Source organism: Crinia signifera, chromosome 1, assembly GCF_055691185.1.
Source record: "Crinia signifera chromosome 1, ASM5569118v1, whole genome shotgun sequence".
NCBI classification, from domain to species: Eukaryota; Metazoa; Chordata; class Amphibia; order Anura; family Myobatrachidae; genus Crinia; species Crinia signifera.
The window spans coordinates 81,805,377-81,877,465 of record NC_139217.1 but is presented as its reverse complement, the minus strand read 5'-3'; positions in this window follow the sequence as shown (position 1 = coordinate 81,877,465).

Sequence of the window (72,089 nt, the reverse complement as noted above, 5' to 3'; positions counted from 1 at the left end):
GCACCACAAAATCTGTGCCCCAATTTCTCCCGAGTACGGCAATGCCTCACATGTGACCAAAAAATACCAGTTGGGTGCATGGCAGGACTCAGAAGGGAAGGAGTGATTTTTGGTGGTGGAATGTTGGTGGGTGCTATGTCGCATTAGCAAGACCCCCAAAGCACCAATACAGTGGAACCCCCCCACAAGTGACCCCATTTTGCAAACTACACCCCTCAGGGAATTCATCTAGGGGTATAGTGTACATTTAAAACCCCCAGGGGTTTCACCAATTTTGATACAACTGGGCAGTGAAAATGAAAAATTACATTTTTTTACACAAAAATGCAGTTCTGGCTCAAAATTTTTCATTTTCAGAAGGTATGAAGGAGACAAAGCACCCCAAAATCTGTGCCCCAATTTCTCCCGAGTACGGCAATGCCTCATGTGTGACCAAAAAGTGGCAGGACTCAGAAGGGAAGGAGTGATATTTGGATTTTGCAGCACAAATTCTGGTGGAATGATGGTGGGTGCTATGTCGCATTAGCAAGACCCCCAAAGCACCAATACAGTGGAACCCCCCCACAAGTGACCCCATTTTGCAAACTACACCCCTCAGGGAATTCATCTAGGGGTATAGTGTACATTTCAAACCCCCAGGGGTTTCACCAATTTTGATACAAGTGGGCAGTGAAAATGAAAAATTACATTTTTTTACACAAAAATGCAGTTCTGGCTCAAAATTTTTCATTTTCAGAAGGTATGAAGGAGAAAAAGCACCCCAAAATCTGTGCCCCAATTTCTCCCGAGTACGGCAATGCCTCACATGTGACCAAAAAATACCAGTTGGGTGCATGGCAGGACTCAGAAGGGAAGGAGTGATTTTTGGATTTTGCGGCTCAGATTCTGGTGGAATGAATGGTGGGTGCTATGTGGCATTAGCAAGACCCCCGAAGCACGGTGAAATGATGAACCTAATAATCCATAGATGTGTGGTATATTTTAAAACACTCCTTTATACATAGGCCGGGTTTGTCGGGGCAAGTGTCACACTGGAAAATAGTTTGCTTTCTTATTCCCTTTTTATAGCAAACTTTGCACCTTTTTTGTGTCCTGCCCTTTTTTCCAGTGGAGGGGATTTCATCAGGAAAATGCTGCCCTGGTACAATACGGGGGCCAGTACTAGAAGTACTGGGGCCCTCTGCCTGCTGGTTCCCAAATATTAGGCCCTTTATGACTTCCTCTTGAAAGTGCATAAATGTCCCCCTCTGGCCGGTAGAACGGAATAGCACGTAAGCGTTATACAGTGCCATCTGGATGATATACACGGCCAGCTTCTTGTACCAGATTTTTGTTTTCCGCAGGGCACTGTACGGCTTCAGTACCTGATCTGAAAGATCCACTCCGCCCATGTACCTATTGTAATCCAGGATACAATTAGGTTTTGAGGTGTGGGTACTGGTACCTCGTACAGGGACGGAGGTGGTACTGTCTCCGTGAATTGTTGTCAGTATAAGGACATCCCTCTTGTCCTTATATTTGACCAACAACATATTTTCGGTGCATATTCCCCTGCTTTCACCCCTTCTCATTACTTGGGCAATGTGCGTTTTTGGGAGGCCTCTTTGGTTCTTGCGCACAGTACCGCAAGCTGCTGTACCTCTTGAACCAAGGGCCTTAAACAGGGGGATGCTAGTGTAAAAGTTATCCACATAGAGGTGATAACCTTTATCCAGGAAGGGGTGCACTAAATCCCAGACAATTTTTCCACTAACACCTACGAGGGAGGGGGGGCATTCTGGCGGTTCAATTCTTGAATCCTTCCCTTCATATACCCTAAACCTGTGAGTGTACCCTGAGGTGCTTTCACACAGCTTATACATTTTTATGCCATACCTTACCCTCTTACTGGGAAGGTACTGGCGGAATTTAACCCTTCCTTTAAAATGTATAAGGGACTCGTCTATGCAAATGAATTTATCTGGGATGTACATGTCTTCAAATTTGGCACTGAAATGATCAATGACCGGCCTGACTTTGAATAGCCGGTCAAAGGTGGGATCATCTCTGGGTGGGCACTGTGCATTATCGTTGTAATGCAAAAATTTAAGGATCGTCTCAAATCGAGCCCGGGGCATGGCCATACGGTAAAATGGGGTGCTGTACAGAACATCTGTACTCCAATATTGCCTAATTTCTGGCTTTTTTACTATGCCCATATGAAACACCAGACCCCAAAACGTCATCATCTCTACTGCATCTACAGGGGTCCACCTAGCAAATGATGATGTGGGGTTTTGAGCAATAAACTGCTGGGCATATAAATTAGTTTGGTCCACCATTAAATTTATAAAATCATCAGAGAAAAATAATTTGAAAAAGTCAATTTCTCTGAGACCTGTGGAATCAAATTGGATTCCTGGCATGGCCAAAAACTCAGGAACCTGGGGCTCAAAATTGTCTGGTGGTGGGGTCCATACGAGATCAATTATTGGGGGGGGGTCTCAGCTGCTCTACGGGGGCGTCTTTGAGGGGGTCCCTCATCACCAGAGGAGGAAGAGTTGCTTAAGACGAATCCTTCAAATTCCCCGCTTGCCTTACTGGCTGTGTCAGAGTCAGAGGCAAGCATGGCATATGCCTCCTCCACTGAATACATTCTTCTGGATGACTGGGATGACATTTGGGATGACATTTGGGATGCCATTTTTATTTTTGTGTTACTGGTAGTGAAATGTTTCAGCACGTGTATAGTGTAGGGGGGGGTACAAACTTTATTTCAACACGGGGGGTATGTAGTGTGTAGTGTGTATGTAGTGCAGAAAAAAAAAAATACTTTATACAAAAAAAAAAATTGAAGGGGTTAAAAAAAAAATTGAAGGGGTTAAAAAAAAAAATTGAAGGGGTTAAAAAAAAATAAAAAAAAGGTCCTGCGCCAAAAATTGAGCACAGATGTTGGTCAGTAACGTACGTCACTGAACAGCACTCAAAGGCAACAGGAATTTGATCAAAAAAAAAAAAAAATAGATCAACCCTGTGCCGAAAAAGCTGATCAGTGATGTACGTCACTGATCAGCGCACAGTGGCCACAGGACACCCACAAAATCACAGTGTGTGTAAAAAAAAAATTAAAAAAAGACCCCACAGCACCCACAAAAAAAAAAAAGGTGATCAGTGATGCGACACTGATTACCAGTGAGGGGCAGCAGGTGCACAACCTTTGGTGCAACTGACAGTGCAACTGGCAGCAACTGACAGGTATATATAAAAAAAAAAACCTCTGCACCCCCAAAAAGTTGCTGATCACCTCAGATATAGTGATCAGCACAAAAGGCGGGGGCAGCAGACACAAAATTTAGCACTCTCTATCACTCTCTATCACTCTCTGTCACTATCTCTCTCTATCTCTCTATCTCTCACTATCTATCACTCTATGACACTGCAGCAGCAGCAGTGACAGGTATATATATATATATATATATATATATAAAAAAAAAAACCTGCGCCCCCAAAAAGTTGCTGATCAGTTAATTTATACTGATCAGCACAAAAGGGGGGGCAGCAGTCAGTTATATAAAAAATATATAGCACAATCTGTCACTATCTCTATCTCTCTCTCTCTATCTCTCTCTATCTCTCTATCTATAACTATCACACTGCAGCAGCACAAAATATAGCACTCTCTGTCACTAGGCCTCTCTATCTCTCTCTATCTCTCTCTCTCTATCTCTCTCTATCTCTCTCTCTCTATCTCTCTATCTATAACTATATCACACTGCAGCAGCACAAAATATAGCACTCTCTGACACTATCTCTCTCTATCTCTATCTCTCTATCTCTCTCTATCTAACGCTATTACACTGCAGCAGCACAAGTTCACAGGACGTCACAAGTAACAGGATCCAGGAAGCATCCAGCACACTACAAGCAGGATCCAGGAAGCATCCAGCACACTACAAGCAGTGATCAGGCAAGGTATTTGCAAGGATCAGGTAAGTATTTGGCAAGGTTCAGGTCAGTATACTGCGGCAGCTAGGCACGGTGACCGCACTGCACGCAATTCCAGACCGGAATGGCGTCTGCAGTGCAGTCACCGTTAGTTTAAATCCCCCTCCTTGGCTGTGATTGGTCCGTCGGTCCGACGAACCAATCACGGCCTTTGGGGGCGGGCGGGGTGAGGTGGGGTGACACCAGTGTCACCCTTACACCCCGCGGTGATTGGTGCTGTACTTTACAGCACCAATCACCTCCGATCCCGTGTCACCGGCGAACGTTATTCGCCGGTGACACAGGAAAACGCTGTGAATAGCTGTTCACACTGAACAGCCAATCACAGCGATCGCCGACGGGGGGGCGGCATCGCAGCCCCCCCTGGGCATGCACGGACATGTCTGCTGTCAGGGACAGCAGACATGTTGTAACTGTCACCGCGTCTATAGACGCGGTGACAGTTACAAGCCATGACGTACATTTACGCCATGTGTCGGGAAGTACTTGGTGTCTGGTCTATGATGTCTGGTCTGGTCTATGATGTCCAGGAATCATTTATTTACTGGAATGTCCGTGTGGCCTACAGTATGTAGGCCAAACAAAAAGAAGCTTGAAAGTAAGGGTAGGAGAGCATATAAGCAATATAAAAAAGGCCTCCAGACACACAGCCTCTCCCAGCATTTTTTGGAGTCACAATAAAGATCCAAGTTTACTAAAAATCAACGCCATCGAAAGAGTAACACCAAATTGGAGAGGAGGAGATCCTTCAGAGAACTTAAAAAGACGTGAATCAAAGTGGATATATGAACTGCAAACACTAAAACCAGAAGGACTGAATATAGACTTCGAGTTTGCAAGTTTTTTAAAATAACTTTTTTTTTAAATAATAATTTTAAAATAACCATTTTTTTTTATTCCATCACTCCTTTTACTTATTCCCTTCACCAATATTTTTTCTGTGAATATATATTATCCATAAAAGAACATCTTATCCATATACATATTGCTCCAAACATAACCCCATTGAATACCCCATTCTATTCTACACCATGTGCATGCCGCCAAAGGTGAGACTTACTTCTGTTTATGACAAATAAAGTTTTTTTAATGAACAAAAGAAAAAAAGTTTTTTCATGGCTACAACGCTATAAAATCAAAGGCCCAAACAGACAGCCATCATCCTTGACAAAGAGGCTACTGCCTTGAAACGCGTTGGAGAGAGGGAAGCGTGAGACCAGCACACCCGCCACACCGGAAGCACGGACTGCGACTTCCGGTTTCGGTAAAGCAGCGTGCTAACGGCACAAGGAGATGGGGAAGGAGAGAAACGCTGATACCTGAAGAACATCCAAAGGAGAGGTAAGATTAGGGATAGACAGGGCCTCCGCAAACCTCCCGAATACCATCTACTACCTACGGTAACTTCCGGGTCACAAACCCCGTTATTTCATCTGAGTGCGATCCACGTGTAAACCCACAGGAAAAAACTCCACTTGCTCCAGAAGGGGCTGTAAACATCCAAAGTGATTGCTTTGCCAATTGTGCTGATACAATTGTATTTTATATTTCATTTTACTTTTATATTTACTTTATTATATATATTTTTTTTTTTTCATTTTTTGCTCGGCATGCACAGCCCACATATTAGCTTAGATACAAGCGCTTGATAAAACCCAGCATATTTTATGCCTGAGGGATAGCCATGGAGAAGAGCAATTGAAGGGAAGGGGTGTAATCTAAAGTTTAATACCTTATACACCTAGATGAACACAATACCACTTAAGGAACTAATGTAAGGCCACCCACAGAAGATATGAAAAATGTTGTCTATCTCCATGCCATATGGAATCTAATCTGGATATCGTATAGTACAATCAGTGTTTATTGGAGCTATACATTATTATAACTTGATAGTTGTTTTTCTGTTAAGTAAATGGATTCCCATAGTTGGGGCATGAAGACTATTTGATATTGTTCCATCTGGGTCTGTCCACCAAATCAACTAATTTATCTTTCACTGTTGACATCTAAGCTTGGAGGTCAACATGAGCTGTAAGAAGATCATTATGTGAAGAGCTCATGTCTTGAATTTTGTTTTCAAAGTTACCAGTGTGGTCACCCAGTCCTGAGATCTCAGTACGCAATAATTACATGGAGGATTCCATGCCCACCAACATATCTGTACAAAAGGCTGTATTTATCTGGAACATGGAGGAAAACAGTTGGGGAGGAACTGGTATTCAAGTGCGGTTCTACTGTATAATTTTATTCATTTTTCTGTGAAGTTCTGTTTTGTTCTGCTCCAGGTTATCAAGAAGTTCTATGTTTCCGTCACTTCTGTAGTATTAGTAATAACTGCTTCACACTGCAGGCTTCCTAAAAGTAGTCATCAATAACATACACACTTCCACATTTTAGTGCATATTAGTAAACATCATCACATCACCTAGTAATTAATTTACAATAGATGATGCAAATATGTAAAGGTGAATGATTAGAACAGCCTGGGCCATGACAGCGGCTACGGGCAATGGAACATTGCATTTGTGTATTCTTTTTTTTCCAATATGTGTTTTATTGAGAAATTGCACATTAAACACAATGCGTTCAACATAAACCGAAACACCTTCAATCATCACAGTAAGGATTGCAGTAATAAGATATTACAAATCGCCAGTGTGAAAGTATCGTCCTAGATCACAACTATGTAATTGCGACAGATCCAATGATATCAGTGATATTGAAGTTTTATGTAACTAGATAACTGAAAGTCTAGACAAAGAGAGGTAAATAGGCAATATATGTTACCTGTGTATTTCTACACCGCAATCGACTTGTCGGCAGGATGTGTCCAAGACAGCATATATTGTTTGTAGTTACATTCAGGATGAATATGTGTCAAAATGCAACACATTTAGAACTTACGTCTAGCAGGTTTTTTTTTATTTTTATTTTAAACTATTAACAGTAATCATCTACTACTACTATAACCTATTGCCTACCCGCGTCCAAGAGCCGTCGATCCATCCACAGAGTATCCATCCAGTCAAGGTTAGGAGAAGATATAGGGAAAATCGAAATGGTCAGTCAAGAGGAGATAGGGTTGTTATTAGCAAGGAGTTGGTAAGAGTACCATGTAGTATATTGAAAACAGTTTTGTATTTCCATTTTAGTGTGGGGAGGTAGAGTCTGTATGTATTTTTCCCAGCATTGGAAAAGAGCAGGTGTTAGTTTTCCTTTATGTAAGGTCGTTTCTAACCAGTCCATGGTAAACAGGAATAAAAGCCTAGTGGTTGCCATGTGGACAGTAGGTGCAGAATTATGTATCCACTGTTGTAGTATAGCTTTGCTGCCCACTGCAGACAGGATAACCACAAGTTTCTTGCTATATTTCGGAATTTGGGGTTGGTCGGTTAAGCATCCAAAGAGTGCCCAAGAGACGGTACAACTAAAAGATATGTTTAGGGTTGTGGCACTGTAGTGACAGAGGTCTTTCCAGAATTTCTGTATATAATGCCAGTCCCAGAAGCAGTGTAGAATATCTGCGTCATCTGTGGAACATTTGGGGCACTTTGTCCCTTCAGCGATACCCATTAGGTGTCGTTGTTTAGGTGATAAGTATGCTCTATGGAGCATTTTGTATGCCATTTCTTGGTAAGAGCTTGCTGGGATAAGTTTTAAATTAAGTTGAAAGGTTTTCATGAGTTTCTCAGGGGAGAGGAAAGGGATTTGAGTTGTCCATTTGGTTATTTCTAGAAGTTCCGTCTCTGGATCAAGTTCAGTACGTATACGTGAGTATATAATAGATGTGGAGTAAGATGTGGTGCGGTGTAAAGAATCTAAAGAATTTGTGAAGTATTGATCCCACAACCTGGACAAGGCAGATCGCATATAATGGGATGCCTGAAAGTATGCAAATTTATGCTGGGGTTGTAGACTATATTTCTGTGAGGCTTCCGCAAATGTCAGTGGATTGTTGGAAGTATTCAGCAAGTCTCGTAAGGTCCTAATTCCAGTGGGTCTCCATTCTGTGAAAGGTGTCTTAGCCAAACCGTTTTGTAAATCTAAGTTGCCTACCAAGGGTAAGAATAAAGAATGACGATGTTGGAGTTTTAATGTTTTCCTAGATTTCTGCTAAGCCTGCAGTAATAGATTGTCTCTTGTTATGGAGTGTAAGATAGAGGGTTTGGCATGTAGCAGGTAAGTGAGGGAGAGAGGAGTACAAAGTTGAGACTCTAGTGTTACGTCTGTGTATATGTTAGATGTCGTGATCCAGTCTATCGCGAAACGCAGGAGGCAGGCCAAGTTGTATTGGTTAATGTTGGGTAGGTTGGTTCCTCCCCTAATAACCGCTTGTGTCATTTTTTTGTGACTAATTCTCAGCCGTTTTTTGTTCCAGATGAAATGGGAGATGGCGGTGTTCAATGTTGTGAGGTCCGATTTGGTTATTAGAAGGGGGGTCATTTGTAGGATATAGAGAAGCTTGGGGAAACTAGCCATCTTGACCAAGTTACAATGACCTAACATATTCAATGGCAGGTCCTGCCAGAGGTTAACTTCAGTTTGTATTTTACGTATGACAGGGGTAATATTATGGGAGTAAAGATCCCGGGTATGCGGTGTAAGAGCTATACCCAGGAAGGTGATGTTATTTGTAGCCCATTTGAAGGGGAAAGGGGTGGTCTGGCAAAATCTCGGCCGCCCGAACATAGCTAGTGCTTCTGATTTTTCAAAGTTGATCGAGAAGCCAGCAAAAGATGAGAATCTGCTAATGGCTGAAGTTAGTTGGGGAATGTCTTGGTTGGGGTTAGACGTAAAAATCAGCAGGTCATTTGCGAAAGATATAATTCGTAATTCCCTGTGGCCTACAGTTATCCCAGAATAATCCGCAACTGTGTGATGTATCTAATGAATGGTTCTAATGCTAGGTTGAAAAGTAGTGGGGAGAGGGGGCAGCCCTGCCGCGTTCCTCTCTCCAGAAAGAAGGATTAGAAAAGCATGTTGTTGACCAACACTTGTGCTGTGGGATTAGTGTAGAGTGTAGAGACAAGTTTGCAAAAGGTCTCCCCAAAACCCTGGTGACGGAGTACTCTGGTTAAATGGGGCCATGCAATCTTGTCAAAGGCCTTTTCGGCATCTAGATTGATTATGATGTTGTTTTGCATCTGTTGAGAGCATGTATGTGTGATCGCAGCAATGGCTGCGCGGATTCCTTGTACTGAATGCCTACCTTTAACAAATCCCAGTTGAGCGGGCGAGATCAGGCGGGCTAAGGAGTCTTGTAGTCTATTGGCCATAAGTTTAGTCAGGATTTTTAGGTCTTGGTTCAAGAGTGATATGGGGCGGTAAGAACTTGTGAGCGAGGGGTCTTTTCCTGGCTTTGCTATCACTATGATTCTCGCTTCATTAAATCGAATTGGGGCAGCCCCAGAGGATAGGATGTGGTTGTATAGTTTAGTCAATGTGGGAGCTAGTTCGCTACTAAGCATTATGTAAAATTCCGGTCCAAAGCCGTCTGGGCCTGGGCCTTTGCCATTGGGTAGTGATTTAATAGTTGCCATAACTTCTGCCTCGACTATCTAGAAGATCTTTCTCTTCTGGTGTTAATGTTGGTAAATTGGCTTCTTTTAAGAAAGGAGATCCCTCTGCTTCGTTATCTGAATCGGCTGTGTATAGAGTTTTATAGTATTACATAAATTCTTCACATATAGCAGTAGGGTTGGTGATAATCCTGTCTGAGCTAGTGATGGCGCTAACCCCAGTCTTGGTTTGTGAGCCTTTGGCAAGGTTCGCCAACAGCTTGCCGGATTTGTTACCCCAGCGGTGATATTTATTTATTTGATAATTGTGCTGAGTTTGAGCTTGCTCTGTAAGATAGGTGTCATAAAGTGTTTTTGCTGTAAGATAAGCCTCTCTGTGAGTTGGGTCATCGTGTAGTTTGTAGGATCTATAAGCCGATGTGATTTCGGTACTTAGACTATGGAATTGAGTTAAGAATTTTTTACGTTTAGAGTGAATATATGACATTATGTGCCCTCTAAGGACCGCTTTCGAGGCTCCCCAGAACAACGAAGGGTCATCATCATGAACTGAATTGTCTGTCACATAATTGCACCAGTTCTGTTTTAAATGTAGAAGAAAGTCTTCAGAATGTACAAGATAGGGAGGGAATCTCCAGCTCTTTGAGAAATATTGTGGCAGAGTAAGGTGAAGAGTTAAAGATGTCGGTGCGTGATCAGAGATAATGATATCTTTGATAGAGGTGTGAGTGATTTTAGGAAGCAAATGGTGGGATGTAAAGATGTAATCTATTCGTGAATGAGTTGAATGTGGGTGTGAAAAGAAGGATAATTCTCTATGGTGTATGGTGGTGCATTCTCCAGGGGTCTACAAGGTTTAGTTGGGAGCAGAAGGAAAGAAGAAAATTGCTGTCCATGCCAGCGGCATGTGAGCTTACCTTGGATCTGTCAATGGATGGATCGACGACAGAGTTGAAGTCACCTCCCAGAATCAGATTCTTGTTTTTCCCAAGACATGATTTTCTGTAGAAGTGCTGCATAAAAAGTTTTGTTAGAGGTGTTCGGGGCATATACATTAACCAACAAGTAATCTACATTGTCAATAGACGCCTCTAGTAAGATATATCTTCCCTCTGGATCTATGAATTTCTTCCTACAGGTATATTGTAAGTTTTCCCGAAATATTATGGCTACACCTCTGGTTTTGTTAGTGTATGGGGCAGAAATGCATTCTCCAATCCAGGGGGCTTTAAGAGAATTTCTAGGGTCTTCGGTCCAGTGTGTTTCCTGAAGGAATACAATATGGGGTTTTAAGCGATTGAGGTGGGAGAGCACTTTTTTTTTCCGTTTCACTGGGGTATTGAGTCCCTCTACATTCCAGGATATTATGTTATATGAGAGTAATGGGGCATTCCCTATAGAGTTTTGGTGGGAGTTGTTATGGTCTGTTATATTAACCTATGCCAGTGGATGGCAGCACAGTAAAGGTGAGAAAATTAGTAAAGCAGGGCCTTCCTCTGTCCCAGCGAGCAGAGAAAGAGCATCCCGAGACAGATCTAGGCTTCGGATCTAGGCAGGCAATCATAACATTAACAAATACATTTACAGAGATCAGAAAAGAAAAGGAAAAACACAAAAATGTACTTAGGGTACATTGTGTGAACATATACGGTATGCCGAAGCATACTCACAGTGTGGCCCACATTGTAGGGCAAGATGATGATACACAGCAGCATATCAAACCAGTTCAGGTGTCGGGGCGGGAAAGATGAGCTTTTGCTGCGGCTGGATCCTCGAAGAAGATCGGTTTTCCATTCTTGAAGATTCGCAGGCGGGCGGGGTACAACAAAGAGAACTTGCTCTTGCTTTCAAATAGCTGCTTGCAGATAGGGGTGAATTCTTTACGTTTGGCTTCTACCTGAATGGAAAAGTCCTGGAATATAAGTAAACATTCTCCATTGTAATATAGGCTGTCCGTCTTGCGATAGTGATCCAGAAGCGCTGATTTATCGGCATAGTTCAGGATTTTCATGATGACGGGGCGTGGGCGTCCAGGGGTGTTCTTCCGATCAGGGCCAATACGATGCGCCCGTTCAATGGCCAAAGGTATACCTTTCAGGTTCATAGCTAGTTGTTCCGGGATCCAGTTGGAAAGGAGGTCAAGTAGTTCATGACCTTTTATCGACTCTGGGATGGCGTTCACACACAGATTATTTCTTCGACTACGGTTTTCGAGATCGTCGAGTTTGTCGGTGAGGGTAATGATGTCCGTATGTTGGGTCTCTATTGTTTGTTGAGCTGTGTGTAGATTGTCTTCTAGATTAGAGACTCTCTGTTCTAGCTCGTCTATATCCAGAGCGGGTCGAGGATTCCCCGGAGTCTGAAGAGTTGCCTCCCTGAGTACTTTCTCGTGGAGCCGAGCCAGTGGGGGTCATGGATGGAGAGACTAGAAATCTTCTCATATGGGTGAAGAAATAGACTTAGAATCAAGTATGTGCTATGAGATGCAGTGTGTCATGGATTATAAGTGGGCCACGACTGTGAGAATCAGTCCATTGATTACATATTCAGAACAAGAGCTGTCACCTTCTGCTCACCAGGACAGGTCTGCAGCAGGCAGTGTGCTGCAGTCAGCAGCAAGGTGGTGTACACCAGGTGCACAAGTCCTTCTTCCTGAACACATGGGGGCACACTGTACACTGTGGTGTAGGAGAAGGAGGATGGAGGGTGGATGTAGGTCAGCAAGTACACACAGGCACTGGGCACTTGTTTGGCAACATTAGTTGGGCTTGGTGTGAGGCGTGCAGGATTGTCCCTGCATGGGGTTCCTGGTACAGGCCAATATTGTTACTGTCAGCCAGGCCAGGTTTTCGGGGGGGGGGGGGGGTTAAGGGAGGTATGAGGCAGCTGGTTTTTGAAGTATTATAGCAGGGCTCAGATGTTTGCTGTATCAACAGCAGCCAAGGAGGGGCATAGCAGCTTGGTATAGGAGCCCTTTCTCCCCCCTCTTTGAGGCTTTGCATCGGGTGGATGTGGATATTTCAGCCTGAGAGTGGCATAGGGGGTTGGGGGGACAGCGTCCAGCGGGTATATCTTGGATCTCTGGCTTACCTCCTCAGTGGTGTCGGAGTGCAGCACGGGACCGCCCGGGTGTAGTGGGATGCAGCCTCCAAGATGGCGCCCGGCCAGCAGTATGCTGCGTCTCAGCTCCGAATCCAGGAGCAGCATCCGCGAGGTTGGTGTAGGGGGGCGAGGGTGGTTAATGGCGGTCAGGCGCCGCCCGTAGCTCCCGCTCACCCGGCTCGTTTCTCTGGCGGCGATCTCCGGCGGCGATCTCCGGCGGGCCGGATCACAAATTGAGGCCGCGGCTTCAAGGGATGGAATAGGCCGCAACCCGCGAAAGTCGCTGAACGACCTCCCGGCTCTGCAGCACACAGCCCAGGGGACCAGGGGTTTCCAGCGGGGTATACTTGAGTGGGGGGTGCCTCCACAAGCCGATGTTAGGGCATTTAAAGAGGGTCAGCAGCAGGAGCTCAGCAGATACGCGTCTCGCTGCCTTCCCAGTCAGGCCACGCCCCGCATTTGTGTATTCTATTTGCACTGAACAGCTACTTACCTAGAAGACCATGTATACAGCAAAGGGATCAATGAGACCTAAAATGCAAAACTAAGATGATCAAATCGTCTATTATTTTACATTATAATAAAATTTGCAAAGCAGATTATTGGCCATAAGTTTGTAAAACAAATATTTGTGTTAATATTTGTGACTGCTTATTGTATAGCACCAAGTAGTCAACTCACAAGCTTAACCCCTAACTATAGGTTCCAGCTGGGGCTGTAAATCTGTCTCTAACCAGACTTGCAGGCACAGATGTAAGGTCAAAGTGCACCACAAGACAACCTTTCCAGTGAATCTCTTGTCAGTGCCTTTTACAGGTTGTGATGGAAGGGTTATTTGCGTTCTTTAGTGTCAGTTATTTTTCCATATGTTTGTATATGTTGGTTTATTTTACTGCAGATCAGAGCATGAACCAAAATTGCTTCACTAGAAGCATAACTGCAGATGACTTGTCTTAGTGCAGCTTCTGCAAATAACCCTTTATCACGTATCTGCATAGCTTCAAGGAGCAGTGTTAGAAGAGGACCTCACATGGAGTCATATGGCTAAGAAAGTGGTGTATAATGACCCATATTATAGGGTGTAACAATGGTGTGGGTGACAGACTGGCGTAAGCCAACAAGCAAAGAGTGAATCAAGGCAAAATAACTATTTTTTTTCCTGCGCCAACAAAAGTACTGACTTTGAAGTAAACACGAGTTCAAAATTGTATGGAGCAGGGCAAAAATGCCCCCCCCCCCCCTCCCCCTCCCTTCCCCTTTTATGACAACACTCAACCACATATGTACACTTATGAGTTGTATTTCTTCTGGTAAGCAATACATTACAGTCACGCGCCACAATGGAATTAGAATTTGATGTTTCAGGAAGATTTGTGGAAATAGATAGTCCCTGCCTTACTTAACATCATAACCAGAATTAAGTGATCCTGCAGGCTTAATGCTGCCTTTTTCTCTGACTTTCTCTGATGTTTCCTTGTCTTAATATGTATTACTGTCCATATTATAATTTTATTTGTCTCCTTGATGGTGGCAGCCATTTTGTTGAAGACTAAAGCCCCGTACACACGGGGGAGATATATTGCTAGCAATATATTGCTGAGCAATACATTGCTCAGTTTCTACTTTTCATCAGCGACCAGAGATGGTCGCTGATGAAAGGAACCTCTGCCGGCGGTGCCGCAGAGGTAATCAGCTGGTCGCAGGAGCAAGCTCCTGCGACCAGCGATTAGAATGGGGCTGAAAACGGGAGCGCGCACTCCTATCACTGGCAATATGGTCGCCAGCGACCATATTTCCAACGATTTCAGCCCCTATCGCCCCCCGTATGTACACAGCTATATGTATACATATCCTTCTTCGTAGTTGCAGCAGTGAGCACCCTCATGCTGCAGTCCTGGGAGTCCCGCACCTGATTGCGCCCTGAGCAAATCCAACTATATATGGTGCAAGCTTTGTACTAATGAGAAATGTTTGAAACCTGACCGCGTATTGGCCTTAGTACATCCCGCCTTTTGCGAGAAAAAGGGAAACCTTGTTTTAGTAGCGTGGATGAAATGTGTAAGTAGGAAGCTTGAGAACAGGTCTTTTTACAGATCACATTGGTGGAGATATCGGACTGAATGAACTCAAATATATGGTTCATCAGGGATGACTGAATAGACACAATTACAGAAATAGCGGTTCCTTCCTGTTATTACTGACCGCTTTATATTGTATAAAAACCTAAAGTCCACTCTCAATTATAATGTGCATATTTGTGTATACCAAAGCACAGTCCTCTTTCCTGAGTACACCACAAATCCACATCCTAAAGAATATTACAGGAAACATACAGTACTTTATTAGGAACTTCTTTCATAAATTGTTTTAATGAAAACATCTGGACAGCGTGGTATAATTAGCAGTACTTACTTAGCACCGGGTTGGAAAACAAGTAGAAACAAAACAAAATTTAATTATTTGGAGAATGTTATATACAATGCGATGATGGATCTGTGTAAAAAAGTTTTGCCGTTATTTATGCAGGTGGGCAGTACATGTGCAAATATCTTTGCGATTCCTGTTTACGCATGGAGTAAACTGTTGATTCTGTTAATTAATGAATAACTTATATTATTTATACAAAGTAAATTCTGAGATGCAAGTAGCTGGTCACTCACTCACTGCATTTGCGTGGTGGTGGTGAAGACATAGCGCCTTTGTTATGTGTGCAGGCTGTGTGGAGCACATATGACCTGGGTCCAGGGGGCCCACACCCAGGGGTGGATTGGCCACAGACCTAGCAGGGAAGATTCCCGATAGGCCGATGCACCTGTGAGGTCACTCATACACCAGTCACTCATTTTATGATCTGACACAGTCCAGACTAGTGGCCCCGTCTCCCTCATGTCTCCCACATTTGCCAGTTCACAGAGCAGAGTACCTGATGTTGCAAATATTTATCTAAGGCGGGTGCCCATCTATATCCATTGGGACATCTGTTAAAGGGACAGAAGTGGGTGCTATCTGGGGGTGTGATGTATTAATCCCACCTATGATGGCTCCACCTACATTTGATTTGGTGCTGCCTAGGCAAGGCCACTTCCAGGGCCACTTTTAGATCCTAATCCGCCTCTGTTCGCACCAAGCACCCAGAGTATACTTTCTTTGTGCAATAATGTGGGTCACTCCTTCTATATTGCGCCATATTCCCAGTAACATCATTGGACAATGGTGCTGTGTCGGAGCCTTTGCTCTCTTGTGCGCATTCACTATCATATGTTACATTGGCTAGGATAAGAAATTCATAAAAAAGGGATATGCAGTCAGGAACTACAGAACAAATCATGACAGAAAACACATCAGAAAACAGGGAAGCGGACATTTTGTGTGCATCATGGTTGTTATGGAGGTTGGGCTTGGGGTGCTGGTAGGGTAGCCACCTCTCCCGGATTTCAGTGATTCTCCCGGATTTGGTGGCAATCCAGGAGGCTTTTCTAGTCACCCGGATTCTGGGATTCTGCTGGACTGGTCTATAGGAACATGGCCGCTGGCCTCCTGCACTGAGGACATGTCTGTGCGGGAGGCCACTACAGAGGGTGGGGCTGTGGGCAGGGTGTAGGAAGGTAGTCGCCAGACACCAGGAAGTAGCCTGTGACGATCACACCCTACTTCCGGGCGGTGCGTTCCACCTTACTTCCCGCTAGTGCTGTAGCCTGTGTCTGTCAAGTTCAGGTAATGGCATCTGTACAGGGGGAGCAGCCTGTGGTGTCCTGTTATTTTACAGGGGGAGCAGCATATGGTGTCCTATTATTTTACGGGGGGAGCAACCTGTGGTGTCCTGTTATTATACAGGGGGTGCAGCCTGTGGTGTTGTGTTATTAATACTATACACCTCACCTCCGATGGAGCAAATGTTTTACTTTTTTTTTTCTTTTTGTCTGATCACGGGTCGCGATTGTAGCTCCGGCCTCTTACTGAATTACTCTACACCCACTCACAGCTATAATTTTGTTGGGGGGGGGGGGGGGGGGGATCTCCAGAAATCGATGATGCATGAGGTGGCAACCCTAGATCCTGGATAATGTTTGTCATGGGGCTGTAGGATCTATACAAGGTGAAATGCATAGGGGACTTGGTATGTGGTATAAGGGCCATGATAGTTCACCATAAAAATGTGTGGTCCTGGGACATATAGAGGCTTATATAGGACAGGCACTAACTGATGCAAAGTACTCAGCTGCAGAAAAGATTCCCATTTGAAATCATTAAGGAGCTTTCTAGGCCCTGGGTAGAATGGGGCAGAAGGTCAAAAGCTCCTGGACATCTTAAGCTGCACTGATGGTGTCACAGTTACAGAGGGAGGGACTAGGCCTCAATTTGTGAGTATTTGAAAAAGACAGGGTGGATAGAGTCTTTCTGTACCATGTTCAATAGCTCCAGGACCGTGGGACAGGCTGAGGTCAGAAGGTCAGAACTAAAATCATCTGGTATCTGCCTTAGATCCCTCAAAAATGCTTATATTGTCTAAAGGGCAAAATAGCAAGACTAGAACTCCCGCTGCAGTGATTTTAATGGCCAGCTGTCAAGCACAATAAATCCCAGAAAATGTCACATTATTAATTTATTTATTACCAGTCATTTTATATAGCGCACACATATTCCACAGCCCTTTACAGAGAACATTGGAACATTCACATCAGTCCCTGCCCCAGTGGAGCTTACAATCTATATTCCCTACCCCCACATGTACACGCACACACAGACATTCTAGGGTTAATTTTGTTAGGAGCCAATTGACCTACCAGTATATTTTTGGATTGTAGGTGGAAACCGGAGTAACCGGAATAAACCCACGCAAGCATGGGGAGAATACGCAAACTCCATACAGTTAGGGCCATGGTGGGAATTGAACTCAATGCTAACCATTACACCGTATGTGCTCAGTGCGCCCCCTAGGTACGTAAGACTGGGCAGCATGGAGCATATATGGTAGGTAAGAGAGACACTGGAGTGAACTCGCCATGATGGAGAGCGGGAATATAGGGTCGGTACTTGTGAGTTATCCGGGCGTCCGATTTTTAAATCGGGTCGGATCGGGACATCGCATCGCATCGCATGCGACCATCGGATGCGATGCGATGCGATGACCCGATTTTTCCATAGGAATCAATGTTAAAATGGACTGAGTCCATTTTAACATGGAATTCAATGGGAAAAAGGGGTCCTTTTCATACCCCTACTATCCAAGTGGGCATGGAGTTGGATATAAACCTGTGGCGAGCGTAGCGAGCCACCGAGCCTGAAGCGTGGCGAGCGTAGCGAGCCCCGCGAGGGGACACGGAATACCGTCCCCTCGCGGGGCTCGCTTCGCTCGCCACGCTTCGGGCTCGGTGGCTCGCTACGCTCGCCACAGGTTTATATCCAACTCCATGCCCACTTGGATAGTAGGGGTATGAAAAGGACCCCTTTTTCCCATTGAATTCCATGTTAAAATGGACTCAGTCCATTTTAACATTGATTCCTATGGAAAAATCGGGTCATCGCATCCGATGGTCGCATGCGATGCGATGCGATGCGATGCGATATCGCATCGCATCGCATCTGATTGTATGCCTTAACTTAAGGCATACAATCAAAAAATCGGACGCCCAGATAACTCACAAGTACCATAGGGTCAACAAGAGACATCTGATGGGAGCCCAAACAGTGTAAGTGGGCATGCTTATTTTTATAATGCGCACTAATGAATTGATTTCTTCACTCACCAAGCACAGAGCAACACCAAATGCTTTAAATATACTGTTCCTTTTTCCCCCCAAAAATTGTTTTATTTTCTCCTTTAAGCACAGAGGGCCTGATTTATAGGCAGAAGTTGCCTATAGGGGTAAGGCCACACCTCCTAGGTTTGACCACACCCTCAGTATCCAGGCCCTATTCCTCTTTCAGTGGCCCAATTACTATTCTGTAATTGTCATGTGGTGGAACTGATCTAAGCACAAGACATTTATATGATCCTTAAAAGTGACATATTCAATTAGATGTATTAAAACTAGATGACACATTGAAGCTTCCTCCAACAAACCCATCATTAGGGTAAATTTACTAAGATGGGAGTTCTATTTCAGACCTTCATTAACAATATTTTTGTGCAGATCATCTAATTTGTACGCACTATATCATTATCAATGAGCACTCCCGCGGATCATTAGCAATGGCCTCCATCTTCTGTACTGCAGAACGATGGAGGACATCTCTAGCGAGAGCCATGCTGTGGAATGAAGCATGGTTCCCCCTCGTCATGCCAGGCATCGGCAAGTGTGTAAGCAATTACCGATGCAGGCTACCCACGGGCTCCATCACTCTCAACATCGCACTGGGTACACATCGTCTAATGTGAACCCAGCTTTAGAATCCAAAAGGTGTTTTGTACTCACATCATTTCAAGTCATCTGTTCTTATTTCATTACAAGTTGTATAACGAATGAAAAACACATTAAAATGACTCGTTTGTGAACTAACCACCATTAAAGTTGTTTCTAACAGTGCTTTCTTTCTAGAAGGCATTGCTAATGTAAAATAAACAACTCTAATGCAAACACAGCGATCCTCTCCAGTGCTTTTTACATTGCATGGCGCCAGACTTAAGACCAACGTTGCTACTGGGCTGTGTGTAATACAGCAGCTGTATTCTAAACACTTGGGAGAGACAAACAACACAAGGAACGCCTAGCGAACAGGCCTGAATCACCCCATTGAGAAGCAGACTGAATAAAGTCAAAGATCTGAAGCCATAAAAAATGACTTGGCAAATACTAGTGGTAAACGTGGTAAACGTGTAATGCACCACCACATATTGCCAAATGATAACACTTGATTGTTCCTCTAAACAGGAAGGTCTGGACTTTTTAAGAACAATGGAGAGGATTATTGTAGACATATTTGTATAATTACTTTGTGTAAATAGTGTTAGTAATCTTACATGTAAACCTAGTCTAGCAAGATAACAACAACATTTATATATATATATATATATATATATATATATTTTTTTTTTTTTTTTTTTTTATTGCACCTACATTCCATCGTCCGTCTCCTGAAAATGTGTGCAGAAAGCCGTCCTTTAAAATATTTGTGTGCCACAAATATATAAGAGGTATGTAATTAAAATAAATAAGCTGTCACTCACTCACTCACTCGTATTGGTCAGTGGTTCATACTGGTCTTCTGACAATAGCTCTACCTACAGCTATGGACCTCAATAATGAACATGTGCAGAGATAGTTAGATTTGGTTGGTTGGTTACAGTGTAAAAATAAAGTAGACAGTATTTACCCTGCATAGAAACAAAATAACTCTCTCTGCACATGTTACATTAGCCCCACCTGCATTTTGAGAACAAATGTTTCCTGCAATCAGTTCTGAATTAGGCCCTTAATGCACAACAATTTTCACCAGAGATTTAGCAAGCGCAAGCCTTACACCCTAACTGGTCAACTTATCCATTTGCATGGGCGTGATATTAGTGCCCAGGTGTATGTATCAACATGCACAGGCAGGGACAGGAGCTCTGGGCATCAAATCCCCTAGAAAACACCCACAAATAGCTGACTGGAACAATAAAGTGGGTGCAGACTGAGGGGACAGAGGCTAGCTGAAGAGACAGAAGAGGCAGAAGGGTGCTGGATTGAAAGTCAGAAGGGTGCTGGCTGTGGACACAAAAGACTCAGTGTGTCCTAAACCAAAACTCAGCACCATCAATGTACTGTAGACTCCACATGAGGAACTATGTAAAAATCGGACCCGGACTAAACCCCGGACTGCCGCACCGGACATCAAATTCTGCAGTCCGGGGCTTGAAGTGTCCGGTCCGGGGGCATCCCGTCTAGGGGGTGTCTTGTCCGGGGGGGAAGTCCCTGTGATAGCAATCATTAGGCACATGGTGAAGGGGAGATTACAGCCTCCCCTTGTGGTCCAGACCATCCAGTTTTTGCTACATGCCCGGACCATACAGGGAGGCTTATTCTCCCCCTCCTCCACACCCTGGTGACAGGTGTCACAGGCAGCCCCCCGTACAGGAAAACCCCGGACAGGACACCCCCCCGGACCGGACACTACAAGCTCCGAACTGCAGATTTTGATGTCCGTTCCGGTGGTCTGGAGGTCTTGTCCTGGTCCGGTTTTTACCCATACCCTCCACACGAGTCCCCTTCCAGGGGACTCTGTAAAAACCGGACCCGGACAAGACCCCAGACCGTCGGACCACACATCAAAATCTGCAGTCCGGAGCTTATACTGTCCGGTCCAGGGGGTGTCCTGTCCTGGGGGTGTCTTGTCCGGGAGGGTGCCTGTGACAGCTGTCCCAAGCTGTCCCCAGCTGAGGGGAGATTACAGCCTCCCCATGTGGTCCGGACAGTTCCAGTTTTTGCTACATGCCCGGACCATACAGAGAGGCTTTATTCTCCCCCTCCTCCTCTCCCTGGTGACAGCTGTCACGTGAAGCACCCCCGGACAGGACACCCCAGGATGATTTTGATGTCCGGTCCGGCGGTCCAGGGTCTTGTCTTGGTCCGGTTTTTACCCATACCCTCCTTCCAGGAACCCCTTACCTCTGTGCAACCTCCGCCCAGACCAGCGCTCACTAACAGTACAATGCACACACCACCAGCAGCCCACAGCATCAAGAACAAAGACCTGCTGCACGCTGCATAGTGATCAATGACAGTTGGGTTATAAGAAACATTTTCTTTTACAGTCTTGCATTCCAGGTGCAGATCCCCAGAGATAGCCAAAGTGATAAGATGTCATTGGTTGTACTTTTATCACCACTTTCCCTGTTAAATAGGCTTCCCCCTTGCTCCAAGCTATGAGTTCCTTGGTGAAGTTGGCTGGCAGCTGGCGAATTAGGTGTTAATAAATACATATGTGATTCGTCTTATTGGATCCCTGCTTATTGGATCCCTCATGTGCACTTGAACTGGGATATCAATTCCAGATTTGATTAAAAAAACAATAAAACAAAAATGTGGCTAACACCATTGTTAGACGTCAGTTGTCCATGATCTATCGGCTTCCCATTACTGGAGTCCTCTACTGAAGGCTATCACTTGTAATGGTCTTTAGAAGCAGGGGCATTGATAAACTGTCCATTGTGATATGGATTGTTCTTTTTGTCTATCATCTATATATATTAGAGATGTGCAGACTCGGATTCCAGAGATCCGAGCCCCCCACGAACGTCATCATTCAACTCCCGGCGCCGGATTTCGCGAGGCTTTAAATATTGGCTGCTGCGCCCGCCATCTTCACTCCAGTCTAGTAGTGGGTTGGGAGAGGGTGTGTTGGTGCTGCTGCTGGGGCTTAAACTTGAGCTTGAGCTTGACCTTGAACGCAATATTTTTTATTCGCTGGGGCTGTCTCTCAGTGCTGCTGTGTAGTCTAACTGTGTACTTGTAGTACTACTGTCTCCTCTGTGCGGTCTACCTCTGGTGTGCTGTGCTTGTGCTGTAATTATTTTATTCGCTGGGGCTGTCTCACTCAGTGCTGCTGTGTACTATGTTCTCCTCTCTGCTTAGGGTGGGCTCTCCCTAGCAAGGAGGACAGTCTAACTGTGTACCTGTAGTACTACTGTCTCCTCTGTGCTGGGGCCTACCTCTGGTGCTGTGCTGTAATATATATTATTATATGAATAATTAATTATATTATATATAGTCCACTGGTGCTGCCTGCACTGAATCTGCCAGTATTATTTAGTTACTCGGTCCACTGTTGCCACTGGCAGTGCTACTGCCTACCTAGTGTACCTACCTAGTACATACTAGGCTGCTATATCTAATTTAATTAAAAAATAATACTTGTGCTGTGTGGGACTGTAAAAAATAATTCCATGCTGCTGGTGCACTGACGTGTGCCACTGAGTGCCAAGCAGTACCTAATAATAAAATTATTATAAATTCTGCTGGTGCACTGCATAAAGCTACTGGTGGTGTGTAATATAACTACCTTTTGTGGTGACCACTGGCAGTGCTACTGCCTGCCTGCCTACCTACCTAGTAGCTATATTATTAATACTTAATTAATTGAATTCTATATAGTCCACTGGTGCTGCCAGCACTGAATACTGTGAATAGAGGTTGCCAGTATTATTTACTCAGTCCACTGTTGCCACTGGCAGTGTTACTGCCTAAGTGTACCTACCTACCTAGTAGTACAACTACATACTAGGCTGCTATATCTAATTTAATAAAAAAATAATACTTGTACTGTGTGGGACTGTAAAAAATAATTCCATGCTGCTGGTGCACTGACGTGTGCCACTGAGTGCCACTACCAAGCAGTACCTAATAATAAAATTAATTATTATAAATTCTGCTGGTGCACAATACTAGTATTGCTAACATATCTCAAAACTATTGCGCTGTTCAAATTCCTTCAATTTCTTCCCATTTTTCTCAAAACTATTGCGCTGTTCAAATTCCTTCAATTTTTTGCTAACATATCTACCTGTCTTGTACCTAGTACTGTCTTATCTACCTGTCTGGTGCCTAGTACTGCCAAATCTACCGTCTGGTCTGGGGCTCACTGCCTAATACTGCCGTATCTACCTGTCTGGTCTGGCGCTCACTGCCTAATACTGCCATATCTACCTGTCTGGTCTGGCGCTCACTGCCTAATACTGCCGTATCTACCTGTCTGGTCTGGGGCCCACTGCCTAATACTGCCGTATCTACCGTCTGTTTTGGGGCTCACTGCCTAATACCGGCGTATCTACTGTCTGCACTGGGGCTCACTGCCTAATACTGCTGTATCTACCTGTCTGGTCTGGCGCTCACTGCCTAATACTGCCGTATCTACCTGTCTGATCTGGCTCTCACTGCCTAATACTGCCGTATCTACCGTCTGTTTTGGGGCTCACTGCCTAATGCTGGCATATCTACCGTCTGGTCTGGGGCTCACTGCCTAATACTGCCATATCTACCTGTCTGGTCTGGCGCTCACTGCCTAATACTGCCGTATCTACCGTCTGTTTTGGGGCTCACTGCCTAATACTGCCGTATCTACCTGTCTGGTCTGGCGTTCACTGCCTAATACTGCCGTATCTACCTGTCTGGTCTGGTGCTCACTGCCTAATACTGCCGTATCTACCTGTCTGGTCTGGCGCTCACTGCCTAATACTGCCGTATCTACCTGTCTGGTCTGGGGCTCACTGCCTAATACTGCCGTATCTACCTGTCTGGTGACTAGTACTGCCTTATCTACCTGTCTGGTGCCTAGTACTGCCGTATCTACCTGTCTGGTCTGGGGCCCACTGCCTAATACTGCCGTATCTACCCAGATAGGGGTCTTTTTGGGGCCTATTTTTTAAAACTGATATCCTGTCTGCCGCTGCAGTGCCACTCTTACATGAGCCACATGTTTGTGCCGCACACTTGTGTGGCTTAGCATAGTTATCCAGCTACCTCAGTGCAACCTTTTGCCCTAAAAACAATATTGGCCCTTATTCTGATCGGTGCGGAAATTCCCGCATGCGGACGGACCGCCGATGTTGATCGTCTGCGCATGTGCAGAGGTCACTCTGCGCATGTGCAGGCGATTTCGCCGCACGGATTCTTTATACGCCGCACAGGGGGCGTAGAGGGGCGTGAGGGGCTACTTAGCCTCATTACCCTATGCATACGCCCCCCGTTTCATGGGCGTTCCCATGCAAACGCGGGGCGTATGCATGGTAATGAGGCCGTGACGCGTGGGTACGGGGCGGGCATCTGACATCGCCGGATGTCAGCTGCCCGCCCCCATACATGATTTCACACGGACAAGTGTCCGTGTGGTCTTGTGTTGCGGGACCTGGTGGAGCGTGCGGCCCTGCATTCGATGTTCGGCGACCATCGAATGCAGGGGCTGCTCCCAAGACGGAGGAGGCGTATCCCCGTCCAATTTCATGCGGATCGCCACATATCCGCATACGGACGGCAGGTGGCGATCCGTATGGAAGGCGGGGATTCGCCTGCACGGTTGCGGCCGCATATTCTGATCGGGCCGCACCGATCAGAATAAGGGCCATTGTGAGGTGTGAGGTGTTCAGAATAGACTGGAAATGAGTGGAAATGAATGTTATTGAGGTTAATATAGCGTAGGAGCAAAAAAATCAGTACCCAAAACCTAAAAAATCCAAACACAAAACACTTAGGAGGTGTTTTGCCAAAACTAATTAGAACCCAAAACCTCAAGGTAATCAGAACCCAAAACCCGAAAAGTGGCCGGTGCAGATCCCTAATATATATGTCTAGTGTCCTTAAGTTTCTGAAACACTGCCATCTGCTTGCACAGAGTGAAACTACATCTCTTTGTTATACATGCACAAACACAGAAGGTAGCAGACCAGCTTTCACAGCTTTTGCTTCGAGCGGGATTACTAGTGAAAAATATCTACCTTATTTATTGTTTTTAATTAATAACTATTTAGATTTGTCCATACCCTTTATAGATGCAGGGTACAGTATGTTAGTAGCAATTCATATGTTTAATTAAAATACAAAACTAAGGAAAGTCTGAAGAACGCTGCGCTTCAGTCCATAACATATTACTTATGTAGATTCCCATAACTACCATAGGTGCAAGGGGTGCAGTGGCTATGGGGCCCAGAGCTGAAGAGGGCCCATCTTTACTGTCTAAGTAATATGTTTTATATACATGTGTCACCATCAGTTGCTAACTAGGGGGCCTTTAAAAACGTTTTCTGTGGGGTTTACGAATATCTAGTTACACCCTGTTATGCGTTATGTTATGTGTCTGCAGCAAGTTTGCGTGAAATTGTTATTATGAGATAAGCTGGTGATTGTAGACCCCGTTAGTTTCCATGAATGATGGACAATGGCATAATAGTGAATGGGTGGCTGATGACAGTGTGTATATTATTAGTTTTACACTCATAGAGAGTGCATTGTTGTCTTGATGTCTTGGCATCATAGAGAATCATAGCACCAGCAAGTTCATCCTAACATGTCATCCCTCATGTCTGATTCCAAGTCCTGCTCTCTGATAAGGATGACCCTGTGCCTCTGAGTGTGTTTTACATCAAAGAGCGCTGAAGGATTCTGACAGTCTGGATGTCAGTGTTGTAAATAAATCATTAATCACACTGCCTGTTTGTGGAATACAGCTTTCCCAGAGGGTTTGACCCTTCTGAAAGTCACTAATATGAAACACATCCTCTCTAATCTGGTGGGCGTCCCTATTACTGCAACTGTAACTCCAGCACTGCTTTATGGAAAAGGGGGTCAATAGTTAAGTGAGGTTAATGCAACGCCCTCTATGACCCTGAGTTCATTTTTAATAACTGAAATATATTGGAAACCTCAGTATTTACTAACTACATACACAAAGTCATGACCATTGTAATTGTTCGTGTCACTCACAGTGATTCTTCCAGTTTAAATCTGATGGCCGGATCATTTTCATCTAAAAACATAGTATTAAAAAAGTTTTAGATTAACCAATTATCACTAGATGATTATAATTTATTATTTCAACCAGGGCTGGATGCCAATAAGGGTACGGAGGTATCCATGGGTGTGATACCCATACGTGCAGGGAGACGGGACAGGGGGTTTGACACACAGCGGAGCCAAATTACCGCCTTGCTCCCGGTGTTGAAAATGCTAGTTTCAGCAGTCCTGGCCAAACCTAGCTTGCAGCTAGCCACACCCCAAAACTTGGGGCCAAACACCTGCATTCTTCCAGTGGGCCTTTAATGCCCCCCCTCTGACTCCGAATGTAATATTTATTTCTATACAATAGCGCTAGCAAGCTTATGACCCTTTACAACTGGGTATAAACTAAGTAATAGAAATGGGGCAAAAGTGCAACTGAAATGTTCCAAACACACTTGCCTTAATTTTAAATATAAGTATTATCAATATTCTCACTTTACAAATGAAATCTCAATTTTGCTCAATATCCATAATCAGGAAAGTAGAGCACAAAGGGGGTCCAGGTGATGGGAAGGTGGGGCCAAATCATGGGGGCCTGGACACACCCATCAAAAAAATTAATCGACAACAACTATGTGCAGTACTGCACAGTGGGGACATTCTTTCCCCTGTAAATCTGACCCTGACCTCTGCCAGGCCCCTTGAACAATCCATGGCCCACATCATTAGTACTTGCTCCTTTCCCATTGGCTGGTATAAATGCATGCTTCTCAGCAAACTCCACTACGTTGCTCTTCCAAACCATGCATTTAAGAAGAGATTTAGGTAGACTTATGCTGACAGAGGATTCTATGGTTCTTCTTGGCCAATTTACATTTCACTTAATGTAACCAATGAAGTTGGGCTAGAAATGGTGTTGGGGGGAAGGGTCAGACAAGGAGGATGAATAAAAGTCTACTTCCTGGACGCTTAGTCTATGCCTGCTAGAACACATTGCCACCTGTTTGATATCTAGCAACCAGTCAGCCTCTACCTATAATTTTATTGAATTACTTGATAAATGCTAACCCAATGCTGATTGGTTACTATGGGTAACTACTTCACTTGTCCATTTCTCATTCTTTTCACTGCCTGACACATCTTTCCTATAACCATTAAGAGTACAGTAACATAACATGGTTTAAATGTAACTTTAGTGACACTAATGGTAATTTTGTTTCATAACTACAGCGTATGGGGTCTACACACGGGGTGATTTCAGGGCATTTTCGAGTTGGAAATGCCTCTAGCGCTGACACATCGATGTGTGCTGAGTGATCTTGCTGAGCATTCTGAGCGATCTAGCATTGCTCAGAATGCTCAGCCACATCTCTCCATGTGTAGGGATCACTAGTTTGGTCAGGCTACCTCTTTCTGGGCGGGATGCAGATCTTAGGAGTATGTTTTAAGGTCTATGACCAAAACTTCAGCCTAGCATAACTTCATACCCTCCAACATGGCCCATTCCATTAGGTAGAAAATGCTCTGTCCCTGGACTTCCTTACCAATGCTAGTTGCAGATGTGAGGCTGCAGCAGAGTCCAATATTCAAAAAGGGGAGCCACACCTACTGCCACCCCAAACATCACTGTCCTGGACTCACTGGCAGTTGATGTGACCCCTTCTTTGAACTTTGGACTGTGCTGGAATCCAACCTCTGTAGCTGCCACTGGCAGGGAAGTCCAGGAACAGAGCATTGTGTACCTAATGGAATGGGTATTGTTGGAGGGTATGTAACTTTTAACTGAGTTAGAAACTTTATTCCTTTATTCACATACATGTACCAAATTGAATAGATATATAATATTTTATTAAGGCCATCTGCATGACAGTAACCTATGAGCAAGCTCTTAATATTCAGCACTGACAAGATCTAATGAGTAGGAGTTACGAGCAGATGGCTTAGTTACTTTACTGGCAATTCAGGCCTCCAAAACCATGATAACTCCCATGAGAATCCCTATGGAACCTACAAAAACAGATGTCTTTAAATCTGCATTACATGAAACCCACTTTGTACTTTTTTTTTTAAACAGACTATTATTAGGTTAATGCCTAAAAGTGATTCATGAGAGATAGATGGGAATTGTTAATAAGAAAATGAATAGTTACATTATATTTTCTTTGGAACTCAGTTTTTTTTTTTTGCTGGTTTTAATTAATGCATCAGCTGCAGTTTTTGTGCTCAAAAAGTTTTTGAAGAAGGACTGGTGTGGAAGTCAGATATAAAACATATTTTGATTTGGAGAAATGGCGAGGACAAGAAGCAGTGGGCTTATCTTTAATTATGGTTGTTGTTTTTTTTACAAAAATAGCCTTGCGCTGCACAGCTGCATAACATATGCTGCCTGCTTGTATCATTTCTTGTGTGCAGATGTGCTGCCAGTTATGAAAAAGCTGGGTCGAGGGACGTAGGAACAAAAATTGTCATGGTGGGGCAAAAGGCCACAGGGCCAGGAACCCCTTTTCCTCACATACGTGGGCTAAGCTTCAAAAGTGATAAAATGGAGAGTGATAAACAGCCAGCCAATCAGCTCCTGTCTGACATTTTTCAAACACAGTCTGTGACATGGCAGGTAGGAGCTGATTGGCTGGCTATTTATCACTCTCCATTTTATCACTTTTGAAGCTTAGAGAATCTGGCCTACGTTATCTTGTTTTACCACAAATGTGACTGTAAATATACAAAGACTCCCAATCCTGTTATTAGTTCCTGGGTTGGCCAACCCAAGTTTCATTGTTTATTTTTCTATAAAAATGTATTTATACATTATTAAATAAATATTATTATTGATATTAATATTAACTATTTAGTACAATAAATGTTAGAAAGATAAAAATCAAATGTTCGTATTAAAAATATTAAATTTTTCAAATTAATTAACCTGTTTTTTCTTCAGATTTTGTTGACAGCCTAATCGCACTTCATTGGAAGCATTGTAAAATCTGTAGTCACTGCCTCACTGGTTATGATAAGTGCTATATTTCTAAACTTGCTATATTTCATGCTTGTTACTAGATGCAACGCACAAAATTCAGGGAAAAAGTAAAGTGAATACTTGTTAATTAATACAGGTTATTTTTTTGGAATAATGCTGCACCCCTATACCCGACTAAAATTTAAACCAGGGGTCTTCAACCTTTAAGATCGAGTGGGCCACATAAAAAAATTCAACGAAGTCCAAGGGCCACTAAGTTATACTGAGGTGTTTTAACTATTAAAACTATTTAAAAATGCAGCCAGCTCACCTCACCCCCCACCCCATGTTCAGCAAACCGTTTAAAAATGCAGCCAGCTCACCTCACTCCCAACTCCATGTTCAGCAAAACATTTCTAAATGCAGCCAGCTCACCTCACACACACCCCCCCCCCCACCAAAACATTTCTAAATGCAGCCAGCTCACCTCACACCCCCCACCAAAACATTTCTAAATGCAGTCATCCAGCTCACCTCACCCCCACCCCCACGTTCAACAAACCATTTCTAAATACAGCCAGCTCACCCTCTCCTGAGGAACCTGCCTTAGTGTCCCTTGCAGAGGGCTGCTGCTGCTGGCGGCGTCTGTCTTTGCTGTCTTAACAGCTAAGGAGCGGGCAGGGACAGGTGCAGTGTGCGGATGGCGGCGGTTGTCACTCCAGTCTCCCAGCTGTCTGAAAGGGCGCGGGCGGGACGTGTGTGCGGCATCAGGAAGTAGACAATGCGCATGTCCGTGCACAGTCCCGCCTGCCCCAGCCTCAACCTCACCCAGCAGCATCCTCCGCCGCATCCCACTGCTAAGAGGACAGTGCGGAAGGATTTTTTTTTTCATTCAGCACGCCAATCATTTTAATAATGCTATTCACTGGCGGGCCAGGAAAAACAAGTCAGCGGGCCACTCGTGGCCCGCGGGCCATGGGTTGAAGACCCCTGATTTAAACGCTCTAGCGTCTAAATTTATATGCACCCTTGTTAGCGGTTTGTTAGGACTAGACGCACCCTTCAGACGCCCCCTTTGTTAGCAGTTTGCCGGGGTGTCTACTTTAGATGCCCTCCTTGTTAGTGGTGTGCCGGGCTGTCTATTTCTCTGTGGAACTACAAGTGCCACAATGGCCTGTCAGCGCTGGGCTGCCGCGGAGTCACTATGCTGACAACGTAGTTCAAGCTGCCCCCGTGAAACTATACAAGTAAGGCAGCCTATGAGCTACGCTGATAACATAGCTTCAAATTAACTACAGCAGTAAGGCAGCCGTTGGGCTACGCTGATAAAGTACTTCAATTTAACTACAGAAGTAAGGCAGCCGTTGGACTACGCTGATAACGTAGCTTCAAACAAACAGCTGCTGCTGGGGCTATGCTGATAACGTAGCTTAGAGAAGTAAGGCAGCCGTTGGGCGTACAGCTGCCAGGATTCAAACATTGCGTAGCGTAGAGCTGGCACCGTGAAACTACACAAGTACCTCCCATTTTAGTAAATGTACCAAGTGTCTCTCTAGATTTTAAACCTGCCTTACTTGGAGAGCAACATGGTTATGTGAAGGTGCAAAATGTCCATTTGCTTTGCCCCCAAATCTGAATCAGCCCAAATGCCAGCATAATAAACATAGCCAGCATTTAAAACTAATCATCATTATCAATTTTAATTTGCACCTGTCCTATTGGAGTTTGTGTGGCTATTTTTTATTATAGTAAATAGATAAAATACTGGTTTAACATTTTCATGTTAAAATGTTCAAATGAGTAACAAACGGGTCAAAACAATAAAGAGTGATCACGTAAGATGAATTCCTATTTAGCAGATGAAGGTAAAACACTACTTTGGAGTATAACAGATGAAGCGCCCAGCTCTGTTATCATTATTGGAATAATCTTTGTTTCCCTGGTTTATGGGGTCATAGACGTATCTCCTCTGCATGTCACGTTATCTCGCAGGATTAATGTGGTGCATTTGCTTTATTATTTTTTGTGATAAACAGCATTGTGCCACTAGCAGATTTTGGGACTAATATAATGAAATCAGCTGTTGCAGGATAACAAAAGGTTCAAAGTAATTAGTCAACTTCAGTGGGTGTCTCCTGTGGCTGATATCTCCTTTTTTTTTATTTGTTATTTTAACAGAAGAAATGTGTAAAAAGCAGATGTCCTATATCGATCTCACACACTTCTGTTATTTAAAAATAAGCTTTTGGAATATGTAGGGGGTTATTTATATCCTTCTAACAGTTCCCACGGGTGTCACTGAATATGTGACATTAAATGTGGGTCACTAGAGGGCAGTGTTATACTGGGGCACAAAGGACCCACCGGGGAATTAAGTTATAGGCGCCCACTTTAGGGGAGGGGCCAGTCTCCAGAGCGGGTGCAACAGAAGTTTAGCTAAACATTAGAGAGTAAATAGTAAGGTATAGTAAATATTGCTAGTGCATGCATGATAATGTATAGTATCACAGCAATGCACTGTAGAAGATTCACAATAGACTTGAGTCGCAAATTTTTAATTATGTTTAATATATAATTCATGTGCACAGTCATCGGCAGATCCCTTGCAGTCTTAACCCCTAGTGCCTCCCCCTCCCCCTTCTAAGGCCTAATACTACTGTGACTATGACTGTGGATGGGAGCCAATAATACAAAAATAGAATAAATAAAATCCTGCAAGTCCTATGTGGGGAGGGGGTCAATTCATATTCCTGGACACACAATATATTATTCATTTCTTAAAATAGACTAGATTAGATACACCTCCAGTATAGATAGATATGCACTGGAGTTGTATCTAAGCTATCAAAATACATCATTGCTCTATATTGCTCTGTAAATATATAAAGGTGCTGTGTGTGTGTGTGTGTGTGAATTGAAAAAGCCGCCCTGAGCGCGGCGAAACATGTTTTTGAGGACTCTGATATATCCCCACTACTGAGGATTGAGGACTGGAGAGACGAATCAATACTCAGCAAATTGTTAAAACGTCCCATTCCCAGAGTGGCCACACAGCCCGGCCATTATCCCGGATACCGGAGAGGACGCAGCAGCTGTGATCAGCTTAATCTACCACCTGCTTCCCTTCCGCAATACAGCAATCCGGCGTGCAGTAAGCGGGCGGTGCGAGGTGTCATCGGACCCCGCACAACATACAGGAGGCGCCCTGCTGGACACTGTCATAAAGCCACGGACCAAAATCAACTGCGGGAAGCAGTAAGTACCGCATCTGTGACTGTTATTCTTTCCCCAGACCTGGGACGCTATACATAAAAACAGCTGAGCACTTCAGTTACCTCACTGGGGCTTTCAAAAGTGGAATACAAATCATCCCAATGTGATGCTATACCATCTGATTGCGCACTGATGGGACATTTTCCCTATACCAGGGTTTAACAGGAAGTTACTTTGTTTGCTACAAAATCAATTAATTTGTTGCACTTTTGGGATTATATATCCCTGATATTTAGGTTTAATCTGCATGCATGCAATTAATTGTTTTTATTGTGATTTATTGTGATTTATTAAATCGTTATTAAATGTTCTCTTGAATGTACATAAGGCGCCTAGTGGTATTTTTTCCTTGTCGTGTGTGTGTGTGTGGGGGGGGGGGGGTGTCGATGTTACACCACTGTTTCTATAGCCAGCCCCCAACCCCTCCTCCATAGTGTGTGCCCCTGTCACTAGGCTTCAGCAACCCGTCATAGTGTGCACCCCTATATCCAACCCCCCATAATTTCTTCCCATGTAGCCATCGTCCAGCCACCCCCATAGTGTGCACCCCTGTATTCAACCCCCCATAATTTCTACCAATGTAGCCAGCCCCCTGCCACCCCTGTAGCCAGCTTCCATCCAACTCCCATAATGTGCAACCCTGTAGGCCGCCTCCAGCCCCCCCCCCCCCCCCCCCCCCAAAAAAAAAAAAGAAAAAAGAAAAAGTGTGCACCCCTATAGACATACCGGGGGGAATTTACTAGGATGTGTATTCTACTTCACATGTGATTTTGGGCAACCAATCAGATCCTGTCTACTATCTTTTAGAGGGTGCTAAATAAATAAGAAGTATATTCTGATTGGTTGCCCATAGGGACATCACATGTGAAGTAGAATACACATCTTAGTAAATATCCCCTACTATTTACTGAAGAGAATGCCTGCCAAAATAAGCAGGGCAGCTGCAGCCATATTTTTGGATTGTGTGGAGGAAACCGGAGTACCCGGGGGAAACCCACGCATGTACGGAGAGAATATACAAACTCCGCACAGTTAGAGCCATGGTGGGAATCGAACCCATGACCACAGTGCTGTGAGGCAGTAATGCTAACCATTACACCATCTGTACTGCCATTTTATCTACTGCCTTCTCTTATTCCGCCTCTCTTCCTACCATATCCACCTGATCTCTCCCATCTCTCCCTATTCATCCACTTTCTCTCCTATTTATCCTTCCTCCACTCTCACATCTGCCATTATTTCTCCCAACACTCTCTCACCACTCCTCCAATTTCTCCTCTATCCCTATTTATCTCCGCCTGTTCCTCTCTCATATGCACTAACATAATTTTTTGCAAAGGACAGCTCTTGCGTTAAGAGCTGTCCTTTGCATTGTGGCCGGTGATGTGTGGCGGGTCCCTGGACCCTTACCCGGCTGGTGCTGTTTGGCCATGGCTCCGCCTCCTCCTCCCTGCACCCGAAAGAGGTGCAGGAAGGAGGAGGTCACTGGTCCGGGCAGCACAACAGGAGGCTACCGGACACAGGTGAGGGGTGGCGGCGCAGATCGGCAGGGGTCGTGAGGGCCGGCGGGGGGTCGTGAAGGGAAGCACATAGGCTTCTATGGTTTTACGCCAGCTAGTATAAACATCTGCAGCAAAGCCCCAGTGGTGGGGCTTTGCTGCATATGAAAAGATGCAGTTAAAACCCAGAAAACTGGATTTTTACAGCATTTTTGGGTTAGTGCATCTCGCCCACTGTACAGTAAATTTATTAACGCTTCAGAACATGCAAGAAGGGGATTTTGCCCATAGCAATCAATCAGATTCTGCCATTTTCCAGGATGCAATAAAGAAATTAGTAAATTTACTGATATGTCTTCTTAAAACATGGATTCTACGAAAATGTAGTATTTTATATTTATATTTTTTTTTTTCTTTTCATACTGTTGTGTTAACTTAGAAATTCCATATGTAACCCAGTTTATATTTAAGTCTTAAATGCATTTGGGAAATGCTGAAATTCAATAAAAACATAATTTTTATTATTTTGTGAATGTTTGGTTTGGTCTTAGTGTGTGGATTTGAAAGCTTTTAAAAGCTGGGTGAGCGGATGACCATAAACCACACTTATTTAATTTCCCAGGCTTCAGCTTTACCCGTCGGCCTGCCTGGGCAATTTGTGATTATGCTACATATGTGAAAAACTAGAACGGGAAAAGAATATCAGAAATCTGCACAGGGCAGAGAAATGTTCTTGTTTTCAGAAAAATAAGCTCTTTCCAAGATAATTTAATAGGTTGATGACACTAGCTGAATGTACAACAGTGTGGTTTAATACTGCTAGACTGTACTTGCTATGCAGTGTGGGTTACTGAACCTTAAAGACCGTGGAAAATTGTATATTTTTATTTTATTTATATGAAGCTATAGGGGCATCCACCATAGGAGGCTATACGGTCATTGGGTCTACAGCAAGTTGGTCGATAATCGTTAGGTCGACACCGTTAGGTCGACATGGGGATAGGTCGACATGGTTCTAGTTCGACATAGGTCAAGGGTCGACATGGGTCTACAGTTTCTAGGTCGATATGGGGTTTTTCACTGTTTTTTGAGCCAACATGTGTCGCCAGGTGGTATTTCATGCCCTAAGACCACTAGGGCGTGGTGGGAGAATAAAATAGTGTGCCCGAAGCATAGCGAAAGGATGCGGTGCACTGGAAACTGTGACCATGTTGACTGTGTCGACATTCGGGTAAAAAAAAACAGTGAAAACCCCCATGTCGACCTTTTGACTGTCGACCCTAGACACTGTAGACCTAACACATTGGATTGCCATCGGATCTGCTACTGAATAGAGGGCTGAAATCTGTTGAACGATACTCAAAGCGATACTAGTAACCACTGTTTTGTTGGACTGCAATCATCAGCGATGCCTGTTGTTTTCAATCTGATGGCAAATCTGACCTTAAGTAAATTGGCCCCTTTATCTCTTTCACAGATTTAAGGCCCATACACACTAGATGATATTGGTCACAATATCGTTCAGAAAGGGCTTTCTGAACGGTATTGTGAGTAATATTGTCCAGTGTGTACGCTGTGCATCGTTAACGATGCACACTCCCGCGCATCATTAACGACCCCCTCCCTTGTCCAAGCATGTTCAGACGAGGGAGGACATCATCAACAACAGACATGCTGCAGCATGACCGTCGTCCGTCCCCCCCACCCTGCCGTGTTCACACGTGCCGATGCCGGTCCACCCCACCGGATTCCGCCGCCGCTAATTTCGGCGGGGTCGGCGTAGAGTGTATGGCCCTATATTGTACTACTTAATTTGCAATGTAACGTCATGATGCACAATGCAGAACTAATTAACATGGCAGGAAGACAAGAGCCCAAATACACTTAGTACATCAGGCAGAAGTGACAGATCCCTTAGATCTGTTCTGCGTTATACAATGTTAGTGGGAACACAACACTCCAGGCTTAAGCTGTGACCAAGATGGTAAAGAAAGTTTCTTTTAAGTTTGGTGAACATGGCAGATAAAAGGGATCCTCGTGGCTGGAGGGGGTTGCAGGAGATAGGTCCATTAAAGGGTGGTCATTAACTGTTGGAAGGCTTGTGTTAACAAGTTTATTGATGGAAGTTTTTAAGAGTATGTCCCTTTCCTTGTTCATTATAGTTATTCCCCTAACTGCATGTTTGCCTTTATCTTTGTACGGTACTGCAGTGGTGGGCTGTTCTGAAATGTAACTTCAGTTTTTATAGTGTTTTTATTCCATTATAATAAAACTGAGGATTTTATTCTACAAGATATACAGTATTTAAAGGCTCATACACATTAGTAGAGTTAGTAAAAAATATCGCTATGAAGGACCCTTCTGAGGACCCTTCTGAGGGATATCTTTTACTATATTGATTGTAAGCTTGCAGCAGGGCTCTCCTACCTCCAAGTCTGTCTGTTGTTACCCAGTTTGTTTTATCACTGTCTACTATTGTAAAGCGCAACGGAATCTGATGTGCAGGCAGTACCTTTTGTACTACATCACATCGCGATCACTTTTGTAGTACATTGTGATGCGATGCGATATGCCTAAAACATTAGGTGACTATATAATATAAAAAAAAGAGTTAAAATCGCATTGCATCACTCCGCATCGCACCGTACAAATTCCACATCGCATCGCATACAGTGGCAAAATCGCACAGCATTACATTGCAATTTAGATTTTAGTTTCAGCACACCCCACCCAAATGTAACTCTCTTTGCACAGGTTACATCTGCTCCTCCTGCAGTGCACATGGTTTTGCCCATTTTCCGAACAAATTTGTACTGAGCTCAGATCTGAATAAGGCCCTCTGTGTGGAGTTTGTATATCCTCCCATGTTTGCCTGGGCTTCCTCTGGTTTAACACACTCAAAAACTATTTCAAGTAGGGCATTTGGCATCATATTCTCTGTAAAGCTCTGTGCTATATGTGTGCTACTGTCTAATAATAATTGCTAATAATAGATAAATAATACATTGGAACAGGGGTAGATAGAACCGCATGCACCATAATAAGATGAACGATCTGCAGTGCATTCAGCCCAGGAACACCTAATGCAGCTGGACAATTTTCCCACACATACAAGTGTTTATTTAATGCTCAACCAAAGCCACTGTGTTTCTGTCTGATGTGAATCCGTCTGTTAATGTGACTCCTCAGAAACCTCTAAGTACATACACAGTCAGCACATCCAGCCATTGGTAACATGGCTTCGCTCCGAGCACACCAGGGTCACGGCTGGCAGTTTGTTTATGTAACAGGGCTTTGAGGATGCCTGTGAAATTCCTCTGATGTCTCTAATGCCAAACAGGCTCTGATACCTAGAACATGGCTTGTTCTGCTGAGAGGAAGAGAACTGGGAATCTCATTAGGGAAACACTATTTCTAGTTCTGCTGACCTTTTCCAATGAATCTGGTTTTGGCATTGCTTCCTTGGTCTAGCATTTACATTTTTTTTCTTGTTAATGTTATTTAACGGGTATACAGTCACTAGGTTGACATGCATTGGGTCGAACACTGAAGGTCGACGTGGCTTATGTCGACACATGACATAGGTCGACATGGCTAAGGTCAACGGGGTTGGAAGGTCATCACAAGCTTTAGGATGACAATGGCAAGGTCGACAGTCAAAAGGTTGACATGAGTTTTTCGAATAAATTTTAACCAACATATGGTGACGCACACCCTCCAACATGACCCATTCCATTAGGTACACAATGCTCTGTTCCTGGACTTCCCTGCCAGTGCCAGTTGCAGATGTGAGCCTGCAGCACAATCCAATATTCAAAAAGGGGAGCCACACCTACTGCCACCCCAAACATCACTGTCCTGGACTCACTGTCAGTTGATGTGACCCCCCCCCCCCCCTCTTTGAATTTTGGACTGTGCTGGAGTCCTACCTCCATACCTCCCAACTGTCCCCCTTACTGCGGGAACGTCCCGATATTCGTCCCGCCCGGGGCCGCCATTGTCCCGTGGTGGGGGGGGACAGTTGCACTTTACAACCAGTGTACCCAGTTAACTAGAATAATATCTAGAAACTTCCCATCCTTTATTATCACAATTGACAAAGATCAGTAAAAAGTGCTGAATTTACCAGGACCATATACAGTTCATGCAGAATATAGATGCCAGGTAACAAACAATAATACCTCACCCTGAATGTGAGCTGCGGTGAGCTATGCTTGAGTCCAAGTCTGCCGCACCACCGCAGAGGGTCTAAGGCGTCTGGCTCCTGGTGCATGAAGGTGCTGGGTCCTTTTAAAGTGCATCAGTGTCCAAAATAGCAACGCATTTTTCTGAGAGGTCCACTCTCCTTCCTCAGGCTGAATGATATGCCTGTCCTCTTGAGGTGATATTTATACCACCATCCTGATGCTCTCAATTAGACATAAACCAGTCAGGGCGTCCGTGTCGTTCGCGCCCCCAGAAGTGCCCTGCATTCCAGACGGCACTTCCGGGTTTGCGTTCCAAGAGCCGCTTCTTGGCTTCCATTTTTTGCGCTGTTGTGTATATCAGCGCAAACTCCTGTAAACATACATCTCCAATCACCTTTGATATAGACATCATTCCATTCTATTTGGCAAAAAGCCTCCAGTTCCTGTAAATTCTTGGGCTTTCTTGCATGAACTGCACGTTTGAGATCTCCCCAGAGTGACTCAATGCTATTGAGGTCAGGAGACTGAGATGGCCACTCCAGAACCTTCACTTCAGCTTGTCTCTGTGCAGGGCCGCCGACAGGGGGTGCCAGGGGTACAACTGTCGCGACCCCCCCCCGCACAAATCCCCCCACCCGGCGCAATACACAGTGCAGCCTGCAGAGCACCGAGCCTAGGTTACAGAGGGGCTCGGCGCTCTGCAGGCTGCACTGTGCAGTGAGTGCTCCGAGTCCCGGAGGGAGAAGATGCTGTGCCTACCGCTGGTAAGTAATAGCAATTGGGGGGGTGGCGGGGTGCCGGCGCACGAGGGGGGTGCCGGCGCACGAGGGGGGGTGCCGCTGGGGGCCCAGGCTGAAGGTCAATCCTGGGCCCCAACATTACTAGTGGCAGCCCTGTCTCTGTGGCAGTTGTAGAAGAGTCAAAGTTATGCACACTTGCACAGACTTGGAAAATCATTGAAAGGTGAGTGAATTACATATGTACGTGCGAAAAGACATTGGGCGGTATTCAATGAGAATACCTGCGAGGTGCAGCGAATCCTTTTTAGGATTCGCTGCACATTCGCCACGTTCCGGAGCCGGCGGGCTCCGGTATTCAACGTGTCAGGGGCTCGCTGCCCCTGACTGGTGAATATGAGCTCCTGCGGCGATTGCCGCAGGGAGCCTGAGGACGGTGCAGGGCAGAGAGATGGTAGTCTCTCTGCCTGCCCCAGAACTTTGTGGGGGTAGGTGGGCTCCCCGGGTGCCAGGCAGCACAGGCTGCCCCCCGGGGGTGCCAGCAGGGGAGCGTATATTCACTACACCCGATGGTAACGATCGGGTGCAGTGACTATATGAATATGTAATGAGCGGCTCGGCTCCGGCGCCCCCTGCTGGCTGCTGTGTAAAAAAAATAAAAATAAAAAAATATATATTTTTTAAATTAAATATATATTCATGTGCTTACAGCACATGAATAAAAATAGCATGCCCCTCCTCAGAATAAAATTCCTGATTTTTTGACACCAAATGTAAAAAACAAAACACTTTATTTTAAAAGTTCACATTCCACTTCACCATAAAAAGATAGCGATTGCTACTCGGTGAATCATGGTGAAAAAAACCTTGAAATGTATTCGCCATGTGGTCATTGAATAGGGTGATTCACCGTTTTAGTCAGAAATTCGCCAAACAGCACAAATTCGCCATAAAAACATGGCGAATCAGGCTCATTGAATACCGCCCATTGGATTGAGAAATTTTCAAAATTCACTTGCAGATTTGCACAGGGCGGGTTTTCACTCTGAGCAGCGGCTAACCACTTGTAGTCATCTGCTGTCACATGTTTTGGATAGCCAATAGTATCGCACTTTGAGATCTGAGTAAATCCAGATAAAACTGAACCCGCTCATCTCTAATTATAAATATATTATAAAAAGTAAGGTAATCACACTTTTGTTATCTTTTATGGGTTGGAGACAGTGCACTATATAAATAAAACTTACTTACATTTTATTCATAGTTGGGTTTATATACTATTGTTATGTCTTTTACTACAGTATATACTTTTTAGAAATTATATTACATGATCATAATCCTGTAATTATTTAATACCAGAGGGCAGAGGTAGCCAATGAACACACAGGACAGAAGACAATGATGAGGGCCATAGATATTGGTATTGATCTTTGTTTTGACTTCTTTAGCATCCTGACTGCATCCTCTCCTCCTTGGCACAGTTCATCTGAAAATGTATATCACATATTGTAGCTATATTACTTACCCATCAATAACATCTGATACAGCCATCATAGTTTTATTAATTTTTAATAGTGATAGATTTTGAGGACTTGTCATCAAAGGTTTCTTTTTATTTACCAAACAGCTATATATTTTATGAAATTGTATTTTACGCATAGTGAACAAAAAAATGCACCCAGTGTACCCAGTTAACTAGAATAATATCTAGAAACTTCCCATCAGTGTATAAGCAGATTTTATAATAAGATAATTTCTGTATGTACAATTGAAGAAGCCCAGTATTGTATTATTCCTTATGTTGACTGTCTGGTAACTATGTACTAGTCTACCTTAAAGGTTCTTGGACATCCCCAAATGCAAATTTTGATCGAAGGTTCTCAAACTCGGCCCCCAGAACCCTGCATTTTTATGTTTTCCAGGTCACCTTTGAATTTTTAAGATGTGACAGTTGGTGATACACAGTGACCTGGAAAATGTGACCTGAGGACTAAGGGGGTTATTCTAGTTCACTCTTTCTGACAAGTTCCTTCTTAGATGGACAAAACCATGTGCACTGCAGGTGGGGCAGATGTTACTTGTGCAGAGACAATTAGATTTGGGTGGGGCTTTACTTCAAAGTGAGATCTATATTGCAGTGTAAAAATAAAGCAGCCAGTATATTCCCTGCACAGTAACAAAATAATTCACCCAAATCTAATTCTCTCAGCACATTTTACATCTGCCCCCCTGCAGTGCACATGGTTTTGTCCATCTAAGAAGGAATTTGTCAGAAAGAGTGAACTAGAATAACCCCCTAAGTTTGAAAACCACTGTGCTAGATTTTCAATGGTACATAGAATAAGCCTTTGCTTCTCTAGAATCTTCCTTTTCAGACAAAAAAGTATCTATAAATCTCACTTATTGTTTTTCAGGTGTAACCTTTCCTACCGGGAAGAGGTTGTTATGTTATCTGCTGAGCTACTTTATACACTTTGATTTTTGTCTTTTAGACAAAGGTCTTGTAGAAAAGCTTTGTTGAGTGCTTTCATTTGTTCATATAACCTCTTTTTTAGGAAGTCCTTTTTGACTGGGCATAAATTGTGAGGCATAAAGTGTAAAGTCTATGCTGTATGTTGTAATTTTCCACTATACATTTGTAATATCTTCTTGAATCTGGACGGTCAGGTCAGCAAAACTGATTAAATTCTGACTGAGTTCTGAAATCATTCATATCCATTCATACTGAGTTTATGTACGGATGGTGTAATGTTAGCATTACTGCCTCACAGTGCTGAGGTCATGGGTTCTATTCCCACCATGGCCCTAACTGTGTGGAGTTTGTATATTCTCCCCGTACTTGCGTGGGTTTCCTCCGGGTACTCCGGTTTCCTCCCACAATCCAAAAATATACTGGTAGGTTAATTGGCTCCCAACAAAATTAACCCTAGAATGTCTATGTGTGCGTGTACATGTGGTAGGGAATATAGATTGTAAGCTCCACTGGGGCAGGGCCTGATGTGAATGTTCAAATATTCTCTGTAAAGCGCTGCGGACTATGTATGCGCTATATAAGAAACTGTTAATAAATAAATAAATATACATTGGATTTTCTCCTCCTTCCAGATGATCAAAATGTCATCAATATATCTTAACGACATTGATATGTTCAGTGCATAGATTTCATTGTCTTCACTTAATAAGTACTTCCTATCCCATTGCTCAAAATAAAGATGAGCAAATGTTGGGTCCACATTAATATTCTCCTTATATGCAGGTAGAATCTGTCAATGAAGACAAAATAGTTTTTGTTAAAATTAAACTTAAGATTTTCCATAGGGAGTTGTTAAACTCACAATGAGTAACTGCCTTTACCCCTAATTTATATTTGATGCTTGTATAGAGAATAGTTTCTATATTGCAAACTCATGCATATGTTCTGTATTAGATAATACATCAAGATAATCTCTGATGTAAGAGGGTATAGTGGGGCAGATGTATTAAGCCTGGTGAAGAGATAAACTGGAGATAAAGTGGAAGGAGATAACGCACCAGCCAATCAGATCCCAACTGTAATATTTCAAACACAGCTGATTGGCTGGTGCGTTAACTCTTCAAAGTTATCTCCACTTTATCTCCACTTTATCTCTTCTCCAGGCTTAATACATCTGCCCCCTTGTTACTATGCCTTGAAGATGTTACCTAGTAATATGATGGCTTTCTCTGTGAGGCTTCAGATTCTAGGGGTGGTTTTGTCATGTTGTTGGGTAAGACAAAATAAACAGTTTTTTTAACCTTCCCACCAAATTGTGTGGCTGTGATGTTTATGCAAAAATGAAGCATATGTGACAAGTTTAAATCTTAGATTTATCTGAGTATTAGCAGCAAATACAATAATTTCTCATGTGGCCGCCCAAACAATGCAATAAAGAGGAAACAGACAAGTTGCTTAATACATTTCCACTGATTGAAAGGTTCACGCACAAGGCTCGAGGGACTTAATATTGTTTGATAGTATTCACTTATTTTGAAAACACGTGCAATTTACAGTATATCCTTCTTTTTATTATTTTATACATAAGATATTCTTTGCAGTCTGGCAGAAGACATGTTGTCACTAATTGCAGAATGTATCACCCGTTATTTGTATTACTGGGTGTATAACGCATAATAATCCTGATGCCTATTTGTTGTAGTACATTATGTCGCAATTCATGAGGACATCATGAGAATGTTGACATGTTTGTAATGTCATCATGCTTGGGATAGGCATACGAATAGCCTTACCAAGAACTAAGCATACTAAGGGCTGATATTATACATAAAGGATAAAAGAGAGGCAATGGTTCTCATCTGCCTTCAAAATCTGGTTCTATTTATTAAGCCATAAATCCTAAATATTATTTTTCAGTTTACTGATGAACCTCCATAGTTCTATATGGAAAATGGAAACAGGGGGCCAGAGGCAGAACTACCATTGGTTCAGCACCCTGAGGACTAGGGACCCACTGCTGCCTCTGTCACCTACAGAGGCGGATTGGCCCACCGGGAAACCAGGCCATTTCCCGGTGGGCCGGTCCAGATTCCCCACTGGCAGGGCCGCCGACCGTGCCTCCGGGGCTGGCATCATCATAGCTGCAAGCGGCCGCAGCCTGGTCACAAACGGCAGCATTGCCCAAAACAAATATGGCGGCCGCATATATGCATATATTATATGCACGTATGCGGTGGTCATATTTGTTTTGGGCTATGCTGCCCTGTTTACTGTGACCAGGCTTCGGCTGCTGGTTGCTCTCGGATGACGTCACCACCGAGCAGACCGAAGCGCAGCGGTGCGGCTGACGAGGTAAGTAGTCCCCCCCCCCCCTGTGCTGTAGCGTCATACCCCCCGGGCTGCAGCGTCAGGGTGGATTCTGTTCCCAATCCGCCCCTGGGCACCTATTATATGTCACCCACTATTTATCCATGTCACAATCTGCATCCCCTTGCAACTCCCTGGGTGAAATGTAATAGGGTGCGATTTTTTAGATATGTGTGATTTTTGTTAAAAAATGGCCGAATATGCATGTTTTCCAAAAATCGCACATGTAATAGAATGCAAATTGCTGTCAAAATCGCACTTTTTGTCGTGACCGACATTTTGACCGGTCGATTTTTCGTAACACAATTCGCATCCAGATATTTCCCATTATAAAGTATACAACTCGCAAATGTAATAGGGTGCGATTTTTGGCAAATGTTACCAATACTCACAAAACAAATAGACATTCAGGCTGGCTAGTTTGACAGAACCATGCGTAGATCAGTGAGATTTGGTTCTGTCCAAAAAAATGTGTTAAAATGAAAATTAAAACAAAACAAAAAAACCTGTGTGGGGTCCCCCTCCTGAGCATAACCAGCACCGGGCTCAGTGAACCGGTCCTTAAATGACACTGCTGGCTGTTGAAGTCCGGTGCTGGTTCCCTAATATGGGGGACCCCCAGTTTTTTGTCCCTCGTATTTTTTGAGCCAGGTCCGACTCAATGAGCCTGGGGCTGGTTATGCTCATGGGGGGGCCCCACGCCATTTAAAAAATAAATTTAATTAAATTTCACACACTTCCATGTCTAAAAAATTGCACATTACCATTACTAAAAACTGCACATATCTAAAAATTGCACATTTTTCATTACTAAAAATGACACTATTTCCTTATTAAAAATCACAGTAAATCGCATGCAAATTCCAACTTTGTCTAAAATTTTTGCACCCTATTACATTTGCAATTTTCGGACGAAAATGTGTGCGATTTGGTGCGATTTTTTAGACACCAAAAAAACTGGTCTTATTTATTATTTATTTATTTTTCATCAGTTAATTATATAGTGCACACATATTCCGCTGCTCTTTACAGAGAATAGTTCAACATTCACATCAGTGCCACATATACACGCGCACACATTTAGACTATGGTTAATTTTTTTAGGAACCAATTAACCTACCAGTATATTTTTGGATTGTGGGAGGAAACTGGAGTACCCGGAGGAAACCCATGCAAGCACATGGAAAATATACAAACTCTGCACAGTTAGGGTCATGCTCTGAGGCAGTAATGCTAACCATCATTACACCATCCGTGCTGCATTTGCTTACCTTGTTCATTCTATGGGGGTTATTCCCTCCTGATCACTGCTCTGCTAAATTGAGTCCTGAGATCAGGTGTTTGCCACCCCACCAGATTAAAATCCAGGCCAGATGGCAGGGCTTGTGGAAATGATCAGGATTGGCGATTAGCTGCAAATTCATTTGCAACGCGATCACCTTCTAATGAGTCCCCAGTGTCTGCAGTCTGTGCATTAGCCCAGGACTTATTCCGCGGCTGCGATAGAAATAGTCGCATCGGGATAGGAGGCTGACATCCCACACCTTTCCCCTAAAACACCTTAGTATGCCTGAATTTTCCCTGACACTCCCGTAAAATGGCCTATTTCCACCCACAAACGGTGCACTTTCTGTTAATAAACTTGCGCACGGCCAGCAATAAGTAAAGTAGCAGGATTTTATTGCAGAAAGACCTCAACCATGCACGCTATGATCCCTAAGCATGCACAGTCCATTGATACTCACCAGGCCTGCAAAGAGGTCTAAATAACCCTCAATACCTTAACTAAAATCTGCAATCTCTCTCTTGCTACTAGTACTTTTCTCTGTAAAAAACTTGCAGTGATTACTTCCATTCTGAAAAAAAAACACAATTCTGACCCTAACTCTCTAACTACTGTCCTATCTCTCAGCTCCCATGCCTCTCCAAGCTACTCGAGAGACTTGTCTACTCTTGCCTCACACACTTTCTTAACTTTCACACCCTATTAGACCCACTTCAGTCAGGCTTTCGTTCCCAACACTCCACTAAGACAGCACTGACTAAAGTGGTGAATGATCTGGTAATTGCTAAGTCATTACTCACTACACATTCTTCTAGATCTTTCTGCTGCGTTTGACACTGTTGATCACACAGTGATACATACATACATACATACAAACACTACACTCCCTAGGTCTTAATGATACAGCCCTTTCTTGGTTCTCATCTTACCTATGTGATCGCTCTTTCAGTGTTCGCTTCTCTGACTCTACCTCTTCAATACCTCTTTCAGTCGGAGTTCCACAAGGCTCAGTCTTAGGTCCTCTGGTGTTCTCAATCTATACCTCCTCTCTTCGCAAACTAATCAGCTCTTTTGGATTTCAGTATCACTTGTATGCGGAAGATACTCAAAACTATCTATCAACCCCAGAGTTGTCACCAGTGGTTTTGGGTCAAGTCTCTGAATGCCTCTCTGCCCTCTCATCTTGGATGTCTTCTCGCCACCTCAAACTCAATATTTCCAAAACGGAATTACTTATATTCCCACCAGCCAAGAACAGTTACCATCCTGATATCTCCATAACTGTTGACAACTCTACAATCTACCCTACAACACAAGCTTGTTGCCCAGGGGTCATTCCCCACATTCAATCTGTTGCAAAATCATGTTACATGCATCTATATCCAAAATACGACCCTATCTCACACAAGACACTACTAAATCTCTTATCCATGCACTCATTATATCCCGCATTGATTATTGCAATAGTCTCCTAACTGGTCTTCCCAAGAACAGACTCTCATCCCTGCAATCCATTTTAAATGCTGCTGCTAGGCTGATCTTCCTAGCCAGATGCTCATCGTCTGCTGATCCGCTCTGCCAGTCCCTTCATTGGTTGCCTGTATTTTACCATATTCAATATAAAACACTTCTATTAGCATATAAAGCTATTAACCATACTACACCAGCATATATCTCTTTACTTATCTCAAAATATCTCCCATCTCGACCACTCCACTCTGTACAAGATTTGCGTCTCTCTTCTGCACGGATCACTAGCTCCCATTCAATATTACAGGACTTTCATCGGGCTGCTCCCATCCTATGGAATGCCCTTCCACGCACAATAAGACTCTTCACTAGCCTCCAAACTTTCAAGCGTTCCCTAAAAACTAACCTCTTCAGGCAAGCCTTTGTTTAAGTGGAGGTGGAGGGGCAAAGTAAACGTGTAAGCCTTTCATGTGTAGATATAAATAGGTGTTGACAACATACAGATTTTTAGTCTGTACTAAAAGCGAATCAGCAGAGCAAAGATAATGTTTATCAGGTCTGTTATCTAGGTTGCTTTACTAGAACAATCCTCTCATTATCAGGCAAGCCTATCATATTTAAGTACCACACATAACCCTCTGAGGCACTCATAGGCGTGCGCACGGGGGGTGCCAGGGGTGCACAGGCACCCTCTAATGATCCCCCGCATGATTGCCGATGTTTTTTAAACTAAAGTCCAGCGCTTACCCTTGCTGCAGACATTGCACGGTGTTGTGGTGGGGGGGAGGTGGGGATCGGATCTCCATTTTGGATCCGCGCAGTGCAAGGGGTTGAGGGGACCCGGTGCCGCCGCCCGCCCGGTATCCCGAAATTCCTTTTTTTTTTTAAATGTGCGCTGCCGCCACTGAGCCACCCACCGGCGGTAGCGCCAGAGCCAGAGCCAGAGCGGGTGTTTTCTAAAGATACTCGGCTCCGGCACCAGACAATAATATTGTCTGCCCCTAAGGAAAATGGCCGCTGGCTGGGAGGAGGGCTGCTGCTCATGCCCAGCCGCAGCAGCTCCTCCTCCCATGGACCTTTGTGGAGTCTGTCTGACTCCAGGGATTAAGTCACCACCCTCCTCCTCCCATCCCACCATTAATGCAAACAAACGTTTAGGGATGGACAGAGCTAGGGGCACTTCTTGTAATGTAAGTACATGCATATGACATGTATTAATACTGTACACTCTATGTATACCATGTTTACATATATATATATATATATATATGTGTGTGTGTGTGTGTGTGCGTGTGCGTATATATACATATTAATATAACTATACTGTAGTATGGAAAATGGCAGGACTAGTCAGACTTGCTCGTTGAGTCCAGTCACAGCCATCGGCGAAGTGTGAGCTGTGACGGCTGACTAGTATGCTGTCTGTGATTGTGCAGCCTGTGCCGGACCTGCGCAGGCTGCAGTAAAGAGACCAGAGCCAGCCGTCTGCCACAGAAAACCCCACCTCATCCTGCCTGGCTCCCGTAATGTGCCTATCGCAAGGGGACCAGCAAAGATAAAGGAGGTGAAGTGGGATATCAGGAGGGGGTCAGGAAGGGAGATATGGGATATGTCCAGCCAGTCCCAGTGGGCCCAGTCCTCTGCCCCATTTATGCCGTGTTCACACTGTGTAATGGGCATCATGTGTGTCATAGAATGTGTAATGGGCATCACAGTGTGTGACATAATGTATACTGGGCATCATGGTGTGTGGCAAAATGTGTAGTGAGCATCACGGTGAGAGGCATAATGTGTAATGGGCATCATGGTGTGAGGCGTAATGGGCATCACAGTGTGCGGTGTAATGGGCATCAAAATGTGCGGTGTAATGGGCATCACAGTGTGAGGCACAATGGTTAATGGGCATCATGGTGTGTGGCGTAATGTGTAATGGGCATTATGGTGTGTGGCACAATGTGTAATAGGCATTACAGTGTACAATTTTGCAGTGCTTTTGGCACGCACTGTCCCTGTTTCTAGTATGTGTGTGTGTGTGGATTTATAAATAAGTCACCCTCTATTTACAGTAGTTTGCATTGATGCCCAGTAGGCGGTAATGGACACGCCCAGTAGACGGGATGGACATGCCCAGTAGGCAGAGATGGACACACCCCTCCCATGGTGCACCCCCTAAGAAAATGGGCTGCGCACGCCTATGGAGGCACTTATGTATTATATAGCTTCCCTTCTGGACCTGTAACTAAGTGGGACTGCTATGCTATTACTGGTGCCTGTCCTTGTGGTTCCCTCCTATGTCCCTATAGATTGTAAGCTTGCAGCAGGGCCCTCCTACCTCCGCCGGAGGCGCGTACAAATTTTTAGGGGGCGTGGTCTAGTGATATGGGTGTGTGGCCTATTTCAATGAGGTCACGCCCCATTTTCGCCGCTGAGGGGGCATGGCCAGTAGCTCTCTCTGCGGACATTACTCAATGCCGCCGCGCTTCTGTCAGCATCCAGCGGCCACAGACAGTGCAGCATTGCCCAAAACTAATATGGCCGCCGCATATGTACATTTAATATATGCGGCGGCCATTTTTGTTATGGGCACTGCTGCCGTTTGTGACCAGGCTGGGCTGCGGCCGCTTCTAACAAAGGTAAGCGGCCCAGCTAGAGTGAAATCTTAACATGAGAACAGTGTGCGCCAAAGGCAGGCTGAAGGGTGTGTGTATGTATGATTATGGTTATAGGCTGCGGGTTGAGTATGATTAGGGTTATGGGCTGCGAAGGGTATGTATTGTTAGGGTTAGTCTGTGGGGATGTATAGTTAGGGTTAGGCTACAGGGGGGGTGTATAATTAAGGATAGGCTAAGGGGGGTATGGTTAGAGAGGAGGAGGGGGTGTAGAGTTGGGCTGTGGGGAGGGGGTGGATAGTTAGTCTGCGGGGGTGGGGTGTGTACAGTTGGGCTGTGGGGAGGGGGTGGATAGTTAGTCTGCTGGGTGGGGTGGATAGTTAGTCTGCGGGGTGGGGTGTCTATAGTTGGGCTGTGGGGAGGGGGTGGATAGTTAGTCTGCGGGGTGGGGTGTCGATAGTTGGGCTGTGGGGAGGGGGTGGATAGTTAGTCTGCGGGGATGGGGTGTGTATAGTTGGGCTGTGGGGAGGGGGTGGATAGTTAGTAAGGCTGTGGGGGTGGGGTGTGTATAATTACACTGCATGGGTGGGGGTGTATAGTTAGGCTGCAGGGGTAGGGGGTGTATAGGTAGGCTGCAGGTATGGGGGGCGTATAGTTAGGCTGCAGGGGTGGAGGGTGTATAAGTAGGCTGTGGGGATGGGGGCTGCGGGGTGGGGGATGTATAGTTAGGCTGCAGGGGTGGGGGGTGTATAGTTAGGCTGTGGGGTGGGGGATGTATAGGTAGGCTGCAGGGGTGGGGGTGTATAGTTAGGCTGTGGAGGTGGGGGGTGTATAGTTAGGCTGCGGGGTGGGGGATGTATAGGTAGGCTGCAGGGGTGGGGGTTGTGTAGTGAGGCTGTGGGGATGAGGGTGTATAGGTAGGCTGTGTGGGGGTGCATAGGTAGGCTGCAGGGGTGCATAGGTAGGCTGCAGGGGTGGGGTGTATAGGTAGGCTGTGGGGTGTATAGGTAAGCTGTGGGGGGGGGTTATAGTTAGGCTGCAGGGGTGGGGGTGTATAGTTAGGCTGTGGGGGGGCTTATAGTTAGGCTGTGGGGGGTGGGGTGGAGGGTTTATAGAGTTAGATAGGCTGCATTACAGATGGTGATAAGTTAGTAAGGCTTCTGAGGGGTACTCACTGTGCCAAGCACGAAAGTCTACATTCCAAGCAGCAGCAGCAGTGCCTCCACGGAGGTAGAGACAGCTTCTTGTATGCCTGCCGTCCTGCAGGATAGGCCAGGAGATGGGCCGGGTCTAGCAGCAGTAGTGGCAAGAGACCAGCCTGGAGCGCTGTATCCTTCTCAGCTGGGACAGGCAGCGGCGCTACTCTCCTCCCTCCATCAGCCTCGGCGATGACTCCTTACCAGCAGCAGTGTTGGTGTGGGTAGGGAGGTGCTGCGGACCTGGCCTCCTGCTCCCCAGACAGCTCACGCTCCCTGCGGATTCCTTGGCAGCTTCTGTGGCGGGGGTGCGGCCATTACTCACCGCCGCCGCGCTTCCGCCGGCCGCAGAGAGTGCACAGCGCTGCCCAAAACAAATATGGGCGCCGCATATGTGCATTTAATATATGCATATATGCGGCGGCCATATTTGTTTTGGGCAATGCTGCCGATGACCAGGCTGGGCTGCGGCCGCTTTTAACAAAGGTAAGCGGCCCAGCCAGAGTCAAAACTGGTCCGGCCCACCGGGAAACGACCCGGTTTCCCGGTGGGCCAATCCGCCTCTGCTGGCAAGTACAGTGTTATCTATACTAAAACTAGGTGATTCATCGCACCCTATGGGCGCTCTTCACACCATAATAATGCCTGTGAGCCCCTTTATGTAGGGGTGGGTGTACTGCAATATGGAGAGGGGCGGGTGCGGTGTTGCCGCAGGTGGATGCAGGGGTGCTGTGGGTGGTGGAGGGGTAGGTGCCGTGGTGTTGCAGGTGGGGGTGCGGTGGGTGGGTGAGGGTCAGGTGCTTGGGGTTGGTGTGTGTGATGGAGTGGCGGGTGCGGGGATACTGTGGGTGGTGTAATTGCCTGGTGCGGGGGTGGGCCATGTGGGTGGGTTAGGTGCAGGGGTGCACCGGTTGACTGAGAGGCGCATGCTGAGGGTGTGGGAGCGGGGAGGTGTGTATGGGGAGGAACGGATTTGTAGGTACTGCACGTTTTTTTTTAAAAACTGGAGATTTCTTACCAAATCTCTCAATTTCTGATTCTCTCATCCTATTAAATCTCACCCATTGTGTTAACAAATATGGAAATGAATGTAGCTCCGGCTAGGTAACTTGCATGATCATATCACACAGATGTTAAGGCTCGGCTGTTTAAAGATGAATTAGGCTTACAGGGACAAAAATAGACAAAACTGCATGAAAGCAAAATACATAAACCCAAAGAGTATGTGTGGTCTCTAAATAGGACTTTGGCTTCTGTTTCTTTGCCAGACAAACAAGTTGCTGATAAGGAAAAGGAAATAAAAGGCAAAATCCTTGTTCTCAGCTGAACTAAATCAAACTTTCAATGAGCTGATGCAGATTTATACTGAAGATTAAATATAGCATTTCCTATGATTGTAAATAGAGCAAAGGATTAAGTAAGAGGCTGCACGACAGTTGTCAAAAACCATGTGGCGAAACATCTGTGTATCTGCGTGGCTGTGTTTATCATTTTATATATATATATATATATATATATATATATATATATATATATATATATATATACACACACACACACATACATATATTAGTAAGCCCGTCCAAAGCAAAACCTTCGAAAGGTAGTCTACTACTTTGGTGTTTGCATGTGTGAAAAAGAGATGTAGTTTTACTCTCTGCCGGCAGATGGCAGTGTTTAAGAGATTCACAGACACTAGACATATACAGTATATAGGTATACACAAGGTCACGTCCTCTTTTTGGTGTGCACGCGGCAGATCCATACTACATGAGTAGTTGAATCTGGGACCACCCATTACCATATTTATAGATTCGCCAGTGGGCGTAACTAGAACTTTGTGGGCCCAAAAGCAGAATCTTAAAAGCGCCCCTACCCCTGCCAACATTGTCACTACAATGCCCTTTAGGCGATTGAGAGAGGGAGGGGGGGGGGGGACAGGGCCGGATTAATCCTTCGGGGGCACAGGGCAATTTAGACAGGGGTGCCCCCTCCCACTTGTCATTACTGGTCACATGGGAGAATATTACACTGTCAAAACACAGAGTAAAGGCAGTATTAACTTGATTACCACATGAAAAGCCTGTGTTTGTCCCTCTGTACCTTACTCTGTAGGAGCCCTGACAGGCTCAGCGCTGCCTCTGATTAAAAACCCTCCCATGACAAGGCCGCTGCTGCTGCTATCCTCCATGGGCCTGAGAAGCATATGATGATGCACTGCACACTTGTAGTCAGTGTGCCTTGGCTCCTGATGCTCAGCACCATTAGTCATTGTCACATGGGCAGATATGTGAAGCTGCAGCACTACCCCACTCTCATGCACAAAAGCTTTGACTAAAAAAAATAAAAATATTTTTTTAAATACATGCCAACCACAGGGGGCCTGTAGATAGAGGGAGGCCCAGGGGTACTGACCCCCTGTGCCCCCCACCCCCCTTAATCTGGCCCTGCAGGGGGAGAAGAATGAAGACAACAAGGGTGCCAGTGGGAGCAAGAGAGGGAGGTGTTTCATGGAAAAAGAGGAAATGAGAGAAAGGAGCGAGGGAGTGAGCGTCAGAGAGAAACGGATAAGAGGCAGCATTAGGGAGAAAGAAAGTGAAAGAGAGAGAAAGGAGGGGAGCAAGAGAGAGGGAGGGGAGTGAAAGTGTCAGGGAGAAAGAGAGACAGTGTCCAGGATCGAGAGGGAGAGAGGGAGGAGAGCAAAATCATGCTGCAGTGCAAATGGACCAAATGTAACATGTGCAGAGAGAGTTAAATTTGGGTGAGCTATTTTGTTTCTGTGCAGGGTAAATACTGTCTGCTTTATTTTTACACTGCCATTTGTTACATTTGCCCCACCAGCTGTGCACATGGTTTTGCCGAACCTCATCAGCCTGGTGTGCTGCCCTCAACAAGTGTCACCACTAGGCATGTGCCTCACATGGATATCCACCACTGCTTCCCTCTTATTCTTCCAAAATATGGAAAATTTTAACAGGAAATTCCATTGGAATGTGTTGCCATGCCTCTTACAGAAGTGACACACAGATAACGTGATGTGACCAGGCCCAAAATGTGAGGTGCCATTTTCCCTTTTAGGAAAGGGACACGGGCATAGCACAAGTTAGAGATGTTCACTTCCTTTTCTCAATTATGCCGCTTTCAGACAGTGGCAGCCGAATAACCCGGCAATTACCCAGCATTTGAAGCGTCGGTTATTCGGCCGCGGGCTGTCAAACTCAAATCTCTGGGTCTAAAATTTACACCTGGTAATTTGCTCAATAATACCATGTTCTCATTGCAGCCCCTGCAAAATCCCGGGGTTTTATTGCCGGATTTTTTGGGGGGCACTGAGCTTCTCAGCTCAAAAGACCCCCTTCACACTGCACCTCAGACCTGGGAATTTCCCGGGTCTGCCCCTTTCACACTGCTTTCCATGCTCTGTCTTCCAACAAGTGTGTGGAATGTAATAGCAGCTTTGATTGGCTGTTGGGACATTTGTACAAATTGCTGTGATTGGCTTTTTTTTTAAATGCTATAATTTGCTGGCTAAAGATGATGTCGTTTTAAATAGGACTTTTTTCACCAGCACACTGCATACATTTTATCATGGCTATTATAAAAAAAATTAAAAATATGAATCAAAACTCCAACACATTTATGTTTTTATGTACATATTTTATTCTTATGTACATTAATGATTTTGACTATATACGTTCTTGTACATAGATAAACAATTGGTATGTCAAACTATATGTAAATAATAAAAAACTATATGACATTTAAATAATGCCTAAATCTGAAAAGACCAGCTGAACAAACATATATAAAGAAAATTCTGTAACCAGCTTAAACAGTTTTACAACTCTTGGTAATAGGCGTAGTATAGGCTTTGGCCAGATGCAGGCTGCTGTTCAGTATGTGGAGCAGCTGCAAACTCAGGTGCACGCCGAGGATTGGCTGGATGAGCTGTACCAGCAGAATACTCAGGGGCCTGGCGAGGATTGGCTGGATGAGCTGTACCAGCAGAATACTCAGGGGCCTGGCGAGGATTGGCTGGATGAGCTGTACCAGCAGAATACTCAGGGGCCTGGCGAGGATTGGCTGGATGAGCTGTACCAGCAGGATACTCAGGGGCATGGGGAGGATCCTGCTGGTGCCAGTAGCATAACAATCCCCAGCAGAGCATGACCCCCAGAGTGCAGATAATCAAATGCCCCCCACAGTGCAGATACACAAATGCCCCCCAACAGTGCAGATACACAAATGCCCCCCCACAGTGCAGATACACAAATGCCCCCCCACAGTGCAGATACACAAATACCCCCCCACAGTGCAGATACACAAATGCCCCCCCACAGTACAGATACACAAATGACCCCCCACAGTGCAGATACACAAATGACCCCCCCCCCCCACAGTGCAGATACACAAATGACCCCCCCCCCCACAGTGCAGATACACAAATGACCCCCCACAGTGCAGATACACAAATGACCCCCCACAGTACTATACATTTCATAACTACCCTCAAAAGAATAATGTGGTGGATGGGGCTGTGCTTAGCCTTGTGTTCTACAGAAAAGGCTATTAAGGAACTGCAATTGAGTTTTTGCAATTTTCACGATTTATACGCTCATGCATACCAACAGTTGCGGAAATTAAAGTGTTCTGTAGATCACGCTCATTGTCCATAAATCGCTGAAGGCGAGCATCTTCGTGCGCTTGCATTGATACATCCATTTCCTTCAGATGATCCATCATTACGGCGGTCATGGCCTTTGTGGCTTGCTCCATTTTGGTGGCCCGCTTCCTCCATTGTGGAACATTGTAAACTATGGGAAGAACAAACACAATACATTGGTAAAGTAGTCTATAAAGTTGATGATTCAGCACCTTACAAAAGTACATTGTTGGTGACCATACACTAGGAACCCACCATAAGGACTGCATACCGTGTTGAGGATGGTAAGGGGGGGGGGGGCTGTGGCCCAATTCACATTCATAGCTGTTAGCAATGTTGCTGACAGGGATGATTCTGAACCCTAATATACACATACTAATCATGTTTGTGTTCATTTTTACAAAATACATCAATCACAAAGCAGTGTGGTCCCATACGTGCTTGAGGCCTATTCCCTCCTGCACAATAGCTACATGCTGCAATATTTCCTATGTTTTTAAACTGTGGATTGTGTTATATAGGTATGTGGAAATGTAATACAAAAACTTACTGTTACTGCGTAACTGCGGACGTGTATTATCGGTTTGCTGCGTCGATTCACGGCCAGCACTTCAACACGGTGCCCTGTTCCGGACGCAGATGGGGATGGTGATGGTGGTAGCTGGCCACACGGTGGTGATGAAGCTTCACCCAGTGTGGAAGTCTGCGAGACAACTGTTGTTTCAAGACCTTCAACTTGGACTGAGCAGGCATCCATTTCACTATCTATGGCCTCCATATCAATAGGTGTTGCTGCTACTGGTGCTGCTTCTGCATCATTATCTTCACACTCACTTGCAGCACTGGCAGCAAAAGTGCTGGAGGAGGACCGTGATATGGGGTTTGCAAGTGCAGAGTTCCCAAATATGACATTGCACTGGTCATAAAATGCCCAGTCAATGCGGGCCCCACCACTCTTCCTCCTATTTCAGTCATGGACCTTACTATACTGCTTCCGCAGGGCTTTCAGTTTGTTTACTACCTGCTGCTGCGTTTTGATGATGCCACGGGCAGACAGGATTTTCACGATATTGTAGTACACTGTGGAGTCCTTCACTGTGCCGTTCACTTGCTTTTTAACCTCCTCCTTTCCTCTCACAGCCAGCAGCTCCAGCACTTCATCATCCCTCCAGTGCGCCATTTCTCCCCTCCTCTGTGTAGCATTTAATGGACGTCACATATCACATGATTACATCCCCCAATGAGCTTTGTTTTTGGCATCATGGGAGAAAAACACGGGTCTGTGCCATTCACACTGCTGTACACCCGTGTATTACCCTGGAAAAACCCTGCAAAAAACCGTGTCGAATTCCCGGGGCATAACACCCGGAAATTTCGAAAAAACACTTTTACACTGAGAAGAGACACAGGAATTTTCCGCATGCCCCGGAAAAAACCCGGGTTTTTGCGACAGTGAGAACGGGGTATAACAGTGTGAACGTGTGTGAGTGAAATTTCCGGGTGTATGGCAGTGTGAACATGTTAGACCTGGGTTTTTCTCACAAGATGCAAAAAAGCAAGCTCATTGCATTGCTCAAACCTGATTTTTTAACAGCCAATCAAAGATACTTTTGAAAAAGCCAATCAAAGCTGCTCTGAGATTCCTCACATTTGTTGGCAGGCAGACCAGGGGAAGCAGTGTGAACAGGGCAGACACAGGAATTTCCTGGGTCTAAGGTGCAGTTTGAATGGGGTCTGTAGAGCTGAGTTGATCTGTGCCCCGCCAAAAATCCGGCAACAAAAACCTGGGTTTTTGCAGGGGCGGCAATGAGAACGTGGTATTACACAGGTTTCCATGTTCTCATTGCCGCCCCTGCAAAATCCTGGGTTTTTCTTGCCAGATTTTTGGCAGGGCACAGAGCTTCTCAGCTCAACAGACCCCCTTCACACTGCACCTCAGACCCGGGAATTTCCCGGGTCTGCCCCTTTCACACTGCTTTCCATGGTCTGCCTTCCAACAAGTGTGTGGAATGTAATAGCAGCTTTGATTGGCTTTTGGGAAATTTGTACAAATTGCTGTGATTGGCTGTTTAAAAAGCAGCTTTTATTGGCTGGATAAAGATTATGTCATTTTAAATTGGCCTCTTTTCACCAGCACATTGCATACATTTTATCATGGCTATTACCCCATTTAATAAAATAATAATAATAATAATGACAAGACATTTCTGTTTTTATGTACATATTTTATTCATATGTACAATAAAGTGCTTTTCACTATATACGTACTTGTACATATATAATGGTAGTCACATGTCCCCTGATTACATCCCCCAAGGAGCTTGTTTTTGGCATCATGTGTGAAAAACACAGGTCTGTGCTGTTCACACTGCGTACACCTGTGTATTACCCAGGAAAAACCCTGCAAAAAACCTGTGTCTATTTCCTGGGGCATAACACCCAGGAGTTTCACAAAGACCATTTCACACAGAGACGCGACACAGGAATTTTCAGCTTGCCCCGGGAAATACCTGGGTTTTTGCGGCAGTGAGAACGGGGTATAAAAGGGTCAACCCATATCTTAAACTCCGGGTCTCCGACCCTGGTCATTTGTTGGAGTTTAAGATCTGGATTGACCCTTTCACACAGAAATTCCCAGGTGGAACTGCTTCACCTGGGAATTTCATTTTCTGTGTGAAAGGGGTATTGCATAGTTAATAGCTAAAGGTTGTAGATCTCCGTTCTGAAGTAAAAGTGAGCAGAGTTTACATACAGCAGTCATTGAATAGTGAGAATGATATTTGCATGGTCTACAGTTCTGTGCCCAGTGCTACAAATCTGTTTTTGGTTAGGATATACAGTACCATCTGGTCTGCATTGCTTTTCCAAGAAGAAAGCAATGATTTTCTATGGACGCTGTATATATTAACTGTGGCTGTTTACTTGTTAGAAATTCTATGTTACATATGGGATTTAGCTTAAAAAAACAAAACATTAAAGCCCCCCACAGAGGGCCTCAACTGTGGTGTTTCAACAAGTCACAGGCAGCTGGTCTTTGGAGTGTGTGACCTGCGTGGTTGTAGAGGGCGCCATCAGGAATGTACTGTAGGTATTATCTGTCTGTATGTTAGCAGGACAGTCTGTGAGGCATAAATATACCATACTGTATATGTAAACCACTGGAAAGAGAAAATGGTGGTGTTGGTGGTTACCAATCAGATTGAAGATACACGGTTGTTTAGAAATTGAAAGCATTTTTTGTCATACTTACCTACTTTTGAAAACTAGTTTCAGGGAGATTATAGTTGGAAATAGAATTTTGCACAGCGCCCCATTTGGGGGGCATGTCATGCTCCAACCAAAGGGCGTGTCTAGTTCCATATATGGGGCGGGATGTATTAAAATACATCGCCGCCCTTTGCGGCCCCCCCGCCACGATGCCGCCGCATATGTACTAACATATGCGGCTGGCATCGCGATGCGGTGACGGAGGCCCCCCGCGATACCTGGAATGTGGTGTGCGGGGGGTCTCCGTCACCTCTCTGCCCCCTCCTGAATCCCTCACGCCGGGGACAGCTAAGCAAGCTGTCCCCGGCGCCTCCTCCTCCCCCCTGCAGCCGGAAGGACGTCCGGGCGTCACTAGGGGGAGGAAGGTGTTACCTTCCGGGTCCAGGAGGACCTGGACCAGGTAAAAGAGGGAGGGGGAGAAGGGGGTGGGCGGGTTTTTCGGCGGAGGCGTTGGGCGGCAAAAAGAAGCCCATAGGCTTCTATAGGGTATCGCCACCCAAAGGTAGCGATACCCTACACTGAGGTGACGTGGCGGCCGGGTAATAGTACATAGGAAAATGCGGTAAAAAACGGGGGTTTTACCACATTTTCCCTTTAGTAGATCTCACCCATGGAGAGATTGTGCAAAGAGATTGTGAATGTGGCACCTAGAAGAGACAATAAATGTATGTCCACATCAGTCATTATTCAACAATTGTTATCTGTGTCGTTCTTTTATCCCAAGATTATCGTAGGCCCAACAGTGGAAAGGCTGCGGTCTCAGGGATCCCCACCCTCCAATCCAGACTCCAACTCTTATCAACTGTCTAGGGAAAAGGACTCTTTTAAAATGACTTCTATCCAAATGTAGATGAGCCCCAAAGCAGTTAGTAAGATATACTATACTTTCTAAAGTGCTAGGAAATGGTGCTGATAGTTCAATGTAAATGGATCTCTGTCTCGCATTCCTTTTTTCCCCAACAATGTAACCGTGTAATATGGGTTTGGTGAAATTACAGAGATTACCTGACTAATCAGGGAGAGAGGGAGATTGCTGTTATTTCAGGGAGTCTCCTGCAGAATGCTGGAGGGTAGGCAACTATGTTGGGTGTGTTACTTGCTGGAACATCTTGGTATTAGCACACTAAGGCTCACATTGTGTTAGATGCTTACAAAAGTCCAACCTGGGATCTACTAAAAGTGTCTAATAGTCTTTGGATCTGTTTTTGGAGTAAAGAAGCACTCTACTAAATTACATTATTTCAAGGGTGCTCCACATGTGGCTCACCAACTGATGTGGAACTACACATACCAGAATGCCACAACATAATTTTAGCATTCCAGAATAGCAAAACTGAAACAGGGCATGTTGGGATGTTTAGTGCCACAGTTGGAATTCCGCATGTTGAGCACTCCTTCATTGTTCATTACAGTACATATAACACAGTACTGGAGGTGGAGAGTAACAATGATAGATGATTCTGGGGCAGGGAGCTGCAGTACATGTCAAACAAGACATCTGATACCCTGCAGAATGCATTAATGTCACTCCTATTCCTTCTTCTTGCATGACCTGATTGCATCAGTGCAAAACTGCAAGCCAGAATCAAATTTGGACAATAGATTATAAATGTGCTTCTCTACTTTAGTTCTCTGTATCCTCCTTATTAAATTCAGCTCTTAAGTCAGATTCACAAATGTCACCTTTTAGATGACGGTAAGGAAACATTCCCACCCCCTTGCCCTCTTCTTTCCTCTTCTTTCCCATCTCCTCCATTCCCTGTCTCTATTCCTTGCTCCCTTCTTGCTCATCCTTTCAACCTATACATTGGCTCTCTTCCAGATCAATCCTCTTCTTCAAACACATCTTTGTTTTACTAATATTTTATAAACCCTCTCTTGACTCTGACTCTCCTTCTACTCCCCTTTACCTTCAAGGTCATTAAGAGATTTGTCTGTCTTCTCCTTACCATGCTTCTCACCATCCACTCCAGTCTCAATCCTCTTCAATCTTGCTTCCATCTCTTCCTTTCCACAGAACCGGTCTCCTCCAAGGGTCTGTCCTTGATCCCCTTCTCTTGTCTCTGAACACTTCCTCCCTTGGAAATCACATCAGCCAACAGAACCATCTTTACACTGATGACACTTCTCCTCTCCTGACATTTCTTTCTTCATCTCATGTCTGGGTACACACCTGACCGACACGTGGGTGGACCTGCCATTGTGGTGACTATGGATCAGATGTATCAAGCTTTAATAAATTGATAACATGGAGAATGATAAACAACTAGCCAATTAGTTACTTCCTGTCATATTTCAAACCCAGCCAGTAACATGGCAGTTAGAAGCTGATTGGCTGGCTGTGTATCACTCTCCATTTTGTCACCTTTTGAAGCTTAAAACATCTGGCCCTAAGTGGCCAATCAAGGTAAGTAAACTATACACACACTTACTGACTAGACACTCAACATGCCAGAAAGAATCCCTGGCTGGGCAGGCATTTTCTTCTTTAATGCGCTTCCTTGCCAAGTCCAACAGTCTTCCCAGCATTAAACATTCCCTTATTATCTCCTTTTTACTTTAGCTTACCAGCCCTTAACACTATCTTCCTCCCCATACCCACTGTGTCCCCTTCCAGTTCTTCCTCCATCTATAATCCATCCTTATAGAATTGAAGATCTTGGGCGGGCTACTCTTCCCTCTTGTTCTTCCTTTGCATTAATTAAGTACTCTTGTGTTTTGTCTCTTACTCAGAGATGAATATCGAGTCCTTGAGCACTCATACACAGTGACGGAACTACCGAGGGTGCAGGGGGTGCAGCTGCTATGGGGCCCGAGCTGTTTCCAGGGCCCGCAGATCCCCCTGCACCCAGTCATAGCCCAGCTCTGCAGACCTGCCTACCCTCCTGCGGAATTCTTCCGCTGCCCCACAAACTGGAGGAGTGCTTCTTCTCTCCCAGCTTCTGCTGCTTGCGGGAGTCCGGATTCATTTTCACTGCAGCATGTGGTCTCACCCCCCGTAACACATCGCTCATCCAGCTCTTCAGGCCCTGTGCTGGCTGCTCCAAGACTTCACAACTTGGAGGAATTCATGTTGCTGATGTGACACCGAGATCCCCTCCAGTCCCCGGCCGACGGCAGCATCCTCTCAGACTTCAGTGACCAGCCGCAGTCTTATAAAACACAGGGTAGGCTTCTGTTAGCAGAGATTGTTTTTTCCTATATATTGTCTTGATTCCCCCCCCCCCCACCCGCGGCACCGCTGAGCCCCCCCACCCCACCCGCGGCACCCCTGTCCCCCTAACCCACCCGTGGCACCTCCGCCCTCCTCCCCCACCCGCGGCACCTCCGCTCCCCTACCCACGGCACCTCCGACCCCCCCCTCCCCCACCCACGGCAACCCCCAACCCCATCTGTGGCACTCCTGAACACCCCCCCCTCCCCACACAGGTTCCCTTCCCCCTCCCCATACAGGTTCCCTTCTCTTCACATCCCCTATTTTCAGCAGCCCACCCCCCCCCCTGCTCCACACAGGTTCCTTTCTCCTGCTAACTCCTCACATCCCACCACCCCCAGCACCCTTCTCCTGCTCCCTCCTCACATCCCCTCTCCCCTATCTGCAGCACCCCCAACCTCCCCTGCACACACAACGTACCTTCTCCTGCTCATACCCCCCCTCCACACACAATGTACCTTCTCCTGCTCACTCCGAACATGCCCCCTCCCCCCATCTGAGGCACCCACGAACCCCCCCTCCTCCCCTCCACACACAGGTTCCCTTCTCCTCACATCCCCAATCCCCCATCCACGGCAGCCCCAACTCCCCCACAAGTTTTTTCTTCGCTCTTAGGTGCATAGCCACTTCCAAAAGAGAAGAAAAGGATAAACCAACCTGAATAGGTTGGAACTTGGGGCGCTTTGTATGGATTGGATCTCAGCAGCCACTGAAAAAAGCAGGATAGTCAGTCCTGCATGGGGAATATATAGTCACTTCCACAGCGGCCATAGGGCCGGTGCATGTGTCAACTACCACAGGCGTAACATGGTGCTCGGGCAGTGAAAGAGGGAATCTTATTCGCCCTCATGATCGAACCCCTGGCAGCTATAATAAGGAATGAGAAGGAAATAAAAAGGATCAAAATAGGAGCGGAGGAATACAAGTCGGCATTATATGCCGACGATGTACTCCTGACGATAGCAGAGCCGGTAGAGTCCTTAAATAAACTATTTGAAATGATACATGAATTTAGTATAATCTCAAATTTCAAAATAAACACTGAAAAAACAGAAGTGCTGGATTTTCATCTCCCTTCGAAAGTGAAAGAGAGTATTGAAGCAGCTTATAAATTTAAGTGGAAAAAAGACCAAATTAAATACCTGGGAATAAATATAACAAAAAATTATCATCAACTATATAACGCGAATTACCCCAGTTTAATAACTAAAATTACAAACAATTTTAAGGAATGGACTAATATACATCTATCATGGACGGGTAGAGCGAACGTTCTGAAAATGAACATACTACCACGTATGCTCTACTTATTCCAATCCTTAGCTATAAGGATCCCGGCATCAACTTTTAAAAATTGGCAGAACTTGATCTCCCGTTTCCTATGGCAGGGTAAAAGACCCCGGGTCCGTTTGAAAACCCTGCAAAGGGGTACTAAGGAAGGTGGATTGGGGGTCCCAAATTTGAGATATTATCATAACGCAGCACATATATCACAAATAATCTTATGGCACTCCAATAGAGAAACCCGTAGATGGGTTCAACTGGAATCAGAGCTAGTAAAAGTGTTCTCAATAGCATCACTACCGTGGGTCCCAAAAAGCTTGAGGCCTCCTGTAAAGAAAATTCCCGTGGTTGAGTTCTCCCTATCCCTGTGGGATAAACTAAATAAAGATTATAAATTAACATCTACCCCTGCTATACTGTCCCCCCTACGAGACAACCCCCAATTCCCTCTTAGCAGGGAAATAAATTTCAAAAAAATCTGGGCAAAAGTAGATATTCTATTTATAAATGAATTAGAAATAGCAGGTAACTTTCTGCCATTAGCCGAGATACGATCAAAATATGAGGTCCCCGAATTAGGGTTCTATCAATATCTGCAGATAAAAAGTTATTTTTCCCGCACCCAACAAAAACAAAGAACACAATCAAAAACAAAAACTGAAGATTTATGTCAGAAGAGGACAATCTCGAAGGGATTGATTACAATAATGTATCAACTTCTGTTATATCATGGGAGGCAAACTCGGGAGCCACATGAGTTATCTTGGGAGACGGACCTGGGGAAGCAATTAGATCCAGAAACCTGGGTCAAAATTAGAAAAAACCTGATATCCGTTTCACAATCCATCAGATTCAGGGAAAATTCTTTTAAAATATACTCCCGGTGGTATCTGACCCCAAATAGATTAAAGCGTATATACCCAGGGACAGCAGAATGTTGTTGGCGGATGTGTGGACATAGCGGTAATCTAATTCACATCTTTTGGGAATGCCCCCGAATCCGGGAAACCTGGAGATTCGCTTCAGAGTTGATATATCAGGTAGTAGGTATTAGACTCCCAAAGGCTCCAGAGTTCATGTTGCTTCCTATGAATATTCCAGGGGTAAGTTACCCTACTCAGAAATTTATATGGTATGTGTTGAGTGCGGTAAAAATAAAAATAGCAGTTAACTGGAAAATGGAGAGGGCACCTGCCGAAATGGCAATAAAAGAAATGATATGGCACCTCTTCCACATGGAACATCTTTCCAGTATGGTAGAAGACAAAATAGACAATTTCAGAGAAATATGGTCCCCATGGTTAAGATACCACAATCTGCCATCAGAATAGTAAGGTGAAAAGAGACTCGGGCTTAGAGAACCTAAAGGTCCAATTGGACCTATCTCAACAAAAACTGAAGAATGTTTTGAACAACACCCTCCCTCCCCACCCTTCCCTTTTCTTCCCCTACTCTGTCTCCCCTTATATTTGTGTGTCTTGTATTGTATGTTATGTTATATGTAAATGTAGTGTGTAATATGCTAAGAGACTGAGGAAGCCGCCGACCCCAGTGACAGGCGGAGAAACGCGTTTTTGAGCCCATACCCACCGCTGGTCTTATTGTGCAGTGTTCCTGTTCAGCGCAAGTACACGTGGATTACAAAAAATCTTTAACCACCCAGCTGGCTGGTCCAGCAGGAAAGGTCCCCATTGCAGCAATTCCGGATTACATCTCTGGTAAAATCGTATGGAGAGACTGACCTGAGGGTTAATTACCACTATTATCAGCGCATTACCTTGGAACCAAATGTACAGGACTGGTAACTATACCTAAGTTCTAAAATTGCCTCTAGATATATTCTGCATAAAGCCTCATTCATCTAGTGACTGAACCAATCGGCCAATCCCAGCTATTATCCAGCTTTTATATTATATGTTGTGTGTTGTATGTTCTTTTTTTCTGTCTGTCTTGTGTGATTGCAATCCATGAATTGTGTTTTGGGGGAAAATATTATTATATATTGTTTTAATAAAATGATTTATATTTTTCATTACAAATGTATGGACATTTAATTACTGAGCAGGACCGCGCTTCTTAAAGCGACAGATACCCTTGGTGTCTGCCACTTAATTTCTACATAATATGCTAAGAGATCATAATAATATGTTTTGACAAATCTACTGTGCATTATGTGCTGTCTATGTATTGTTAATGTATATTTGTAAGTATGCAAAAAAAAATATATAATAAATTCAATTTAAAAAAAAAAAAAAAGAAAGAGGGAATCTCAGGGCATAAAGCTGATTCTGATCCTATCAGCTGGCAATTTTACAAGCCCCAAAAAGTTCCACCCTAGTCACAATACAAACATATACAAATGACAAAGGTTGCCTAACTGTGTTAGACTACTCTTTCCATCCCCTATACTGCATTTCCAGTTCCATCTGTCTGTGGCTTACTTTGTAAAAATGTGCAATACAACTTTGCAAATTCTACAAGATACAAAGGGCCTGATTCAGCAATGTTCGCTAAGCTTCGGTACCATGCGAGGGGATGTATGCGAACACATGCCCTCACATGTGACCAATGGGAAGCGAAATCATTCGATGGTCAAGGAGTTCTCTCCCCTTCGGAAATAAAATCAATCTGAACTTATTTTTATTTCCGTCGGTGTCTGCCGAAGAGGGAGCAGGCACTGATGTCATGTGATGTCGGCCGCCCACCCCCGGCAGGCAATGGCCTGCCCACATTCCCAGGGAAACGACCGGCTTTTTCATGGGGTCGCCCATAAAATGCTGGACGTTGCCCTGCTCCGGCACATGTCCAACCCCCTCCCTCCACTACCTTTGCGAATGCCTGGGTGACCATGATAGTCGCAGAAGGCATTCGGACAGCAGCCGTACACATGCATAAATATAGAGCCGCACCAACGGTCCCCAGCACGAATACTCTGGGGACCGTTCAGTATTGAATCACCCCCAAAAGTGTGAACGTTTGAATCAGTAACAGGTCCTTTGTGTGTGCATTACAGTTCATAAAACAAAAATATACATAAATATAGGGCCTAATTCAGACTTGATCGCAAACCACATTTTTTTCTCAAATGGAAGGGCCTAATTCGGACTGATCGCAGTGCAAATTTGTTCTTAAAATGCGCAAAACTATGTGCACTGTAGGTATGGCAAATGTAACATGCAGAGAGAGTTAGATTTGGGTGGGGTGTGTTCAAACTGAAATCTAAATTGCAGTGTAAGAATAACAAAGAAACAAAATAACCTTTCCAAATCCAACTCTCTCTGCACGTATCACATTTGCCGCACTTACAGTGCACATGCTTTTGCCCATTTTGAGCGAACATTTGTCCTGTGATCAGGTCTGAATTAGGCCCCATGTGCACTACAGGTGAGGAAGTGTACCATGTGGAGAGTTAGATTTGGGCGAGTTATTTTTTTTCTGTTCAGAGTAAATACTGGCTGTTTTAATTTTTACGCTGCAATTTAGATTTCAAAACTTCATTCAAATCTAATTTTTCACAGTCCGCTGGCAGTTTGACTGACAGGAACTCGCCGTTTGGGGGTGAAAAACACAGGCTTGCCCAAGCGTTTTCAGGAGGGTCTGTGATGTCATATCCTGGATGGCAGCATCTGTCGCAGAGTTGAGGCAGGGTCTGTAAAAAACTGTAAATAAATAAGGATCCAAGTTCTGCACACTTGCATAGACTGGAAAATTCATTTCATGGCGAGTGAATTGTGAATGGATTTGCAGCTGGCGATATTTTTGCAAGTCATTTGCAGACTTGCATAAGGCAGGTTTTTACTCTGGGTGGCGGCTATCTGATCACAGGCTTCTGCAAATGAACACAGCAACATTCAGGTTCTGAATGAGGCCCTTAATTCCTAGTGATTTGCTATGCTGCAGTCATGAAAAGACTGAGAATATTATATAGCAAACACAGTGAGATCACACCAAGGCCAATAGAATAGTAATTTGTCAAACACACATTCATAAATTGCATGAATTAAATGTTCAATATTCCCATTGAATATTGTTATGTAAAGAAAGCTGAAACAAAGAAACATCCAAGGAGACTGTAATTTACAGCATAGGAACCTTAGCAGAACTTACATCACTGGTTTATGCAGGTGCAGATATGAGATCAACATTTGGAGAGTACTTTAAACAGGGAACAGATGAAATATACAAGCCAGAGAACAAGAAACTGCAAAAGAAACACGGAACTCAAAATACAAGTACTTAAGAATACTGAGAACTAAACCACAAGCTGAAAGTTCTACAAGAGTGCAGAAAAGGTTTTAGCGAGCAAGCAATTCTGCCGCATTGGAACACTGCACTGAAACAAATACTTAAGGCCCCCATAGAGAGACATATTGGAGCAATATCCCAAAACCATGAGGATCGAATCGGGAATCTGGAAAATTAAAGTTTTAAAATCCTGATTCCCCAACTCTACCGGAAATGGTTGGGATTGGCAAATAGGGCATTTTAACATGTCCCGTAAAGGACTGCCCCCCTGAAAAGGCATGAGGGTGTGGTACTAAACTAGTGTGGTATTAAACTCGCACTGGTACCCCAGTATGGATTATAACCTTGGTACAGGGTCATGATTGGTTACAAACATAAAGTTAACCCTCATTGGTTAGTAATAGAGAGCCTTGCCTGCTTGTTTGATGGCAAGGCATTTACTTCCGCTTCATTCGGTGCACACACTAGAAGATAAAGTTAAAGATATCTTTCAGAAAGGGCTTTCTGAAACATAGCTTTTACTTTATCTTCTAGTGTGTATGGGGCTTTAGATTATCAAAGAAATCCACAATTTACAGAATATTATTCTGAGATCCATAAATTATTTTTCTATTGATGATAACAGTGCTTAAATCCTAGAGAACAGCAGCTGTTACCTGGAAGTGGGCATTCATAGCATGGGTAACATCCCCATGGGTAGCACCAATCCCATCAAATGTGGATATAAAGGCATGTAAGGCTGGCTGGTGGTTTCTGAAATAATAAATCATTAGAACCAACAGTAATTAACACAAGATAACTCATCAAAAAACCTCAATAATCCAAGAAAAGTGGAGCTTAACCTTCTTGTCCAAGTAAAACTACATCATAATAATAATTAATAATAATAGCTTCACTTTACTACATAAAGTCACGACTTCCAGTAGCAAGTCACTGTCCTATCCTTACATGGTAGGCACTATTCCCAAATGAGCCTCAAGACGTAGCTTTTTACATTCAAGGATCAACATGGTTTAAATCCCAAATCAAAGCCTAACGCTGTAAGTACCTTGTTTATGTGCTTATCTTGAGGAAGCATTGTCCCTGTGGTAAATATATGCCTTAATGCCTAACAAGATATCCTTAAGCTGAAATATCTAGGAAAGGCACAACTCAGGCTAATTGAGGTTACTTGATATCCTGCTAACTTGTATAACATGTGTCCAAAGAAAAATAAAATAGCCATGGTTCAAACCCAGTGACAGGCACCCTGATACACTTCACGGGGGGTCCTTTAACCTCTAAAATGACCATGTTACTCTTAATCTCATTAGAAGTGGGGTGTCCAGATAAGGACAAAGGAAGAACAAAATTAGGTTTTTGGGGCACTCTTCTTAGATATATAAGGTGTAAGGTAGTAAGATGATTGAAATTAATAAATAACTTTTATTAGAGTTCACTTAAAATATGTTGGCGTCAATAATAAATAAATGAAACATTTCAAGTAAATACAATTTACAATGGTGCATCACAGTATAAGTATATAATAAAAATTGAAAGTCACATTGACTAGGAGAAAATGTTTTACACCGAGGGGACCACCCCCTGTTGAGTCGAAGAGATATTCAACCCGTGAAAATATCCTTAATGGGGTAGATGAAGAGGAGATTCACAATAATAACAGTTATATACTGCTCAGTAGACTGCGTTATGAAAGATTAAGAACAGGAAAAATGGTCATTGGTGTCGTGCCTGATATTCGAGGTTTCCCGCTGTTCATATGACACCAGATCTTCCCTATCAGTCGCCCGATTAGGTACTGATCTGGCCAAACACTGTTTAGCTACTGAGATCGGACGAGATCAGGCAGCCCAGTGGTGTATGGTCGTATACTTAATATTTTTGATGTAATGACACAGGACTGACATTAGGGACCATAAATTGCTTCTGCTTACTCTTAATCTCAGTCATGAGTTTAATCAAAACATTTAAACAGAGAAATAGACACCTTTATATACTAATACATCAGCTGGTCTCTTATACCAGAGTTACAAACTATGAGAAACAAATACAAAAACAGAGAGGAACAGGGTCGGACTAGTCCAAAAATGTACAACCCAAATCCCCAGTTGGCCGTATTGACTGAGCCCCCCCTCCTCTAGGGGTCAGTAACTTTGTGGAGTAGGATCACGGATGAACTTGGGTACTTGGTTTGCTTCTATGGAAATTACACCAATTCTTGCCGTTCTGTTAATCAGAATGACACACCCTGTGCCCTCCTTTATAAAGAGGCTGTGTTCTTTGCCTGTACTCTTAGTTGGCCAAATATCACTATGGTACATGATCCTATCCCTTCTGGTGGCTGACAACACCCCTTAAACTTGGGCCATTACCACTTGATTCCCTGGTGGTGTCCTCACGCCCCAGTCCAACCAAGGCTGGGGACTACAAGTGAAGGATCGCTTACCGCTTCTTGCCCAACACTGTTGTAAACTGAAAATGGATAGAATGACAGCTACTATTTGATTGGTTGATATAGGTTATAGCCTATGTATACACATTGTACAAAACAATATTTTACTACAAAAACCACCATTTATTACACTATTCAATAAAGTATATTACTGAAAAACATGAATGTTATGCTTTTTTTATTATTATTTATTTGCTATAAAGCAAGTCTGGTTTGAATAAATGCTGTGGGCCAGAGATAAAGATATGAACAGAAACAGATACTGTAGAAGTAACAATCAGCACAATACACCAAAATAACGATTTTGGATATATTCCTGAAACCCCTTTTAATTCCTTTAGCCCAGCGGTTCTCAACCTGTGGGTCCTGACCACAAAGTGGGTCCCGGCCTTCTCAGCATGGGGTCGCGACCATCCATGTTGCTGACCATCAGGCTGATGACTTCTAATCTCCGTCAGTGATTCAAGGAGTCTGAAAAATCTGTTGAATTGTCTGTTATTTTGGACTCCCATTAATTTGTGCCTCCACAATGCTGCCATGTATGTGCTGTCTGCTGGCTACACAGGTGGAGGTTATTCTGCTTGACATGCACTGCTGAGTCTCTTTTTAAGTCCGCCACTGGCACAGGCCACTGCCCCTCTTCACAGGTTGAATTCACCCACACATCTGCAAATGGATGTTTTGCATAAACATCCATTTGAAGCATTTAGGGCAACACCCACATCATTCGATGGTTGCTGACCATCGAATGATGTGGTGATTACACGCAAAACTAAGACACTCTCTGCTGTCTTAGCTTTGTGTGTGTTTTGGAGGGGAACAGGGTGGGCAGCTGACATCCGATGTCAGCTGCCCGTCCCTAGCCCCTAGTAAATGTCAATCTAATATAAAATTGTAATCTTCTTCTTTAATAGATATTGAATATTAATTAATATTAATATTGAATAAAAATAAGGTGTCATGGTTTTTTTTTTTTATTATCTCAAAAGTAGCAGAGCCCTAGCTATGTATGTGCTTTATCCAGATTATCACTGTGTATTTATTATGTAGGCTTATGTATCAGGTGCTTACTTGTAAGTATGTATAAGTATTACTTATTAACCTGCTGACCATGAGATACAGTAAGCACCTTATCTGGAAAACTTTCTATAAAACTTGCCACAACTAGCTAGAATGCATTTCCCATCTGTCCACTAGGTGGCATACGTTTACTCTACTAATGTGCAGAAAATTGCCAACTGTGCAGCTGTAGATGTGGTAAAAAATCCAAATACTTGCTTAATACTGGCCTTCTCTAGCTCTTCTCTGCCTTCAAGACTGATGCTGCCTTTATTCTCTAACATTAAGAATTTAGGGTTAAATAGATCACTGCTTTCATACTATAGAATTCTTAATAAGTCAAGCATCTTAATGTACACTACTAGCATATTCCAGTGCTTAAAACGTTGTTCACAGACTAAATTATTATTCAAATAATTTTTTTCTCAGTTATTCCTAATTTATTATTTATTTATTAACCGTTTCTGGTACTTATGTATTATCTGGGCTCCCATGTTAAATGCACCCCATCTTTTCATACCCCTAATATCCAACTACGCATGGAGTTGATTTTATATAGTGTGGCGAGCGCAGCGAGCCACCGTGCCTGAAGCGTGGCAAGCGCAGCGAGCCCCGCGAGGGGACGCGGTCTCATAAGAAAAATGGGATATTACATAAGTACCCAGTTTCTTATATAGCGCATACATATTACGCATCGCTTTACAGAGAATATTTGAACACTCACATCAGTCCCTGCCCCAGTAGAGCTTACAATCTATATTCCCTACCACATGTATATGCACACACAGAGATTCTAGGGTTAAATTTGTCAGAAGCCAATTAACCTACCAGTATATTTTTGGATTATGGGAGTAACCGGAGTACCCGGAGGAAACCCACGCAAGCAGGGGGAGAATATACAAACTTCGCACAGTTAGGGACAGGGTAGGGATCAAACCCATGACCTCAGCGCTGTGAGGCAGTAATGCTAACCATTACACCATCCGTGAAGTAAAGGACAAGATATGAATTTTTTTTCAAAAGTGTTATCAGATTGAATAAACAAGGTAGATTGTGATTGGAAGTCTGGACTAGACCAAATGAAGCGAGTCAGATTCACATAAACTTTGTCATAAGAGAAAATAAATTAGGGTTGACATTTAATAGGATGCAATTTTTTTTTCCGACATTTTCGCCAAAAATGTCCGTTTTCGCACTCTCCCAAAATTAATGAGATGTAAAATGTGGTAAAAAATTGTGCATTTTTGCTGCAAATCGCACATTCTGTAGTGGCGATTTTTAGTAACGCTGGAACTCGCATCCCAGATGTGTTCCCATTATAAAGTTTACAAATCGCATATTTAATGAGATGCGAAATCGGGAAAATGTTACTAAAATTCGCCAGACATACAGACCAGGTTCTGACAGGCGAATTTGACTGAATTTGACTGATCCATGAATTTGACTGAATTTGACTGATCATTGAGATCTGTGCATGGTTCTGTCTTAAAAAATGTGGAAAAGTTAAATAAATAAAAAAATGGAATGGGGTCCCCCCTCCTGAGCATAACCAGCCCCGAGCTCATTGAGCCGGACTTGGTCCAAAAATACGGGGGACAAAAAGCGTAGGGATCCCTCGTATTTCTGAAACCAGCCCTGGACTCTTGAACCGGTCCTGGTTCCAAAAAAATGGGGGGGGGGGGCAAAAAAAACTGGAGGTCCCCCATATTTTGAAACCAGCAACGAGCTCCAACAGCCCGCGGTGTCATGCCACAGCCGGAAGACACTTTTTACATAAGAGACACATGGAGACACATAGCTCAGCCCTCCATGGAGACGCATAGAGCCAACCACACT